This window comes from Haliotis cracherodii, unplaced genomic scaffold (assembly GCF_022045235.1).
Source record: "Haliotis cracherodii isolate W230 unplaced genomic scaffold, xgHalCrac1.p SCAF_3, whole genome shotgun sequence".
Lineage (NCBI taxonomy): Eukaryota > Metazoa > Mollusca > Gastropoda > Lepetellida > Haliotidae > Haliotis > Haliotis cracherodii.
Window position 1 is genome coordinate 66181888 of NW_027266286.1, and position 64513 is coordinate 66246400.

General features: G+C 40.1%; 2 protein-coding genes across 3 annotated transcripts; both read right to left on the reverse strand.

Moving 5' to 3' along the window:
- Positions 1-4605: 4605 nt before the first annotated feature.
- Positions 4606-50726, reverse strand: LOC139473786 (spondin-1-like). 2 transcript variants are annotated; one of them, XM_071256544.1, is made up of 10 exons: positions 50611-50726; positions 37527-37593; positions 31220-31345; positions 29716-29859; positions 21751-21900; positions 11803-11970; positions 9353-9487; positions 8636-8779; positions 7667-7813; positions 4606-7270 (listed from the first exon to the last, which is right to left on the reverse strand). In XM_071256544.1, exons 2-10 carry the CDS (start codon positions 37591-37593, stop codon positions 7140-7142), a joined length of 1212 nt encoding a protein of 403 aa, XP_071112645.1. In that variant the 5' UTR covers positions 50611-50726; the 3' UTR covers positions 4606-7139. The 2 variants fall into 2 exon arrangements, with proteins under 2 accessions (XP_071112645.1, XP_071112646.1); XM_071256545.1 differs by lacking the exon at positions 11803-11970 and having other exon boundaries at positions 50611-50724.
- On the reverse strand, positions 16115-17634 carry LOC139474043 (uncharacterized). The gene is made up of 2 exons (XM_071256900.1): positions 17628-17634; positions 16115-17310 (listed from the first exon to the last, which is right to left on the reverse strand). The coding sequence occupies exons 1-2, from the start codon at positions 17632-17634 to the stop codon at positions 16529-16531; spliced, it is 789 nt and encodes a 262-aa protein (XP_071113001.1). The 3' UTR covers positions 16115-16528.
- Positions 50727-64513: the final 13787 nt, after the last annotated feature.

Consider the following 64513-nt stretch of genomic DNA (forward strand, 5'->3'; position numbering starts at 1 on the left):
AGCACCATACCCGTGCTCGTGGGTTTCACGGATGTGGTAACCGTCTGAGGCCTGCATCACTAAGATGACACCCCGCGCTATAACTGGAATACTGTTAAAAGCAGCGTAAAACCAAATTCACTCACTCACTAATCAATAAATATATGAACAACCACAACCTTGGTTTAATTATTATACTCATCCTCTCACAGCTATAATAACTGGACAATACGTGAAATCTTGTCGGTGATTTCGTTCATATATGATTTGAAATTTGAAAAAAACATTGTCACCTGAAACATTAACTCGTCTCCCGAAACGACACCTGACAGAATAGGTTTGAAGAAGCAAACACGCTTGTCGGAAAATCACACGCGTCTTTGGAATGTCTAACCGTCGTTGTTGTGTGTCATTGTATCCTGGCATTGTTTGATTGCTGCTTGTGCTATCAACCACTCGTTGATCTGATGTGCAATGCTATATTTGCATGCCAGTGTATATTTCTCCATTCTTACCGACTGGTGGGTAAACAACCTCCACTCATTTTCAGTTGGTTTTATTCTTGTAACGCCACATCGCTGAAGGGCCCGACCATTCGATATGGTAGAGGTGGGCCTTGGATTTGTTTTGAAAGAGATAAATTGTTCCGAAATGCTGTTTTATTTAACTGTTTGAAAAAAATTAAAAACGCCTTGAACAAAAAAGTCAGCGACAACAAATGCTAGGTTTTCATTCTTTCATATCTGTAGCATCTTTTTCAGAATTTTCAGGCAGGTTTTCGTGCACGGTACTCTACTATTGATGATATTTACTTTACAGGCTTTAAGTACAAAATATCTCTACAAGCCTAAAGGAAGTGTGTGTTGTACTTTCATTGATTTTAGAACGGCTTTTGACTATGACAGAATCCAATACACAAAGGAAGAGTGTTACGGCAAAATGTATAATTTGTTCAAAACTATATATTCATCGGCTGAAGATGACGTAAAAGTTGATTTCTGTAAAACGTCTTTTTTCGATGCATCATGTGGTAAGGCGAAGGCTGTGGTTTTAGTTCTGTTCATATTTTTGTGATCAATAAGCTTGTGTAAGAGATGTGCGCTGCTTGTGACCATGGTATATTTGTTACACATAATATGAAAGATTTCATTACTTTTATTTGCCGATAATATTATTCTTTTCTCGTACACTGCTCGGGGCTTACACGAAACAACTATATATTTTTTAAGCACATGCGTATAGTTCGTAAAGTCATTACAAAAATATTTTATTTATTAAGATTTACAAGAATTAGGAAATAGAGGGAAATTATCCCAGTCTTAATCATGGACTGTCATCGACAATGTTAAGACAGTTACTTGTTTTCATCAACTGACGGGGTCATAGGTGGGCCAGTTGTCTAAGGCGCCGCGATTCGCTGTGCAGAGTTGCGTCCCTTGGGCACGCCAGAAACCTATGATCGTGGGTTCGAATCCCGGTTCGCCCCGACTATGTTTCTAGGTTTGTAAGCACCATACCCGTGCTCGTGGGTTTCACCGAAGTGGTGAACGTCCGAGACCTGTATCACTTCGGGCTTTCCTCCCACATTAAGCTGACATATAACTGGATGTAACTGGAAAGCGGCGTTAAACCCAACTCACACACTCATCATTTTCTTGGAGCTATGTTTTCCATGACCCGAAGCATGGGATTCTTCCTATGCATGCATGCAAGGCAGTGGGCCCCGTTTTCCAGTTGTCGGTATAAACAGATATATTGATTTCCCTAATGCTTGTAAAACCTTTCACAGTAAAATCTTTCTAATACTGATGTATCCACTTAAAGTTCAATATTAGGATTAAATTGAAAAAGTACAAGCATTCTATTTTGAACCTTTTCTAGGAGTGGGTAAGTTGCAACTAACAAAGTTTTTCTTGCTGAAACTGGCCTTCATTTTGTATGTTGCAAGTATGAGTCACTAAATACTGGATTTAGATTTTGAGAATGAATGTTTGTTGTTAATCCTGCCAGGGTTATGTTTTGCTTAAATTTTCAGATGATTGATTGATTGGTTGGTTGGTTTTACACCGCTTTTAGCAATATTCTAGCAATATCACGTCGGGGGACACCAGAAATGGGCTTCACACATTGTACCCATGTGGGGAATCGAACACGGCCTTCGGCATGACGAGAGAACGCTTTAACCACTAGGCTACCCCACTGCCGAGTTTTCAGATGGAAATGTAAAGTTAAATGATTGTGCATGTAAGTGTTATTCTGCGTGTTTCACACTCATTCAAATCAGATCAAGCGAAAAATAAGATCTAATTTTAAAGAGATTGTGTATCTGGTTATACCCAGATGTTGGAGATAAGAACATGTCCTGATTTAGAAGAGGTAGAAGGGATATCTATTTCCCCAAAACGTACTAAAGTTTGTAATCTTCGACTTTTGTAGTACACTGCAAGTATAAACTATACATTACTGAACCAAAGAGACAAAAAGCAATGCGTAAATTTCGAATATCATTCTTCGCAACTTTTAAGTAAACATAATTCGTAAGAACCCTTATGTGGATGCGGTGACCTTCACATAGTAGAGAGGGGCGGTGGGGTAGCCTAGTGGTTAAGGCTGTAACACGCTGGGCATGGGGCACAGACATAATGTATCTTCAAAATGTCTCACGTGTCGTGTGGCATGAATAACGAAATAAACTTTACTGTTTGATGATTTGTCCCTTTCTCGTGAAATCTTTCCAGGTCTACACCGTTTTCATCTTATATCTCTTAAGCTAACATTGGGGGTAAGTAACATGGTAATCAAACCGTCCATCTACTGGGTAGAATAGGTCTTCAGCAACCCATGTTTGCCGTCACATACGACCATGCCTGTCGTAAGAGACAGACAAACATGGCCCATCAGTTTGAACGACTTGCTCCTTTCTCGCGAAAACTTTAAAAACGTGTACTTGTATTCCTGAAGAGAATGTAAATCATAAATGTATTCCCAATCTCCTGTTTGTCATTTTCCATACGGATTCATATTTCCTGCCTATCCCGTGAAGGGACCTGACCTCAAGTTGTGCAAGTCATAGGTAATATGGTGAAAATATGTACAGCTGTAGTATGCAAGCTGATGCCAAGGGAGTCCTTCCCCGGACCTTCCTCTCAACCCCCTGCCCTCATCTTCATGAGGACATCATGCACTCACACAGTTTCTTGTTACTCTGGTCGGCTTCTGCTTTCAGGATGGTGTCTATTAAAAACATGTGTAGTGCATCCTGGTGCATCACAGTTCCAGAACACAGACATATCATTCACGCCACTCAGCCCTCAGTGCCTAAGACCCCCCACCAGTGTTCTGGACAGCTGGCCATAAACATATTACTAATGTAAAACGGTTATCTGCCTGGCAAAATGGCTATTTTCACCACAAAATGATTTAAATAACAGAAAAGCAGGTAAAAAATAAACTCAGGTATCAACACTGGCATGTAAAATGGTTATCTGCTGGTCAAGTTAGCTATTATTACCATGATGTAACGGAGAAGCAGGTAAAATATCAACTTACTAAGTCTTATCATTAGTGGCATGTAAAATGGTTATCTGCTGGTCAAAATGGCTATTATCACCACAAAATGATTGAAATAACAGAAAAGCAGGTAAAATACCAACTCCTCATTATTACTGGCACTTCATTCTTTGACAAAAGAACTGTCAATTCTCAAAAACAACACCAGACACACTTTAACTATAACACTTTATTTTAAATGTAAACATTATTTTCCAATTAAAACTAATAATTAAAAACCCTAGGGTACACTCTAAAAGGAACAATCTATTATGAAATTTATCACTGTACAAAGTACTCTGACGACATATCTATAAATATAGATAATGCTATATGTGTCTGTAAAACAGAAAATTGAGCTACAAAAAAAGAACCAATGGAAGGAAAGTTGTATAATATTCTAAATTTTTATATATTGTATAAATATATACTTTAAAACTTTGACTGATTTATGATTGTCTTTTTGTGGTTACATGTTGAAATTGCATGTTATTGACTGACGCAAAATCTGAAAGGATGTCCTTGAACAGTTGTAACAGTTGGTGTATAATACTCCATAATGCTTGTATTAAATTGGTGAACATGGAGATATACATTTATAACATGGGCTAAAATATCCGTTTACACTACACACCCACTCATGACGACTTTCAGTGACAAGACATTATACCTTATTTGGAAGTCACAACCAACATTTGGTGGTAAATGTTACTTAATTTAACAGGTCCTAACTGTTGCAAAGTTAAATTATAGAGTTGAATTAATTATAACATCTGACATACTTTAACCCCTGAATGATCTTGAAAGGAGTCTCTGCAGATTGAACAAAGGCCAATACACTACTGTCATGATTGAGAACATAATAAACACACATATATACCTTGTACATCTTTGCAGAAATTCATCTTAAAGTAGATAAAATATATTCAGTAAAACAAATCTGATCAGTACTAAAAGGAAATTATTCAACAAGAATTTAAACAAGATCCCTTTTATGCCTAGTATATTTGTTTGTATTTACTAGAGGTGTGACATAGTTTGATCAACTGGACCAATTCACCCATGAAAAGGCAAATAAGCACCATAAATTTACACAAACAAGAAATATTCCAAATAATTTCCAACTTAAATTCATGATCAGAATCGTTGTATTTCATGATGAACATTAAACAATTCAAACAGTATCGGCAATTCAATTAAAGTAACATGTCATGTAAGTATAAAACTGAGCGAAGCTAATCAACAAGCACAGTCCTGCTTCATAATGAGAGTCTAAAGACACTTGACAATCCTCAAAATGTGGCACCTACACAAACAGACAAATCAAAATACTGATATAAACAGTATAAACACAGGGACAGAAGAACAAATCCCTCACTACAAGATCATTTAACAAAGATATTTATGGAAATTTGTCTTGTCCAAAAGAAATTCAACTTTATCAATAAGCACATAAAATACAAGGATAAAACCATGCTGGTGCAATGTGTCATAACTAATACAATATGGCAACTGGGTTAAGACATATTACACTCTTGGGGGGAGTTAAAAGTACGCAAAATACACAAAAGGTGTGCCACAAACTTCTCCATAATTCCCTAGTTTGTTTCTTTATCATACATGTTGAGGTGAAAATTATCCTTGCTGTAAAAGTAAACAACTTGATTCCTCGTGAAGATGATGATTGGTTTGTTTTTATTTTGTTTATTTGTTGTTCAATGCCGCACTCAGCAATATTCCAGGTATATGACGGCGATGAGTGAAGAAGAGTGTTACCTGGTTTTCAATGTTCGCTGTTGGTTGAAAAACAAAAAGAAAACTACCCAGTCAGATTACAAAGGCAAAATCTGGCTCAGGAAGATAGCAATCATTGACATAATATATCACATATGCCATAAAAAACTGTATAGGGTATTTTTAACAGAAAGCCTTTCAAGAGAAGACTGATACTTGGAGGAGCCATGTATTGCCATGTATATTTGGAAAACATCCTGGAAGAGACCATCATTCAAATAGATCACACTATGTATATATACTCTAAACATGCAATCTTGATTTATTCCATAGGTCAACATTGTCATTTATTATTAAGGTGCATGTTAATGTACACATATTATTATGACAGTGGCTTAAATGGATGAAATGTTTAACAAGAGAATAGAAACATTTCGATAAATGTTCAACAATGAAACAGCTGAAAGAAAAGCAGAATATCTCAATACAAACAGGTTGTATAACAACAAAACATCCATATCTAAACTAGAAATGAATACACTTGACCTAAAAGTACAACTAATATTGTATAAAGTACAACTAATCATGTATAAGTGACATCGGAAGCAGCAGCTGACAGATATAATGCTGTTATGGGCAAAGCACCAGGCTGAAACCATTATGGATGACTAGAATACATTCATTTAATATATATAAAAAAATCTTGAAAGAAGCAATGAGGACAAGGCCCTAGTCAAAACAATTCAATTAACATTTCATCCATGATGGGCAGGAGACATTCAATATTTCTGCAAAGTATGCTGTCATGTAGACTACCATAATACAGGAAATGGTTGCTAGTTGCCTGTGGTTTTGATTGAGGGTTGGTGGGGGCTAAAACCCCTCATAATTGACTTTTTATGGCCTAATAATACCAAGTCATTTTATGGTGAAACAATGACTGGTTTGTCATCCAATGATGAAAATGAACCCTTTAATGTGGAAGGAGCAATCACTTCACAAATTGAAATATTTTAGTGAGTGAGTTGGGTTTAACACCGTTTTTAACAGTATTCCAGTTATATCACGTCGTGTCAGCTTAATGTGGGAGGAAAGACACAACTCTGCACAGTAAATCATGGTGCCTTAGACGACTGGGCCACCCGTGCCCCCTGAAATATTATAAGCAACTCCTGTACAAAGTAACAGCTGGCCTAAAATATTATATGAGATGATAACATATACTCACAAGTTAGACAGTGACAGCAACTATACTGAATAAAACTGTTTTGAATACAAACATTGGCTTCTAACATCTCTATTCAGCAAAAATAGCACATTTCAATGACTGAAAGATATTGCCAATTGTGACCTTAATTGATATTGCTTATTTAGTGCTAATTATATGCTGTTCCCAAAGTAGATACAGAATGAGGTAAATTCTTTGGCTAACAAGTCTTCTTTAAAGGTTGTTCTGACTGTATTTCAGTAAGCACCAATCATTTCCGAGTTCATGTGTTGAAACAGTTTCTGTTTACACGTCATCCATGTAATACAGTATAAACCCCTAGACTGGAAAGCATATTTGCATGTAGAAGTACATGCGTAATGACATTGATATGGGAAATAAAAGATATTATCTTTTTAACACATTTTTAGTGAAACATTTTCTACTAACAAGATGAGTCTTGACAACAAACAAAGATTCTTTCATCACATAGCTAGGTAAATATTTCTTTTTTTTTTAAGCCCTTGCACTAAGATTATGCAGATGAAGAGGAATGCAAAGGTGAAAGCCTATTGGTTGAGCAGCTATAGCAAAGCTGAGCATTCAAAGGGAGATAATACAGTCAAGTCTTTGGCAAATGTCCAGGCCACTGGGGCTTGTACAAAGTGGCTCAACTGCAAGCCTTGGTTTTCACAGCCTTCCTTTCACATTCAGTTCCACCCTGGATTAGCTCCCTTGCTTTCGTCATCACACCATTCATACAGGGAAGGTATTCTCCCCATTTTCCAAAGAAGCATCGCTCTGGAACAAAAATGAATATTTGATGTATTTTCAAGAGGTTAAGAAAGTACAGAGGGATATTTCATCAACTATGTTACTGACTTGGAGAGAAAGTTCTGTCAGTTAATTTTTAAGCATTCCTCATTTATCAAAATATTTTCATAAGCTGATCTCTTAGGTGTACAAATGTAGCGAGTGAGTGAGTGAGTGAGTGAGTGTTGGCTTTAGCGCTGCTTTGAACAGTATTTCAGTACATCATAACGTGTACAAACGTAAAGGAAAATACAGGGCCCCGTTCCACTACACAATCTTAGTACTAGGATGATCGAAACTCACACATTTCAACATATACTTCCAACAGTTGTAGCTCTGAGATTGCTTTGTGGGACAGGGCCTAACCCTGATCTCCAAACCTACCTTTCCCATTAGGCCGGCTACAGGACTTAGTCATCGCGATCTCAGGTTTACACACGTTCAAGTCGCCTTTTTTCAGTTTTTTCACACGGGTCCTCTTGTTGGTGGAAGTATCGCACTCACTCCATTCTCCTATATCATACTGGCATTCTACAACAGGAAAACCAATATTGACCACTCACAGTAAAATATCATTCAAACATGGTCCGATATCAAGTGAACCTCACTCACTATAATAATACTGAATGATAACTTCATTGTAGAATTAAGAAATCCTGTAGAAATCCTATTTTTATGAGCAATGTCAAAGAAGCCATAATTTTCCCTCCAAAATCAAAGAGTACCAACATTTCTAAATATAGCACAGGATTTACCTTAGATATGGGGGAAATTCCCTTAGTGTTTCTGTTCAAGTTACTCTTAGGACTAACTAAAAGTTGCTCTTAGAGCATTTAGGTACACCTTTGTGTGAAAGTGATTTACCGCTGCCTGTCTTTGTTGACACAACTATGTATTTTTACCTTCAAACCCCCAACGATTGCTTGTGTTTTTGTGTCGGGGATGAAACAGTGAATGTATTCCCCATCTGATCCACTAGGTAGTACCTATGGTTGTCGTCGTCTTTGTAAAGCTAATCGAGATAAGCTAGAACTTCCGACTGGATATCGCGTTTTCACAACAAGGCATGTTCTTTTCTCCTTGCAGTGTTTTTTGTACGATAAACAACTCTCACTCGTCGTTTATTTCTTAAATAAACATCTGTACCGACATATATAGGTACACAAGCTGGTAATCACGAAAAGAGTTGTTCCACTATCATATTAGTTAAATGTTTCTTGCATATTTGTATGCAAGCACCTAACGTGAATTGGGTTATGGTGTTTTATTTATTTTACACATATCTGCAACTTATCAGGAGCTCTGCAAACACATACCAATATGGCTTTAATCATCTCTGTCGTTTGCACTTACTTCGCTTGCCTTTTTTACATTTCTTAGTGATCTGTCGCTTTTTAGAACAGAACATATTATCTCCCTTGATTAAAGTATCCATTCTTGTCATAAGATGTGTTGTTGGGTCACAGGCAGACCAACCTCCTTTGCGGAACTTGCATGCTGAAAAAGTGAGGTGAGGTGAGGTGAGGTGAGCTGAAATGGGGTCTAACGATTATTTCACCAAAATTGCATGCATGTGTGTGTACGTGTCTCTCTTTTTGTACTAGCCCGGACTAATGCCGGATTTATAGTGATAGCCCACTGAGGTAACATGCCACAGTTTAACATGAATATCCCACTCTGACATAGTATATTGACTCCAATCCGACCAGTCCTTATAGTATTCCTTTAATGTCAAGCGCCAGGCAGGGTAACAACAAGTATCATTTTTTAGTGTCTTTTGCTATGACGTGGACAGGGATTGAACCAACGACCTTCTGCTCTCCAGACAGACACTCTATCCACTTCGCCAAGAAGATGGTCACCGAGTGAGTGAGTGAGTGAGTACACAGCAGTATCAAAATAGGAAACACCAACCAGATGTGTTTATTTTGTATCATTTCAGGACTTGAACATGGGTATTTGGCCTAAGTTTGAAATTAAGCTACACCCTTTCATTATTCCAAACTTCCCTACTTTCAAGAATGGCAAAAAGACCACATAAAATCACCTAAGTTGCTGAAGTTTACTTACGTTTCCTACACTTGCGTTTCAATTCTTTTGTCGGAGCACATTTTTCTGGGTCCCCCTGGACTAGATTCATTGTGCGGGTCATCGTGTTGGTTCGTAGGTCACACTGCTGCCAATCAGCAAACTCATACTTACATTCTGAAAAGCAAAAACAACAAAAAACACTGATTGCTAAACTTGCGTGGAGGCAAGAGATTTTGTATAGTTTAGTTTGTAGGTATACTTGTTTTGGTTTGTTTGTAGTTAACGCCACAGTTAGCAATATTCCAGCTAAATGATGAGTCTGTAAATAATAGAGTCTGGACCAGACAATACAGTGATTGATATTATGAGGATTGATCTACACAATTAGGATATTATGACATGCATCAACCAAGTCAGCAAGCCTGACCACCCGATCATGTTAGTCGCTTCTTACGACAAGCATAGTTGCCTTTTACGGCAAGCATGGGTTGCTGAAGACTTACTCTGCCCCGGATCTACACTGTTGAAGTCACTTTGAAAGACGTGTGTGTAGTGGTATTATCTTACTCCACTTTCCACAGCAGTTGTTTTGGAAGTTTGTCATAAATTTTACAGCATACCTGTCTGTGCTATTGTACTATTCACATTAAACAGTTTCCATTTAGTTTTCAAGTGGAAACTATGTAAGGGAAACTTGTAAAAACATAATGGTGCCTGATAAACTAGGGGAGACAACTCTATATTATCATGGCATTCTAAATTTTGCGCACTCAGAACCAGTTTATTGGAAAACTGAGAGCAGCACCACATAACTTTACAATGACATGCAAATTAACCCAACAAGTCATCATGCTCACAGCTGGAATATAGCATAATCTCCCGGTCAATACGATTTGTTTGTTTGTTTGTTTGTTTGTTGTTTAACGCCACACTCAGCAATATTCAAGCTATATGACGACTGTAAATAATCAAATCTAGACCAGACAATCCAGTGATTGATATCATGAGCATCGATCCATGCAATTTGGACATAATAACATGCATCATCCATGTCAGCGAGCCTGACCACCCGATCCCGTTAGTTGCCTCTTATGACAAGCATAGTCGCCATTACAACTAATATTGGTTGCTGAAGACCTATTGTAACCTAGATTTCAGTCAATATGAAAATCAACTGCTTACATCATAGCTTAACATTCATTCTATCATATGTTTATCAACTTACATCAAGGGCACGGCTCACTGAGGAGACCACTGACACAATATTCATGAGTGAGTGAGTGAGTTGGGTTTAAAGCAGCTTTCAACAGTATTCCAGTTATATCGCGGCGTGTCAGCTTGATGTGGGAGGAAAGCCCGAAGTGATGCAGGTCTCGAACGTTTACCACCTCGGTGAAACCCACGAGCACAGGTATGGTGCTGACAAACCTAGAAACATAATTGGGGCGAACCGGGATTCGAACCCACAATCATAGGTTTCTGGCGTGCCCAAGGGACGCAACTCTGCACAGCGAATTGCGGCGCCTTATACGACTGGGCCACCCGTGCCCCCCAATATTCATGAATTCCAGTTATCTACTGGTGATGGGTGTGAGTGTGTTGTATAGGACATTCCAACCAAACGTGGAGAAGACTCAGTCTGATAGGCTGACAGACAGATGCCTGTCATGGCACTCGCTCATAGTGTTTGGAACAAACTTTCTCCCAATTTATTAGAATATTGGTCTACTTCAACTCTGTAGGCTGAGGACATATTCCATCATTATTCAAACTGAGGACCTTTCCAATATTGGTTGTATAATGTCGTATCATGTTAGACAAAGATGCTCATATCAGTGAGTGAGTGAGTGAGTGAGTGAGTGAGTGAGTGAGTGAGTGAGTGAGTGAGTGAGTGAGTGAGTGAGTGAGTGAGTTGGGATAATGCCACTTTCAACAGCATTTCAGTTATATCACACAATGTTAGCTTAACGTGGGAGGAAAGCCCAAAGTGATGCAAGTCTCACTTTGGTGAGCACAGGAATGGTGCTGACAAACCTAGAAACATAATCAGAGTGAACATCTAGTCTCCGAAATGAACATATTTTACAGAAAATTTTTTTTTTGTTAAATTATCTTAATGAAAAAACAATAAAAACAACCCCAGAGACTTTCTTCATTTTCAGATACTGAGTGAGTGAGTATGGTTTTACGCCTCTTTTAGAGATATTCCAGCAATATCACAGCGGGGGACACCAGAAATGGGCTTCACACATTGTACCCATGTCTTGAATCGAACCCCTGTCTTCGGCGTGACGATCGAACGCTCTAACCACTAGGCTACCAGACCACCCCTTCAGATACTGCAGTAATCTAGACTCACAATGTGTGTAATTTAGGCTCTGCCTGTTTAATATTCACATACAGACCACTGATCCCCATGTTGTCTTTGACTGGGGTTAAGGGGATTTAGTCTGCCCCGGGAAGGTGTGGAGTATTCCCATATTACTTACTCGTGTGAATTCTAGCAGCAGACAAAGCCGCTCTACGACGACACTGTCTGGTCACCTTTTTGATTGGATCACATGCATCTCGGTCGCCTCGTTTAAGGGTCATCGTGCGCTGCATCTTGTTAGTAACTGGATCACACTGGCTCCATGGGCCCCGGTTATACTTACAGGCTGCAATCAGGCAATAGTACACACAAAGGGATAAGCACACGCATGTGTAAGTGCCGGGAGGGAAGCATTAGTTCACCAGTAAATCCTGAAGAGAGTGGGGAATCAGTGGGGTTTAATATTATTAAGTCTTGTTATCCATCATTGATTATCAAGAGTTTCTTTCAACCCATCAATCAATTATACTCAAAATGGTTCATTTTGTTCTAAATTGTACGCACGCACGCACGCACGCACGCACATCCCTTTAATACCAACACTTTCTTATTAGTGAGTGAGTTGGGTTTAACGCCGCTTTTAACAGTATTCCAGTTATATCACGGCGTGTCAGCTTAATGTGGGAGGAAAGCCCGAAGTGATGCAGGTCTCACACGTTTACCACTTCGGTGAAAGCCACGAGCACGGGTATGGTGCTGACAAACCTCGAAACATAATTCTTATTAGCTGTAGTGAAAACATAGCATCTTGTATATTTTGTAACATACTACTCAAAAGAAGTTAAGAATTGGTTTTCAAGTTATGGCTAACAATAAAATGGGAATGCCAATGGAACAGATACAAAAACTAAATGTCTCCCCCACTTTGGGAGGGACAGAGGGAGGGAGGGGGAAAGACATAATTAAGGATAACATTGAGGACAAAGGAGATTCAGTCATTCCCTGGCGAAATGACTGAGTGATAGGTTCTTTTTTCTCATGTGTGGATAAGTGGTGGTAGGTGAAATGGGGTTTAATGTCGCGTCCAAGATCATTGCACTCATATAGCAACATGCATACACATGTGTGTGTGCTTGTACTAGTCTGGACTGATGCTGATTTATAGTGCTAGCTCACTGAGATACTATGCCGCAGTTTAACTTGAATACCCTACTCAGACATAGTATACCGATTCTGAGCTGACGAGTCCTTGTTTAGCCCCTTAATGCTGAGCACCAGACAAGGTAACAAGTACCATCTTTTTACCGATTTTGGTAGGATGCGGCCAGGGTTCAAACCCCAGACCTTCCGCTCTCCCACTAGACCACGGAGTTGGTCTCGTGTGGATAGTCTAACATATATGTGACCTGTGCATGTGAATAGGACCACTGGCCACCACAACATAAAGTCATGTATTAGGAAAAATACAAATAATTCTATACAGGAAACCTCTTAGTTTCATGAGTTGAAAAGGGGATGAGTACAGGTGTCCAGAGCTGAGAGATGGTGAGAATGGGCTGTTTTACTGAATAATAACATGCTCTGAGGTCAGTAAAAACTGAAATTGTTCTGATGGTGATGATATATATAACAGTAGCATTCATCACTGTTCCTGTGTGGACTGAGTCACCTGCATGTGTGACACTAAGGCTGACAGGTGCCCCTTACCCTTTGCCCCTGGGGGACAGGATGAGTGGGCCAAGGCTGATGGGAGGGTGAAGGAAAACTTTCATGAGGCCATCTGTCAAAGTTTGTAGAGGACTGTGCCATGCCCTACTTCAGTTATTGTGGAATATTTATGTGGTCAGATAGTTAAGTATGTCAGTTTATCCCCAGAAGAAGAGGAATACACCTTTTTATGTCCTAGTCAGCAATACTACAGTCATATCACAGCTGCAATATGTAGAGTATACAAAACCTTCCTCAAGCATGGTGATATGGGACTTATTCCACTCCAGAGTCTCCACAAAGACCCTATTTGGAACATTCAATATAGAAACAAAAGAATTTGTACTTCTAAGTAAAATTACATCTGACTTTTTGGGGGTGAAAAACTTGTATATGTGTAACAGACCTATGAAAACTGGGACTCCTCATGCAGATTTTTTTTATGAGTCAAGAGGACAATTCCATGAATCTTCAAGAGAAAATACTTTGATTGCAAAATATTTAATGAAAGTGTATGTTTTGCCTCTATACACCATCTCATTCAACAATACAGAATTTCATTCAACATTTTTATTCACAGAAGATAAGGCAAATACATTAGAACACCATACAGTTACAATATAATATCATTCAGTTTTTGTAAAATCAATTAGCTGTGCAGTGTTACCCAATACTGTCAGATAACAATCACAAGGATGGTCCCGCTTACAAATAATATCAGAGCTAGAATCTGCCATTTTGGTCAACATATGCTATTCCCACTTATGTGACCTTTTTTAATTATGAACCTGTTCATTTTTTACATGCTTCATACACACTGGGATCAGTCATGTATTGGAAAAAAATATTCTTAAACATTTTTTTATTTTCCAAGCAGTAGTTGGCAGATTAGTAAACCATAAAAACAGACAAAAAAAGGCTCCTTACTGGATATTTGGATAACCTTGAAACCATTGCAGCTGTTTATGATTGTAATGTCAATCAGTCAGTCACTGTCACTAGGGACACAGAGTTCATATCAGCCATTGTCTATGATGACTGGCAGCGGACTCACAACCTGGTCATGTGTCAACAGTCATGCACCAGAAAGGAGTCTGACCGTAAATACAGAACCTGACCCTTCACTGCCAGTTCAAACAGATCACAGAAATCATTAAACCACCCTATATTTCCAGTCTGATATCATTACCTTCGGATTTAGGAAATAGATACACAACCAGATTAAAGAACCTAGCCATGACACACGCCAAATATAGAATTTATATTAAGATAACTGGATAATCATGGCACTGGTCTTCACATTCTGATCATCTTCCCGAAGCAAGAGAGTTAACTGACTATAAAAGTCCAGTTTCCACCCTTGCTGAACTAGCCTGGTATTATGGAGTTATTTTGGCTGGACTAACGAGTCTATGCATAGTTCAATCAAAATCGCGCACCAAAATCGAAATCCGGTTCGTAAACTGTCCTGCAGATTTCGGTCGATTGCAGGATTTGCAAAGCATGTGCACCGCCAACTTGTTGTCAGCAGATATTTTCCAAACCTTTTCACGTTTTTATCAATGTGCTCACATGATTTGACGCATTTCGTGGGGTAAGACCCGTTTTATCACAATATAGATCTTGATCATTGATCAGATTGTCCTGACCGGGCGCCACCATTTTGTGTGAAGCAAACGCAAGTGATACGAGAGGTGGAATCTGATTGGTCCATAGAAGAGGCTTAGAAGGAACATAACTGGTAATGGCCACTGGTGGCGCTATGATCAAGCCCAGTAATTCCAGCCTATTTCGGCAAGGGTGGAAACTGGACTTTTAAAGTCAGTTAACTCTCTATCCTCGGGAAGATGCATTCTGATGTGCTTTAGCGGAGATACAGACAGACCAGTGGCGATGCTAGAGTTTGACAATGATTGAGATATATTTGTACATTCTTCCTCCATGTAATTTATGACATTACTGGCCAATTCGCGAGGCTGAGAAGTTATGATTTGGCCATGCTTACATAGCTTTGACATGTTTATTTGTTTGTTATTAACTTCTATCAAACCACTCTTACAGAATTCTGGTATCGACTTGTCACATCGACCTTTTAAAGCTCTCAATGCTACTGTCAAACCCATTTGACAGAGAGTGTCACTAGCCAGCCGCTACCCATTCAACAGGTTCGACTCCCCAAATAAAACTCGCAATAACTATTTACTAAGTGGGCTTTACATATCATCTAAAATATGTATGGTATACATAAATGCTCATCTTTCTAAATATCAAAACTGAGTAGTTTATGTACCTCCAAAAGAAAATTCCGCAAGTCAAAAAAGTATGAGTCACATTTCTCAGAACACAACAACCTATAACGGCCATTGTTGACTTGGGGCACTTCACGTCGAATAGCATGCAGTCCTATTATTTTTCTCATTTGATCATATCTTTTGGTTCTTTGATGAAAGAAAAGACTCAAGTTCCATAATTTCTAAAATTTTGGGTTTAATTAATGATAAACAAAAAAAATCTGAATCGTTACATCATCGACTGGATGTATCCAACACGACCATGGCAACGGCAATAAACAAACAACTCTATGTAATACCATTACAATCCTTTTGTTATATCTAACTTAATTTTCAATAACCAATTACATAGATGCATAAATCTATGGTATATAGTCAATATTATCAACATGACCTGCACGTGCACAAGATGAGTACATTCTCTCAACCTGTAACAAACAAAATATGTTTGCCCAAATTCTGTGCACCGCATACTTGTCTGAAAAGCATCTTGTGAGTTGGTTTAACTTATCCTGGATTACCAGTAGTTTTATGACTTTGGGAAAACGGGTTGCATTTAGTGCCACTTAAAACACACAAAGTCCCCATGCCTCTAGTAACATTATAAGATGTTATCTGTACTTCTTGCTTAATACCGCAACTGACCCGACCCCCATAATCCCAAGCACCAAGTAGGGTAACAACAAGAACCCTTTCAACATATTTTGCTATGATGCCGCCATCGATTGAAGTGATATTTGGCTCTCCGTGCAGATGCTGTGTCCACTAGGCCAAGAGGTCTGTTAAAAGCAGAGGTTGACCCCCCCAAAAAAATGTTGTGAAAAATTGTAGGATAAAAGGTACAAATACAGGTACGTTTCATCAGGTTCAGGTGTATGAACTTAAGATGGTGTCCCACTTTAGCCTTTACCGCCAGTGCCACCAGGGACTACTGGTAGAAGTGGCAACAGGGGCTTCTGTTGTCACTTTATTGGCGCTTTTGAAGAAAGAGGCAAAAAAATTTACGATTTGATTACTTTGTCCCATTGTGGTATCATAGACAGTGTCAGAAGACACAGTACTGACTGCAGGGTGCTTAGAAGGGATCTTTCTTCGTTTATTGATACCGCGTCTATCAGGCAAAGTGTGAGTTGGGGTCTTTGAAGACCATCCTCTTATCACCTGCCTGGGTGATATGGTTGTAGACATGGTATTTATGAAGGGTGAATCTTTGGCGTGAGTATACTGCTGAGTATGCTGAGATCGGGATTGTTTTGGCTTGGCATGTATTGAGGATGCTGACAGAATGGTTTTGTCAGTTGTATGAGTGGATGGGCTGTGAGAGGGAAGCAAAACAGGTTCAACCGACACTGTTGACTGGAAAGAAGGATCCAGAAATTGAGCAGGTTGGTCAACAGACTGATCGGTTAAGTGTTTTCGTTTTCGCAATTTTCTATCTCTTTCCTTATTTTGTTTATCTTTAATTGAACTTGGGAGTTTATGTTTCCGAACAGTTTTATCCCTCGGCATTGTTCTCAGGTTATGTTCTGATGAATCGGCAGCATTTGAAGGGCTAAGAGACGAACTGAAGAGGCTGGATTGAAGCTTCGGGTGAATAGTGGGCCCTCTGAGAGTTGCCACTGTACTTGGTCCCCTAGCTTTACGATCTACATGTCTTGAACGCCTGCGCTTAGTTCTCCGTGTGGATCCTGTGGTAAGCAGGAAAGTTGTCCGTCACCAATTATCGTAATCCATGATGCAGAGCAACAATTTACATAAATATTATTATTATTTAATCAAATTTTACTCAAAACAATTTCTTTGTATTTTTGCAGATGTGTGGCAAGTGATGAGCAAGCATGATTGCAGTGCAATGGTAAACATCGTAGAACAAATCAAACTTCTTAATGTAATTTGGGACAGTCTGCTATTTGAGTATGTGCAGCATGCATACCTTAATGCAATTAACATGCTTGTGAGCTCACATAGTGGCTTATACGTCCTCTTCCAGTTGGACTGGCCTCACTTTCCATGTGTATACTTAAAACATCAACACCAGAGAAAACCAGTCTCCATTATCCGTCAAAACAGATTCCATTGGGCATAAACGGCAAAATAGAGGTGAGCATTATATGAATGGATCATTGAAAATGGTAAGCAGGTGTTGCCCTACCAGTAGCACCAACCACTCACACAATTTGCATCAACATGTGAGTGCTTGTTGCCTGATGCCACACAGCAGTATTCCTGCCATGTAACGGCGGCCTGTAAACAAACCAGACAATCAAGTGATTGATGGACTAGAAATTCCAGTGACACGGTAGCGTATTTACTGATTTTGTTGAAACTAACAACAATGTATTACTTTTGAATTTTGTCTGCCGTCTAAAGTGTAGCCCTTCTGGGCATAAGGAAGATGTACAGGTGCTGACAAACCTAGAAACATAATTGGCGCGAACAGTGATCTGAACCCACAATCATAGGTTTCTGGCGTGTCCAAGGAACGCAACTCAGCATAGCGAATCGTGGCATCGTGGCATCTTAGACGACTGGGACACCAGTGCCCCCAGGAACATCACAAATCAAGTCGCTGAAAGAACCGATCTAACCACCTTTATAGATAGTGTCAAGTAGAATCCTGGCATAGCCAGTCGGAACAGGTGCCCTATACCCAATGCTTGTCATGAGCTCCATCTACTGAGGTTTGAATGGTAATAATTCAGACCTAGCTGACTGTGTGTCATCACATGGTTTTATCTTGACCTGATCAAGTCTGCAGCAAATATTCATAAAACTTCCCAAATGGAATAATAAAATTCTCAAGTAAGTTAAATTCTCAAATGTGACTCGGTCAAGGTGACTTGTATTTCACTGAGAACAGGACCAATAAAAAGCAAGTGGTTTAAGTAAACATTATTGCACTGAATACACAATGTTAAGACATCTCTTAAATTAACTTTATTTGAAATACCTTTAAACAAACAATATTCCCCAGTTTTCCTGCTAAGGGCACTTAGTTTTGAGTGAATAAAACCCTGCATCATCCACTGACTGTGCCAATGCTGACGTATGATAAATGTGTGGAATGGAGTCTTGCATCAATGATCTTGTGTGACAGGGGTGGAATGGGGTCTTGGATCTGTGGTCTTGTATGACAGGGGTGGAATGGGGTCTTGGATCTGTGGTCTTGTATGACAGGGGTGGAATGGGGTCTTAGATCTGTGGTCTTGTATGACAGGGGTGGAATGGGGTCTTGGATCTGTGGTCTTGTAGGACAGAGAGGTGGAATGGGGTCTTGGATCTGTGGTCTTGTATGACAGGGGTGGAATGGGGTCTTGGATCTGTGGTCTTGAGTGACAGAGGTGGAATGGGGTCTTGGATCTGTGGTCTTGTATGACAGAGAGGTGGAATGGGGTCTTGGATCTGTGGTCTTGTATGACAGAGAGGTGGAATGGGGTCTTGGATCTGTGGCCTTGTATGACAGAGGAGGAATGTGGTCTTGTATGACGGAGGAGGAATGGGGTCTTGTATGACAGGAGGAATGGGGTCTTGGATCTGTGGTCTTGAGTGACAGAGGTGGAATGGGGTCTTGGATCTGTGGTCTTGTATGACAGAGATATGGGGTCTTGGATCTATGGTCTTGTATGACAGAGATAGGGAATGGGGTCTTGGATATGTGGTCTTGTATGACAGAGATAGGGAATGGTGTCTTGGATCCGTGGTCTTGTGTGACAGAAGTGGAATGGGGTCTTAGATCTGTGGTCTTGTGTGACAAAGGTGGAATGGGGTCTTGGATCTGTGGTCTTGTATGGCAGAGGAGGAATGGGGTCTTGCATCAATGGTCTTGTGTGACAGAGAGGTTGAGTGGGGTCTTAGATATGTGGTCTTGTATGACGGAGAGGTGGAGTGGGGTCTTGGGTCTGTGGTCTTGTATGACAGAGAGGTGGAATGGGGTCTTGGGTCTGTGGTCTTGTATGACAGAGATGTGGAATGGGGTCTTGGATCTGTGGTCTTGTGTGACAGAGGTGGAATGGGGTCTTGTATGACAGAGGAGGAATGGGGTCTTGTATGACAGAGGAAGAATGGGGTCTTTGATCTGTGGTCTTATATGACAAAGAGGTGGAATGGGGTCTTGAATATGTGGTCTTGTATGACAGAGGAGGAATGTGGTCTTGTATGACAGAGGAGGAATGTGGTCTTGTATGACAGAGGTGGAATGAGGTCTTGGATCTGTGGTCTTGTATGACAGAGATGAATGGGGTCTTGGATCTATGGTCTTGTATGACAGAGAGGTGGAATGGGGTCTTGGATATGTGGTCTTGTATGACAGAGATGAATGGGGTCTTGGATCTATGGTCTTGTATGACAGAGATAGGGAATGGGGTCTTGGATATGTGGTCTTGTATGACAGAGATGGAATGGTGTCTTGGATCCGTGGTCTTGTGTGACAGAAGTGGAATGGGGTCTTAGATCTGTGGTCTTGTATGACAGAGATGAATGGGGTCTTGGATCTATGGTCTTGTATGACAGAGATAGGGAATGGGGTCTTGGATATGTGGTCTTGTATGACAGAGATGGAATGGTGTCTTGGATCCGTGGTCTTGTGTGACAGAAGTGGAATGGGGTCTTAGATCTGTGGTCTTGTGTGACAAAGGTGGAATGGGGTCTTAGATCTGTGGTCTTGTATGACAGAGATGAATGGGGTCTTGGATCTATGGTCTTGTATGACAGAGATAGGGAATGGGGTCTTGGATATGTGGTCTTGTATGACAGAGATGGAATGGTGTCTTGGATCCGTGGTCTTGTGTGACAGAAGTGGAATGGGGTCTTAGATCTGTGGTCTTGTGTGACAAAGGTGGAATGGGGTCTTGGATCTGTGGTCTTGTATGGCAGAGGAGGAATGGGGTCTTGCATCAATGGTCTTGTGTGACAGAGAGGTTGAGTGGGGTCTTAGATATGTGGTCTTGTATGACAGAGAGGTGGAGTGGGGTCTTGGGTCTGTGGTCTTGTATGACAGAGAGGTGGAATGGGGTCTTGGGTCTGTGGTCTTGTATGACAGAGATGTGGAATGGGGTCTTGTACTGTGGTCTTGTGTGACAGAGAGGTGGAGTGGGGTCTTAGATATGTTGTCTTGTATGACAGAGAGGTGGAACGGGGTCTTGGGTCTGTGGTCTTGTATGACAGAGAGGAGGAATGGGTTCTTGCATCGATGGTCTTGTGTGACAGAGATGGAATGGGGTCTTGGATGTGTGGTCTTGTGTGACAAAGGTGGAATGAGGTCTTGGATCTGTGGTCTTGTATGACAGAGAGGTGGAATGGGGTCTTGGGTCTGTGGTCTTGTATGACAGAGAGGTGGAATGGGGTCTTGGGTCTGTGGTCTTGTATGACAGAGAGGTGGAATGGGGTCTTGGGTCTGTGGTCTTGTGTGACAGAGAGGTGGAGTGGGGTCTTAGATATGTGGTCTTGTATGACAGACAGGTGGAATGGGGTCTTGGGTCTGTGGTCTTGTATGACAGAGAAGTGGAACGGGGTCTTGTACTGTGGTCTTGTATGACAGAGAGGTGGAACGGGGTCTTGGGTCTGTGGTCTTGTATGACAGAGAGGAGGAATGGGTTCTTGCATCGATGGTCTTGTGTGACAGAGATGGAATGGGGTCTTGGATGTGTGGTCGTGTGTGACAAAGGTGGAATGAGGTCTTGGATCTGTGGTCTTGTATGACAGAGAGGTGGAATGGGGTCCTGGATCTGTGGTCTTGTTTGAGGGGAGGAATGGGATGGTTGATGTGATGGTGACATAATAGGGACCTTGGGCTCATGGGTTATGAAGATCAAACAATGTTCTAAGAATTCGGGATTAGGATACTGAAGATATGAAACAGGGCCTCATGGATTTAATTAAATGAGACATTTTATGCAATATTTGAACATACGAATCATCTATCATGTAAGTTTTGTCCAAAAAATCAAAGCATCCCTATTTACAGAAAACGATTGACAATTGTTGAACGAAAATTGAAATCAGACACTATGATCATCGGCCTATGTACAATGTCATCAATTTGCAAATTCCATAGCACTCATGCATATATGCATTGGCAGCAGCACAAGCAGCATTTGTTAGTAGCAAATTAACTGATTAAAGTGACATACCTTTTTTCCTCGACTTCCCTTTCCTGCATCGCCTCAACCGGGTTTTGTTCGGTGGACACTGGTCGCTGCCCTGGATGAGGGTTAGCGTGCGAGTCATCTTCTTCGTCGCGGGATCACACTCACTCCAGTTTCCTTTCTGGTACTTGCAAGCTAACAAAGAAAAGAGTGAGTGTGTCAATTAAAGTTGCTTAACATCGCTTGAAATACAGCCATGATGTCACTCTGTTGTTTTAACTGTAGAGTATTTGTGACAAAATACAATTTTACACATCTACTTTCACTTTAATGTACGGTCTACAATGATTAAATTGCACAAAATGCATTGCAGAACGAATATGCGGGCTTGTTGACATGCAGCACGGATATCCAAGCACAACGATTCTCATGTATTATGAATGTACTGCATTAAATGTCCATGCAGCATATTTGTGCTGTATTATTTTTCAGTTATTTTTACTTTCAGGCTGTATTTAAAATCTGCTATGCATTATGTGTTATTTTGATGCTGCGTTTTAAATCAGATAACACACTTGTAAGTGGACATTCGTTACAAATAATGCACGTGCCAGTGTTATCCTTAAGTCATTACAGCTTTCAAAGAAGGCTGCCTTTAAATATTTAAATCTTAGCCAGACAAACCAGTTGTTAAAGTCTTTTGTTTTACCACCTGTCCTCATCAATGAATTTGATATTATATTTGAACATCATGCTGACAACAGATATCAGTTTGTTTGCTGTTGAACTCCTCACTCAGCAGTATTCCAGCTATATGACCGCGGTCTGTAAATAAGCGAGTCTGGACTAGACAATACAGTGATTGATATCATGAGCATCGATCCACGCAATTGGGATACGATGACATGCATCAACCAAGTCAGCAACCCTGACCACCTTGACATCCCGTTAGTCGCCTTTTAAGGCAAGAATGGGTTTCTGAAGACCTATTCTACTCAGATATCAGTGGCAGGGATTGAAACTGAAATTGAATCCAGATAGCTGAAAATGGTAGGTAGGGATCAAGTCTCTTGATATAACAAGTGATTGGAAGCTTATGTCCAGGTATGACAACGAGAATGAGGATTCAAACCCAGACAACACTACTGCAATGTTCCATTCCTTCAGGCCTCATTACCATGTACCAATTTCTTTGTTGTCTGTTTCCTTAATTCCACTATGCATTTTCATAACGTGACAGTATATATTTAAAATTGAAGTTTGTGGATGAGCATAAAGGGTTGTGAACTACTAGAATCCAACTTTCCGGGACTTGAACCTGGTTCTCTTCACACCATGTGACACAAACTAAACCCTCTCCCTCTGCCCTCTGTTGTTGAGAAACAACAAACCATCGGATGACTCCCACTATCCCACTATTTGAGAAACAACAAACCACCAGATGACTCCCACTATTTGAGAAACAACAAACCATCGGATGACTCCCACTATTTGAGAAACAACAAACCATCGGATGACTCCCACTATTTGAGAAACAACAAACCATCGGATGACTCCCCCTATCCCACTATTTGAGAAACAACAAACCACCAGATGACTCCCACTATCCCACTATTTGAAAAACAACAAACCACCAGATGACTCCCACTATCCCACTATTTGAGAAACAACAAACCACCAGATGACTCCCACTATCCCAATATTTTAGAAACAAACCACCAGATGACTCCCACTATCCCACTATTTGAGAAACAACAAACCACCAGATGACTCCCACTATCCCACTATTTGAGAAACAACAAACCACCAGATGACTCCCACTATCCCAATATTTTAGAGACAAACCACCAGATGACTCCCACTATCCCACTATTTGAGAAACAACAAACCACCAGATGACTCCCACTATCCTACTATTTGAGAAACAACAACCCACCAGATGACTCCCACTATCCCAATATTTTAGAAACAAACCACCAGATGACTCCCACTATCCCACTATTTGAGAAACAACAAACCACCAGATGACTCCCACTATCCCACTATTTGAGAAACAACAAACCACCAGATGACTCCCACTATCCTACTATTTGAGAAACAACAAACCACCAGATGACTCCCACTATCCCAATATTTTAGAAACAAACCAAAGGATGACTCCCACTATTTGAGAAACAATAAACCACCAGATGACTCCCATGATCCCACTATTTGAGAAACAACAAACCATCTGACTCTCACATTCCCACTATTTGAGAAACAACAAACCATCTGACTCACACTTTCCCACTATTTGAGAAACAACAAACCATCTGACTCACACTTTCCCACTATTTGAGAAACAACAAACCACCGGATGACTCACACTGCCCCACTATTTGAAAAACAACAAACCACCGGATGACTCACACTGCCCCACTATTTGAAAAACAACAAACCACCGGATGACTCACACTGCCCCACTATTTGTTGATAGCCTGAACAACAGTCCACTGTGTTGGGAGATAATTTTTTGTTTGTTTGTTGTTTAACGCCGCACTCAGCAATATTACATCTATATGACGGCGGTCTGTAAATAAGCGAGTCTGGAACAGACAATCCAGTGATTGACATCATGACCATGATTTGGTTACAATGAAACCCTGTAAGTACATGCTGTTTGGATTATCAGGAAAGACTCATTCTAGGCTGTTAGTTACAACATGAATGGCAAGAGTGCATCCCACAAAACCAAAGAAATGCATGCAGGTATGCTTTCTGTTAAAATAGAGAGCTATTGTTTAGTTTTAAATATTGAGATAGCTACGAGATAAATTGCAAAAAACAATAAAGAGTAAAGTGTGGTTTATTTCACGAAAAAACATTCGTCCCTTATTGTTTATTCTCCCAGTAGTTAATTTCTTAAATAATAGTATCCCATGAGGCAACAAAAGCATCATCACACAAACATTGCAGGTAGTTGACCTCAACACGCGTTGTTACGAGATCTCCACAATCTCATTAAAATCAGATCTTAGTTCTCGCTATCGCTAATCAAAGATCTGAGGACGTCCCATTACGGGTCAAGTCAGAACGACCTTTCATCCGACCAATCAAAGCGTCGCTTACCAGATCATGAAAGTGACAGTCGGAATGTGTTTTCTAGTCATGCAACAGCTAAAACATTAATACGGGGTATTCCGAACGTCAATTACCGCCCGTACGACTGATTCCGTCAAAATCATCGTCTATCTCTCGCTTCCATGGGAGAAACATTTGAAAGGAAGAGGTGTTGCACAGTACATGCGAAGCACTGCCATGCAATCTCAACCCTATATTAGACATGCTGGAATGTTTGTTTGTTTGTTCAGTTTTCAAAACTTTAATCGTGAACTGTGTTAACATATTTTTCAAGCATAGTCTGAAATGGATGTCGCAAGGTTGAAAAGAGTGCCATAAAGCTGGAGAAAGCTGCTTTCTAATTGGCTGGTACCCACTTCTTGTTAGTCATTTCAGTGGTCAGTCAAAGTTCGCAAAAGGTTGTTCTGACTTGAACCATAATGGGATGTTCTCAGATCTTTGTTTAACGGCAGTGAGAACTTAGATCTGATTTTAATGAGATTGATATCTCCAAGGCTTGCACTTCAATAAATCAACACTAAACCCTGGATCTACTCCCATGGTTCTTGCTATTTCAAATTACACATCATTTTTTTTTTTTTAAATGGTTTTCATTGATTTATTACCCACCCTTGATTTTCATTAGCCAATATGATTTGCTGCTCTACTCAGTGTAACGAACTAATCAGAATGCAAGTAACAAACCAGCCTCCATGTTATGTTGGCGATATCAACAACATGGCAGCCAGTCCCACTGATTATAATATTTTGCAATAGATATAAAATATTATAGCTAAAATGGATAGAATTATCATTAAAACGCCCGTATGTTATCAGAAATGAGCGGGCCACTGTAACTTGATAATGCCCTCATATTGCTTGACGACAGGCCATTATCACGCCCGTTGTTAGGTGACGTCATAGGATAGGGATAGGTGACGTCACGTTGAATAGTGACGTCATCTGGTTTGTTCTATGATGTTTCCATATTTGTAAAAGTGGGTCAGTGACATTCATGTTGATTGCAGTAAATGTTTCAAAACCCATATTTTTGTTTATTTCTATTTTATAACAAATTCTATCCATTTTAGCTATAATAACGGTAATGCTATTTTTCAGGGCATTCGAGAAGCCCTTGATCTTTTCAAATTAACGGAAGTTAACGGAAGACCTCAGGCTTCTGAAAATGATAATGCCCTGAAAAATAGTGTTACCCTTATAGTAAAACTGTTCGACAAACAAAAGAAATCCCCCAAAAGTCTGTTTGATGGAACAGATGTCTTCCTGTCCACCTCACTTACCCATTTCATTATCGCAACGTTTGATTGACCAGTTTTATGTTAATGAAAATTAAGGGCGTGTAATCTCTGATCGCAACAACCCAGGGAAAGGATCCAGGCGTTAGTTTAGGTATTTACTGAAATCGTGGCCTGAGGATATAGAGAATGGTGTTGTCACAGCTGACTAGCACCATGGGATGTACCGATATATCGATTCATCGCTTACTGTGTGTAGGTATAGTTAATTGTGTTTAGGTGTGTGTTGATCATGTTGATGTGTTTATATATATGCAGGTATGTTTAGAGGTGAGGTGAGGCGAAATGGGGTTTAACGTCGCGTCCAAGATTATTGCACTTAAATAGCGATGTGCATGCATGTGAGTGTGTGTGTGCGTGCGTGCGTGCGTGCGTGCGTGCGTGCGTGCGTGCGTGCATGCTTGCACTAGTCCGGACTGATGCCAATTTATAGTGCTAGCTCACTCAGATACCATGCCACAGTTTAACATGAATACCCCACTCGGACACAGTATACTGACTCCGAGCCGACCAGTCCTTGTTTGAGCCCCTTAATGCCGAGCGCCAGACAGGGTAACAACAAGTACCATCTTTAAACGTCTTTTGGTATGATGCGGTCGGGGATCGAACACCGGACCTCCCGCTCTCCGGGCGGACGCCCTACCACTAGACAACGGAGGCGGTCCAGGTATATTTAGATGTGCGTGGGTGCGTTTATGTGATTAGTTATGTTTAGATGTGTGTAGGTGTGTTTATATATGTGTAAGTATGTTTAGATGTGTCTGGGTGCGTTTATGTGATTAGTTATGTTTAGATGTGTGTAGGTGTGTTAATATGTGTGGAGGTGTTTATATATGTGTAGGTATGTTTTGATGTCTGTGGGTGCGTTTATGTGATTTGTTATGTTTAGATGTGTGTAGGTGTGTTAATATGTGTTTAGGTGTTTATATGTGCGTAAGTCTATTTGATTGTGTTTAGGTATGTGATACCAGTACAACACAAATTATAACAAACAGTAAGTGCAGAATATTTTTTATTGCAGCAGAGAAGAAAAAGTACTGGCAGATAATTACCTAATCATTAAATACTGACTACCAGGGATATTCAATGCAGGAACATACTGTATTCTGTGCTGATGTCTCTATTCCAATTCTTCATATATTGAAAAAAAAAAAAATATTAAACATTACCCAAACACCTTGAAAAATCTTGCTTCAGAAATTTTCAGATCATATTTTACACTAATTAACAAAATACAAATAATTTCAAAATACATTCAATCAATAACCTAGCAGGTCACAGTTGCAGCACATGTCTGTTATGTGTCACCGACCTAAACAGTGTCTTCGAGACACATGTACAGAAACGAATAACTGTCCAAAATAACATTCCTTAACGGAAATACCTAAACCTAACTAATGACCAAAACAAGAGTTCCCTTTTTTTTCTTCTAAATGACAGAATGACTACTATAAAAAGCCAAAAGAAGAGCTTGAAAGTAAAGGCACAATTGTTTTATCATTTTCACATGCCTATCCCCACCTCGCGCAACGAATCCTGACTGTCAGGTTAGTTGTCAGATTTGGTGTCACCATGTCTACCATGTTTGCTGTGGCCGCCCTGTCCGCCATGTTTGCTGTGGCCGCCCTGTCCGCCATGTTTGCTGTGGCCGCCCTGTCCGCCATGTTTGCTGTGGCCGCCCTGTCCGCCATGTCTTCTGTGGCCCCCGTGTCCCCCATTTTTTCTTTGGCCCCTGTGTCGGCCATTTTTTCTTTGGCCCCCGTGTCCACCATTTTTTCTTTGGCCCCCGTGTCCGCCATGCTTGCTGTGGCCATGTTTTCCATGTTTCTTGCATTTCTTTATTTTTGATTTTTCAGGCTCACAGATGTCTTTGTTCCCCGAGGTCAAGTGCTTAACCTTGGTTTTTGTTCCAGTTGTAGGGTCACATTTGCCAAATACTCCCTTTGAGTATCTGCATTTCCCTATAATAATGATAATCATATCACAATTTGGAAATCAAACATTGATGATTCAACTTCTTGGATACAATCTAAAATGTATAATGATCCCAAGGTGAGCAACAAATTCACTGAAGTATTTCAGAAACATGAGTAGCAACCCATTAATACTTCAAAAGATTGCAATTTTGCTGTTCAGTTTTTTTGCTCAAAATCCCCCCCCCCCCAAAAAAAAAAAAACCCAAACAATCACATAATAGATTTTACAAAAAAAGGACATGATTCCGATGAATACATAACTCATTTTCCGCAGGCAAGGGTATTAACTGACTGTGAAAGTCCACTTTCCACCCTTGCCAAACAAGGCTAGAATTTCCAGACTCAATCGTAGCGCCACCAGTGGCTATTATGAGTTATGTCCCTCCTATTGACCAATCAGATTCCAATCTCTCATATCACTTGCATTATCTTCAAACAAAATGGCGGCACCCAGTCAAGACGATCTGATCAATAATTAAGATCTATATTGTAATATAATGGGTCTTAAGCGCAAAGTGCATCAAATCACTTTGATAAACTAGAGCACCTTGATTAAAAACAGGAAAAGATTTGCAAAATATCTGTCAACGACCCAGTTGGTGGTACACATGCTTTGCAAATCCTGCAGTTGACCGGAATCTTCACGTTGAAATCCATGTTGCCTAATAACTGGATGTCTAGTTTGTAATGCGATTTTGATTGGACCATGCATATACTCGTTAGTCAAAATGTAACTCTGGAATTCCAGCCTACATCGGCAAGGGTAGAAACTGGACTTTTATAGTCAGTTAACGCAATTGCTCGGGAAATTGCTTCGTAAAAATTTACAACAGATTCTCAGACAACATGCCCCGACTTTGTCATGGAACTAAAAATAGATCAAATGACCCTCACCTTTGCATGGATAAGTGTCGACCAGTTTCTCTTCACACTTGACACCTTTGTGAGCCTTTTTGAGAGAAATGACTCGACTGTGAGTGTATGTTGTTTCATCACAAGGCCCATAGGCAGTTTTATAATCATAAGAACATCCTGGAACTAAAGGTTTGAATTTTTGTGCAGCAATGCTATCTTTTAACTTGCAAAAGTGAAATGTCAACCAACCCAAACAGAAACTGTGAAAATAATGCATCTTGAATGTGTACTTTCTGTACACTGTACAGACAGGTTGCAATAAACATTCCAAAACAAAAGTTGGTAACTTATAGTATTCATTTCATCACATAGATCGATAATAATTGGTAACAACCCATCAACAAATATATTTTGGTATGTCGGTAAAGAAATATTTCAAAACAAATTTTGAACATAAATTTTGATGAATTGTCTTGCAGCCATTTGACTTCACCTTCAGAATTGGCCATCATCTGACACATTCTAGCTGGGTTGGTTTCATGTTCCACATATATGATGATGAAATAAAAACAAAGCCTTAGCAACTTTCTCTTGGTTTCCAGATTCATCCAATCAAATGACAGAATAATGCAAAAGTGCGACCAATGATATTAACCAAGAGCGTAACTTTAAGGGACACATCAACAGACCAAGAAAAAATCTGGCTTTGTAACGCAAAAGCAGCAAACAGCTTCGCGACAAGATTGCATGCAATGCAGTCTGACCTTTTTTGCATTTGCGCTTTATAGTCTTTACGGGTGCGCATCGCTCACTGCCAGTCTTGAGGTTCATGGTGCGGGTTTGCAGACTGGTCGCTTCATTACATTCACTCCAGTCATTTTTCTCGTACTTGCATTTCTCTCCTGCAACTGCAATGTGCAACATTTGCCTATTGAAGCAATCCAGGACAATGAAGGGGGGGGGGAAGACTCCAGGTGAGGTGAGGTGAAAATGGGTTTAACGTCGCGTCCAAGCCAAGATTATTGCACTTATATAGCGACGTGCATGCACTTGTGTGTGTGTGTGTGTGTGTGTCCTTGTTTTAGCCCCTTAATGCCGAGCGCCAGACAGGGTAACAACAAGTACCATCTTTTAACGTCTTTGGGTATGACGTGGCCGGGAATCGAACCCCGGACCTTCCGCTCTCCAGGCGGACGCTCTACCACTAGACCACGGGGGGACTCCAGGATTAGATTTTGTCGATGATGCCTTACCGGTGGATAGTTTTGAGATAAAAAATCCATTTTAGTTCAATGCTCTGATCTGACTCAGGGTCCGTTTTCAGCTGTTGTATGAATTGATAGTGTAGGTCTCTGGTTGAGTGTCCAACAGAGTTGAAATGTTTGGTGCCGGGTTTGTCACTTTGGTGGTTGATGTCGGCCAAGTGTTCTTTGAGTGATGCAGAAGTGTTGTTTTGTTTCTCCTACATAATGTTTCACTCTGATGAGAGCCGTCCAGCTCGAAACTAGTCACCAATACCAGAGATTACTCTTTGGTTAAGCCCCAAACCTCTTCTTATTCTAGCAATCCATTTGACACTAACAAGGTGAGTGAAAGGGTTGAGTTCAAAGCCTCATTGAACAGTAATCAAGCATGTCATGGCGCTGTGTCACTTTAACGTGAGAGGAAAACCCACAGAGACTAAGGCTGTAAACTTTCACTTGGTGAAACTAATGAGAACAAGCATGGCGCCGACTTGCAAGGATAATAAATTGGCAAAATGATTGACCAGCGCATCTTGGCTTTCACGGAGATGGCATGTTCCTCACCACAGCAAACTTCAGCGCCCTGAATCATTGGCCCACCCATGCGCTGGGCTGGGCAGAGACACATCGCTTGAACACAATGGTGAAAATGGCAGTAAATTATGCATTCGGACACAAGAGTTGATAGTCTTATTTCAGGAATGATGAAATATACAAAAAAGTAGTATTTTCAGAGACTATAAACTTTCAAATATTTTCACAAGGCATGTTGTTGAGTCTTTGCATATACTGATGCAGTGGGTTTTATTCCTTCTTTCTGAACTTTTGGAAAGAGTTTATAACACATTTCATAGAGTAGTTTTCACAAGGCTCTTGTTAGGCTACAACTCTCGCAACTTGCATGTTAAAGCAAGTCTTCTTGCTCGACTCTATTACTCCTACAAAACTTCATTGCTCATAAAAAAAACACATAAGTTATGCTGCTTATAATTATTGAACATCACAGCCAGATTGAAATACCTACCACAGATTCTGGTCTTGACCTTTTTCTGAGGACATGTCTTGTCTGATCCTTCCTTTATGATCTTGGTCGCCGTCTGTTTGCCGTTCTCACATTCGGACCATTTATCCTGCCTGTTATACTTGCATTCTACAACAGAACAATGCATCATTCTACAACAACAGAGCAACGCATCATTCTACAACAACAGAGCAACGCATCATTCTACAACAACAGAGCAACCGATCATTCTACAACAACAGAGCAACGCATCATTCTACAACAACAGAACAACGCATCATTCTACAACAACAGAGCAACCCATTATTCTACAACAACAGAGCAACGCATCATTCTACAACAACAGAGCAACACATCATTCTACAACAACAGAGCAACGCATCATTCTACTTCAACAGAGCAACGCATCATATTCAACAACAGAGCAACGCATCATATTCAACAGAGCAACACATCATTCTACTTCAACAGAGCAACGCATCATTCTACTTCAACAGAGCAACGCATCATATTCAACAAAAGAGCAACGCATCATTCTACAACAACAGAGCAACGCATCATTCTACTTCAACAGAGCAACGCATCATATTCAACAGAGCAACGCATCATTCTACAACAACAGAGTAACGCATCATTCTACAACAACAGAGCAACGCATCATATTCTACAACAGAGCAACGCATCATTCTACAACAACAGAACAACGCATCATTCTACAACAACAGAGCAACGCATCATTCTACAACAACAGAGCAACGCATCATATTCAACAACAGAGCAACGCATTATTCTACTTCAACAGAGCAACGCATCATTCTACAACAACAGAGCAACGCATCATTCTACAACAACAGAGCAACGCATCATTCTACAACAACAGAGCAACCGATCATTCTACAACAACAGAGCAACGCATCATTCTACAACAACAGAACAACGCATCATTCTACAACAACAGAGCAACCCATTATTCTACAACAACAGAGCAACGCATCATTCTACAACAACAGAGCAACACATCATTCTACAACAACAGAGCAACGCATCATTCTACTTCAACAGAGCAACGCATCATATTCAACAACAGAGCAACGCATCATATTCAACAGAGCAACACATCATTCTACTTCAACAGAGCAACGCATCATTCTACTTCAACAGAGCAACGCATCATATTCAACAAAAGAGCAACGCATCATTCTACAACAACAGAGCAACGCATCATTCTACTTCAACAGAGCAACGCATCATATTCAACAGAGCAACGCATCATTCTACAACAACAGAGTAACGCATCATTCTACAACAACAGAGCAACGCATCATATTCTACAACAGAGCAACGCATCATTCTACAACAACAGAACAACGCATCATTCTACAACAACAGAGCAACGCATCATTCTACAACAACAGAGCAACGCATCATATTCAACAACAGAGCAACGCATTATTCTACTTCAACAGAGCAACGCATCATTCTACAACAACAGAGCAACGCATCATATTCAACAACAGAGCAACACATCATTCTACTTCAACAGAGCAACGCATCATTCAGATTCAGGATAAGGTTGGGATCAAAAGCTACAAAATCAGATGTCCCTTTAAGCATATGGCCCATTTACAGTAAAAGGCAGCACATGAGTGAGTGAGTTGGGTGTAACGCTACTTTGTAACTTTGTAACAGTGTAACCATATGGTTCTAGATCATTTTTGTCATTAAACAATATATCATGTGACTAACCACGGGTCCAGGTCGTCCTGTGGGTACTCGGGTATGTCTCAGTACCCAACCAACACGAGTACCCAAGTTACCTGTCCCAGCCCAAGCATAAGCTTTAGCAATTTGAAATTACTCCCTTTTTTAAAACATGAAAGCAAGCATCTTACGTTAATTTCATAAAAAGGAAAAATGCTAAGGCACTGTGGCTCACCAAGGTCCGTCCTAAGACGGTGAGCTGAATGTTACACCCGGTAAAATCTGTAGCCATTAAGCAAGAAAAGTGTGGGTGTTCCAGCTGTTTCCTATATGTCACTGTTATCTTTCAGGTGTTTCCTATATATCACCGTCATATTTCAACTGTTTCGTATGTGTCTTTGTCATGTTTCAACTGTTTGTATATATCATCGTCATATTCCACCTCTTCCTATATATCATCGTCATAATCCACCTCTTCCTATATATCATTGTCATATTGCAACTGTTTCCTATATTTCATTGTCATATTTCCACTGTTCCCTCTATATCATTGTCATACTTCAACTGTTTTGTTTATATCATTGTCATATTTCCACTGTTTCCTATATTTCATTGTCATTTATCATCCAAAACTGGCTCCCACAGGAGATATCACTTGGGTGAGATCAAGTGATATCTACATTGTAGATATCGCTGCAATGAAATTGCATCACAATTCTTTGCAGACCATTGTGACATCATTGGTTACCATGATGTCACAATCAAATGACATCACTAATGTCTCTGTTAGCGGGTTTTTTTACACTTAAGACACTGCTTATTACTATCTACAAACTGAAAAAGTTTGAAGAATGTTGGATGATATAAATGCAAAACAACAATCGTTTTTACTTGCCTTTCATGGCAATCCATCGGTCTGTCCACTAGAGTAACTGCCCTTTGTCAAAGGGAAGCTATTCTAACCCCCGTCTCCATGCGAAAATAAATATCCGACACAACCCAAAAATGCTACTGCACAACCCTGGTTATGGTTATCATTATTTTGCAGATGTATAGTAAAACCTGCAATTAAAATAACACAATATCAGAATGTATTATTCGTAGTAAAACAGTAGTTTAAGATACTTTTTTTTTTCTTTCCATCATATTATTGGGTATATTTTAACGTTATCACCGGTAGATTGGGAGAAAATATGTGTACAGCTGATTGCAATTTCCGGCTTAGTATACAAGACAATACACATGTAATCTTTATCCCTGCATATAAAACAATGCCTAGCATAACAATAAATACAATCAAAATGGTAAATAATCATGTCTAGTGGAATGATATAGTACTAAACACAATTTTGTTCAGTGTATGTGTGACTTCATGTTTACACTGACAGCCATACATCAGACATCTGTCATGAAGTAGTTCCAAAAAAGGAGAGGTGACAAGAGGGTATGTATACTTACATTGTTCTACAGTGACATCCTTTGTAGTTTGTAGTTTGTATATATCATTATTATATGAGAAAGGTCTGTTAAGATCTACACCAGAAAGTCAGTCACAATGAAAATGCATCGCAATACATTTACATTAAAAACTCAAAATGGCCGACACGATCAATGGGAGAGAAATTCTCGAGTCGAAGCGAGAATATTTCAATGAGCAGTTCTTCGTTTTTTTATTTCACTAGGATGGATCGTAGAAAAGATATTTGTATCTGTCTGACAGCAGTCGATACCCTGACAGTTTCAATGAGCATTTCTTCATTTCGTGTAGTAGGATGAGTCGAAGCGAGAATATTTCAATGAGCAGTTCTTCGTTTTTTTCACTAGGATGGGTCATAGAAAAGATATTTGTATCTGTCTGACAGCAGTCGATACCCTGACAGTTTCTTCATTTCGTGTACTAGGATGAGTCGTAGCGAGGATATTGGGATGAGCGTGCAGAAAGATCAACTCGACACCACGATAGTTTCGATGTGACATTTCATGCAGTCGAACTCTGCAGACTTTTCTTAATCTATGCTAAAAAGCTGGATTTAAGATTAAAGGGTCAGAAACAACGCTTCTGTATGTAGGGTTTTCCAGGGGTTTTCCCAGGAGTATGGAAATAGTCCTTCAGTGTGTACATCATTTCAAGAATACAGTCTCGTGAAAAACGTATGAACGTCAAATTGTGTCATATAATATACATACGTTTAGGAATGTTAGTTTTACGGTCATGTGACTGGCCTCTGGTCCTATGGAAAAACTGTATTTAGCGTAAACTTCACATTAAAAAATTATTAATATATAAACCTCTATTAGTTAATCTGTCATGGCATGACAGATTAGCCATACTAATATGAGAGAATTGGGTGTTCTTTTAACTTCTTTTGAGTAATAAATATATCAGTCAAGGCACACAGCTGTGAAATGACGGGAGTAATTGTTCATATTTTGGGGGAAGAAGGAGAACTGGCCCATCCCAGTATCTCCCTTTTTCATCTACAATGTGTTCTATGGGCGGTCTCGCCAATTTAACTTCACTAGACCATATCGGCCCAGTTTTATTAAAACCATGACCCAACTTCACTTAGAAGCAAATACAAGGCTGACAGATTGAGGAACAGCAGGTTTACATGCTGGGATAGGCAACATGCAGAGAACATAACTAGTCTCTGATTCATGCTGTAGTGGATGTTCATGTAAGAGAGGAAGAATTTGTTAGAAAATGAGTAGTCCAAGATTTTCACCTAGAATTGATCTTCAGCAACCCTTGCTTGTTGTAGTGAGTGAGTTAAATTTTAAGTCACATCGGCAATATTACAGCCATATCGTGACTATCAATAGTTAATCATAATACATATATTGAAACTTATATAAAAACCTGTCAATGAAGGACAGTAAAATAACTAGATTTATCACAGAAGAAGATATAAAACTAGTACGGAATAATAAAAGAGAATAGCACTATACATAACGATACAAGATAAAAACGGGCTATAGATCGCCAGCAACTGAAGGTAGACCACCATACTGGGGACATGCTTGTTGTAAAAAGCTTGTCGTAAGAGGCGACTAACGGGATGGGGTCAGACTCGCTGACTTGTTTGATGCATGTCATTGTGTTCCAATTGTGTGGATCGATGCTCCTGATGTCAATCACTGGATTGTCTGGTCCTGACTTGATTATTTACAGACCGCCGTCATATAGCTGAAATATCGCTTTAACAAACTATTTGCTGTATATTTTATCATATAGAATTGATGGATATAACGAAGACTCTAACATACTAACGGACATAGCTTATTCACTTTGTGGTTCTAGGTGTACTCTTATAACAACAATGTTTATGTTTAATCTGTTAATCTCTGAGCTGCTACCATGTCACCAATCAACCTATGAAAATATCCGCAGCCACGCCAGGCTGTTCAAAGCGGTAATTGACAAACAATTGACAGCAAGTGATAAACTGGGTTAAGTACTGACACCTTGTCCCAAATCAGCATTAGAAGTTGGCACTAGTCCTATAGTCCTTGCCAAACTGCCCAATGGTAAAGGTATCATAAGGACTAGTAGAAATTTGCCATTTTTAAGGGTTTTGCTATATGTTATCATTATAAGGACTAGTGGACGAAAACTGTTAGTTTCTAACCCTGCAAATATACACCCACAATTAACTATAGCAAAACAGGTATCAGGCATTGATAGATAACTGAGCGACCCACAAAAGAGAGCACATATACAGTGCACACGGCTGTTATTTATCGAGTAACTGAATGTGGATACGTGATTTTAACCAAGACGTCTGACAGTTGAAATGCTTTTAACAAACTATGGTTAAAATGACATAAAGTTAGTGGTCCCTTTGAGTTCGTTATAACCGTAGTTTACTATATAAAGATAGTACCCAGTTCTCATAATAACTATAGTCTGCAATGTCAGACACTAATCCACAGCCTGAGTCGAGGAAACTTCAGTTCTAGTCTTGTAATCTTTGCAAATAATAGACTGTACTATAACATTAACATGAACACAAAATTACGAAAAAAGAGACAAGTTCAGACCAGTGGACTATTACTACAATGACATTGCTGATCATAATGTGATATGTTCACGAAAGTCATGTGATGTCATGGCCCAGTTGTCTTAGGCACCACATTGTGCTGTGCAGCATTGCATCCCTTAGGCATAACGGGAACCTATGATCATGATGATCGTGGGTTAAAATCCCATATTTGACGGAAGTATGTCCCTCCCACATCAAGGTGACACACATGATGCATGGCTCACTAGTACCCCCAACCCGCCTAGTGTCAGTAGTTTCAAATTAAATAATGGATAGTGTTAGGGTTTGAAAACTTCATAAAAAAATGGAAAATTAATTCAAACAATTTATTTTCTCTTGACTGCATCCCTCCATATGACACAGATTATATGTACTAAGTTTGAGATGAATCCATTGAATAGTTTAAGAGAAATCGCGCTGACAAAGTTTTCAGACAAACGGACAAACAGACGTACGGACGGAACCTTGGTATAACTATATACCCCCAACCTATAATAACGTCAAAAGCAGCACCCACCCACCCACTCACTCACTCACTCACAAAACTCATGAGGTAAACTACATACTGCGCGAAGCAGACGTTGCAGCCGCAAGGACGACCACCAGCACCACCAGAGTCGACAAGGTCTTCATCTGTAACAAAAATAACATTACCGGTCAGTGTCTACCAGGCTTGGAAACTTAGGCAGGTCCTGGGTTTCTTGAGGCTTCTAAGCAAAAGCTAAAGAATCTTTATCTACAGACCCCCATAATGTGATCGAGTCTTCAACATTCATCATGTTCATGGGTCACAATGTTCATCCTGTTTAGGGGGGATTTATTTGGTTATGCTGAAGAATATTCATCCATGAACCCCCTAATCTTGAGGCCTTATCATTCAAAGGGTCATAATCGCCACAACGTGTGGACCCGTGAAGATCTGGGGTAGAACAGGTCTTCAGCAACCCATGCTTGCCGTAAAAGGTGACTATGCTTGTCTTAAAAGGCGACTAAAGATCGGGTGGTCAGACTCGCTGACTTGGTTGATGCATGTCATCGATCCCAATTGCGTGGATCGATGGTCATGATAATCACTGGATTGTCTGGTCCAGACTTGATTATTTATAGACCTCCGTCATATAGCTGGAATATTGCTGAGTGCACCGTTAAACAACAAATAAACCAACCATCCACAGCGTGTGATCTGGATGCATGTTTCTCACTGTACCCCAATGATAGGGATTGTTGCTCATGCTACCAACCATCCACAGCATGTGATCTGGATGCATGTTTCTCACTGTACCCCAATGATAGGGATTGTTGCTCATGCTACCAACCAGAATCAATACCCATTGGCTGCTGTGATATGGCTGAAATATTACTAACAGCAATATAAAACCTAATTCACTTGCAATAACACGAGCATAAACGTGTTTAACATAAGCATGATGACTTCAGCCACTCTGTAAATAACAAACAATCCTTTCTTCATGTTTCCCACACAATCAAAGGCCGTCTGATCCATGAAAATAAAAATTGTAATTATTTGGTTAAGTGCCAAACATTTGGAACGAAAGCACAAAGGCGCTCAACCAAAGTAGCTGCATGTGTAGCTATGTCCGTAATCATGGTAATTAAAGTGATGTTTGAAGTTACATTCTGGTTCAAAATGTCTAATCACTGTTAATAAGTTCCAACTGTAGAAACTAATTAATGAATTTCCCATTTCATAAACATAATCTTGCTCTATTTTATTGGTAGTATGTTTAAAAAAAGGAAATTAATAAGCCGACAACCTTATTTGGTTGTCTTTGTAAGATTTTCTTTAAGCTCAATACCAATACAGCCTACTGTATGGAAATCTTTTTTTAAAAATTCAAATAATCTGGAGGTTAAGATTCAAACTTTGCATATTATTTTTAAAATTTTGCATTTGTATAATGTTGATCATCTACAAAAAGTATTTTTAAAAATTATTTATATTATTTTTCTGTCTGTCCGCTTACTCCCACTCTGAGCATGGAGAGGAGAGACATACCTAATAATAAAGATGGCCCCACAATAATAACGCTCATCAATCTGAGAAGTCACATTTACATCTTTTTTTTTGCAAACTCTGTCAGATAAAAGGCAATCAGCTGTAGAGGAGTGAGTGTGTGAGTATGGTTTTACGCCGCTTTTAGCAATATTCCAGCAATATCACGGTGGGGACACCACAAATGGGCTTCACACATTGTACCCATGTTGGGAATCGAACCTGGGTCTTCAGCGTGACTAGCGAACGCTTTAACCACTAGGCTACCCGATCGCCCAAGCTGTAGAGGAAGGAAGAAGGAAGCCCTATCATGCTATAGGAGAAATATGGTTTTGGGTAACCAGAATTTCAGACCTTTTTATCTGTCATATAACGTAAAATTAATTACTGTGATTTATATACTCAAAGGTAAACTTAATGGTGATCTGTTTTATGGTATATAATAAGCAGGGTAAAATGAAATGTGGCAGCTCACACTGCACTCCTACAAACAGGGTGATGAAAAGGTACAGAGTGCCTCTGGGTTATTTGTCTGGTGTGCTGATGTTTTGGCTAGATCTGCCTTGACACATAAATTGTTTGAAATGCTAAATGTCAACACAGTGTCGAGTGTGCCATGCCGGCCGTGTTAACTGTCTGGTCATGTGAATGATGACAATCCATTTGATGTTGACGATAGCCCTATTATCGTCCCAAAATTCCACATAATTCCATAATACACAAGTTGTTTTCGTAATGCTAGGTCATGTCATCAGGAGCATACTAAATAATGTTTCAGGCATAAAGAGCAAACTGCACTGAGTGTGTCAAAATAGAATCAGTTCTGTTAGTCTGAAGTTTCTAATACAGAGCACCAGATAACTTTTTGAGTTTTTACCCTTGGGTTTTTTTTTGTATTGGGTTATTACATTTTTCATGGGGTAACCAATATTTTTTCGCTCATCCATTCATCATTGTATTGTTTTTCCCCCAAAATAAGTGAACATTTAAAGATTTACAAAAGAAATAAATAATGCTTTAGATGAATATAACAGTTCTAAATATATTTTAAATTTTCCGGACCCCTGCTTGAATGTGTCATCTAATTTCAGTGTGAGGTACTTGTTTTATGACTAATGGATGTGCTACGTCACTACCTGGGAAAAGATGTAAAGTTGACCTATTGGAAGCAAATATACCTCTGAAGTTAACCAGCATTATTATTTATAACTGTAATTTGCTACACATTGAGCTTAAGAATTAGAGTGAACGAGTGAGTGAGTTGGGTTTAACGCCGCTTTTAACAGTTTTCCAGTCATATCACTGAAGTAATGCAGGTCTCAGATGTTTACCACTTTGGTGAAACCCACGAGCACGGGTATGGTGCTGACAAACCTAGAAATATAATCAGGGCGAACCGGGATTCGAACCCACAACCATAGGTTTCTGGCATGCCAAAGGGACACAACTCTGCACAGCGATCAAACACGGATCTCCAACTAGTCCACAGCTCCTTTCAGATTAGTAGCTAATGTAACATAACTAGATAGTGGGAGAAAACACTAGTCTCAATTGATTTTCACTAGTCTCAGACCAAGGGACTAATGGTTGTCAATTCCATGATAGATGTCATGTGTGCAATAAAGAAATGGGAAATATTACTCAAATCGTTTAAAAGTGATAATTTGTAGTTGGATTTCTTAGTGACCAGTGATCATTTTTCAGTTTTAAACAAAGTCAAAGCGATAGAAACTACCGTATTCGACGTAATAAGCGCCCCGCTCTAAGCGCACACAGTGACATTTGCTGATCTATTGGCTAGTGAACAATGCCAATTAGCACCCCTCCGATTGATCAATGTACACAAGACTTATTTATTCGCGTATAATACGCACTCGTGTGTTATATGCACCCATAATTATGGGCAATTAAATTCTGGAAAAAATATATCTGTCGTAAACATTTCAGGCTGTCAGCATAAACTACAAAATTTATCCTTTAACTATGTTTTTTCCCACCAAAATAATATTCTAATAAGAACCCCCTATTTCTAATTTTGAGCGTGCCCTGGGCACTTATTACGTCAAATACGGTAGGTGTTCTCTAAGTCATATGTGATAAAGATGTGACTGTAGGTCACATGGTTCAATAGTTGGAGAATGCAACTTAAGATTTCTTACATCACGGACAACTAACTACATGAAACAACAACAAGTTGCCAGTTCAGTACAGTATGGTAACAGTGGTGCCCCAGGGCACCTGCTCCAGGGCACCTGCTCCAGGGCACCTGCCCCAAGGCAAGGCCTGACCTCTCCATCTCTCTGTGTCTAGACAAGGCTAAAATGACATGGATTACATAATTAATAGAATCTACCCTACAAATATGAAGACACAGTTGTTTCAAGTGACTTACATACAATAAAGATAATACAGGCCCACAACGAAGAAGGATTATCACAGCATCCCTCTAAATGATTAATGGCCATGAAGTGACTGTAAAGTAACTGCTGGACACAAAGAGGACACGTAGTCTGGTCAGTCCCTCAACCACATTGCTTTCCCTTCAACCCATTCCCTACTGCAATAGCATAACCCTAAATGAAGGAAGTCTAGATTTTCCACAGGTTCTGAATATTCCATCTCACTGGGGCTCCTTTTCAATAAAAATGTAGTTGCTTGTGTCTTTCCAAATTATATATTGTCAGAGGCTACAGGGGAATTTAACCTTATGAAACTTGCACTACATTTGAGTTCAATGATTAGACAGCCAAACTGAACATGTCTTTGAGTATCCATGCCAAAGGTAACAAGCAAATATGTACAAACTCTGAACAACGTGAAGGTGGATCAATCTGTGACAAAATTGATAAGTTAAGTATCATAAGGTTTTAATAATGATCCTAATTACTGATGTGGTAGCCCACATGCTTTTTCACTGAAAGTCAATTTTGTAAATTAGCTAGAAAGAAACTGATACACTCACTACTGTTAATTGTATAAGATACTTATGCTAATAGATACGTAAAGATACAGGGTGGATTAGGTCTTCAGCAATCTATGATTGCCGTAAAAGGGGACTATGCTTGTTGAAGGAGGCGACGAACGGATCGGGTGGTCAGGTTCACTGACTTGGTTGATGCGTGTCATCGTATCCCAATTGCGCGGATAGAAGCTCATCATGTCCTATTTCAAATTGGACCTTTTTTTTCACCTAGCACGTTTAATTTGAGGCCCAAAAATATGTAAACCAAAAACCATTAAATCATTTCTGGCCTTATTTTTAACAGGTGTGCTTGTGCTCCTCTTGATTCTTGACCAAGCCCTGATTTATTGGATTTGAAAACAAATGCTGATGCAAACTTCAAAGATCAACTTCTGAACAATCACCAGTCAAGCATTAAGAAAACTCCATTATACCTTCCATTCTAGATAAAAAATATTGAAAGATGTATGTAAAGTAGAAAAATGTATTGCAATGAACCATAGTAAAGTGATCCCTCGATATACCGCTGTCATCGGGGTCCAAGAAACCGACCCGCGTTCTAGGAAAGCGCTGTGCAGATATTCCTTGCTGAGGTTCACATTATGTAATGATGGTAGTGAATGGAACAGTGGCGCAATTATTTCACAGTGGCATGGGACGTGTAGATCTATGTAACACTGATCATGGACGATGATTCAAAACGCATGCGTAAAAAAATTAAAATACTTTTAAGGGTAAATCAATCGAAGTACAGTGTATTATTTTACGACTGGATGTTATACATGTAGAATCTAAATAAGGAAACAAACTGTTTTTATATTCTAGTTTTTCGGAAGAAAAAAAGCCGAGATGAGTATTAAATCAAACAATGCAGCTTAAGCTTGTTGTTGCTGTGATTTGATTTTATGTGAATATAATGCCAGATCTGTGTACGATATGTTTTTTTACAACCGGGACAAAAGGCAGAATGGTTTTGATCACATGCAGCCGGATACAATGAACGTAATTGTTTTACAAATACACACGTGTACTTCGACTTGGAATTAAATCTCATCAGTTTATTCGTAACTTTATTTGCTTTCACACGCTTTTAGAGGGAAATTCTTCATGCATTTTTGGGAGCCAAGGTTTACCCTGCGGTGCATCCGGAGTAGCCGTACATCGAGAAGCGTTAAGTCGAGGGATCACTGTAGCATAAATAAATTTGACAGAAAAGCCTATTTAATATACCCGGTACTATATTATATACTCAGTTATCCAATTTATGTATAGTGCCCGTATCTTGATCATGTTTTAAGATCCTATGAATTGCAACACATATACCTCATGTACCTGTGTTACAGATACATGTCTACTGAATTAAAATAAAAATATTCAAAACAAAAACAAAAAAACATAATTTGCAATATATTATACTACATGTACTCCAAAAAAGGTAAAGAACAATGAATTGTTTGACATAACTATAGTTGATCTGTCATGAGATGGCAAGAATTGGGTGGTCCTTAACTTGTTTTAGGAGTATATGTTACCTACACTTCTTCAGTACTGGACCCGTGAGTGAGTGAGTTAAAATTTTACATCGCATCGACAATATTGCAGCCATATCGCGATACTGGACCCGTGAACATTCCGGAGTAGAATAGGTCTTCAGCAACCCATGCTTTCAGTAAAAGGTGACTATGCTTGTCGTAAGAGGCGACTAATGGGATCGGGTGGTCAGGCTCGCTGACTTGGTTGATGCATGTCATCGATCCCAATTGCGTGGATCGATGCTCATGATTTCAATCACTGGATTGTCTGGCCCAGACTCGATTATTTACAGACCGCCGTCATATAGCTGGAATATTGCTGAGTGCGGCGTTAAACAACAAACTAACCAAATCTTCAGTACTGAGACCTTTAATAGTATGAACTTATTATTCTACAGTCCAACCTACAGACAAGCTGCTTATTTGCGTAAAATATCCCCCCAAAATATTCAAAACCCACTTAGTTTCAATTAACAGAAACTCATGCATTGAATGAAAAACTCCAATGTATAATAAAAGCATGCGTAAATACGCTATGAAGCTTTTTCAGCATGCATACAATGAAGCTTATTTCCTAAACACAATTACGAGCTAATTTACTTTCCGAGTCAAGCCTATAGTTAGAACCCTTATATACATATAAAACATTATTATTATTTTTTAAATCTCAGAATGTTTACTCATTTTGGGAAAAACCCAATAGAGTAATGAATAGATGAGTGAAAAAATAAATAGAAACCTTCGAGTAAAAACTCAGTTGCTCAAAAAGTTATCTGGAGCTCTCCACATTGGTAAGCTATCACCCAGTACATTACTTGATTAACAATTACTCACTTCAGTGGATTTTGTCATTTGTCTTACATAATCAGAAAATTGTGAGACATGCATTTTTTATGAACATAAATTCAATCAACCAATAACATCTGTGCACACCTGGAAATATGTCTAATTCACTTTTGGTAGAGTTACTAGCATATCTTCCTGTAACACTAAATCAATATCTACATGTTTCATATGAAACTAATTTTGATCTTGTGCATAAGTACTGGTGCTTTTGAAGAAAGGGTTCATATAAATAATACATATCAATAATCAATATGGCAGCTTAAGCCATGTCAGCAGGAGAGCAATATTGCAAGACAAATTAGACACTCTTACATCTTTTTGTTCATTTAGAGGCAGTATTTCAGTAATATCTTGTCAATCTGTGCAAGTAGATGTCAGAATATGACCTTTCACTCCAGGAAAAAATGGCAAGCACTCCCAGTTATATGCCCTAAAACCTCCCTGGTGAAGCTAGAGGAATTAGGTACAGTGGACTTTCCAGACATCAATATAAAGCTCAAAGACAAATTAGTTTCACCTTATTACGAAAGTAAAGCAGATACAAAAATATTATGTGTTAAGTTTATAGGATTACTACAGCCAAATATTATTAGTTCAAGAGAAAGTCTTAAGTTGAAAACATGATCACAATTTATGAAATATCAGCTATCCAAGATAAAAAAATCCTTCCAAAGACATTCCACAATTCTACATTACCATGACAGATGGTCCAGATTCTTTTCATTTTTTACAAAACTTTTCAAGAAGGATTTGAACGAAAGATATTACATTGAAAGAACAGTCCATGTAAGTAATAATTCTCTTTCCAAATTTCAAACCAAGTGGGCAATGTGTCAGTTTGTTTGCGGAGTGACTTTACATACTGTTCACCTACTACTGATTTTTGTAGTCATATATGAGGTGAGGTGAAATGGGGTTTAATGTCGTGTCCAAGATTATTGCACTTCTATAGCAACGTGCATGTGGCTGCTTGTACTAGTCCAGACTGATGACGATTTATAGTGTTAGCTAACTGAGATACCATGATGCAGTTTAACATGACTACCCCACTCAAACTCAGTACACTGACTCCGAGCCGACCAGTCTTTGTTTCAGCCCCTAAATGACAGGGTCTTTGCAACTCGAACTGAAGTGTCCCTTAAAGACAGTTGAAGTCAATTCAGATACCAATACCAAACATTGCAACCTGAATCAAACACTAAGACCACACTTTTTTCATTTTATGTTTCACAGATTTATTCCAGCTTTTCCAAACAAGGTCGGTTGAAATAAAAATAAAAATAAATAGCTATGTCAATCGTTTATTTATCTATATGAAAGTCATTCTGCCGTGGAGTTAAAACTGCAGTGGCTTCTTGAATCACTCATAGTGATGTAGTCATGGAATTTATATACAGTATATAACATTTTATATTGTATAAGAGGGACTATATTATTAGCAAGAGACATAATAAAAATAAATATGTTTGTTCGATTTTATTTCTTTTTCAACTGCTTTTCAGCAGGCCTGTGAAACATTAAAAAACATAAACATGAGTGGCCTTAGAGTCAAATTGTTAAAGCATTTTGAAACAAAATGTGGATTAATTTCCATTAATGGCTCTCTGTTTGGAAATTGGCTTCAAATAAACCCAAATGATATTCTTATTTTAGGTCTGTACTTTCCCTCGTCTTTGGACATAATGATCACACAAATCTGTAAAATAAATACCCTGGACAAAAACATTATTGATCTTCTTGGTTGAACAGAAATGATCATGGGGATCATGGAAGCATTAATTAGCAAGTCAATAAATACTACATATAATAAGGTGCCACGAAGTACAGGTTATGTCACTGGCTTCAAATAAGAACAGACCCTCTAAGGTTCAGTTGACCTCAGAATGAATACTTCTTTTTTAACAAAATAATGATGGATTAGGAGTTCAATTCAATATCCAACAATATCACCTAAAGTAAACAAGTTGTACAGTATTTAACTTACCATGTTTAATGTCTTAGTGTTACAAGGATAGATATTAAAATCTTGGGGGGAATAAATAACAGATGGAAAAATCAATCTGATGTCAGGGACAAATACACAGTTATATATGTTTCGTTTATGTAGCACGAGACTTGTTTCTGTAGAATGTTAAATAAGATCAAACAACACTGTACTTGGTGGGCTGAGGGCATGCAAGTCAAGAATGTTCATTGTTTGGGTTGAACTTCAGCATAAGTAGCAAATTAAATCAATTGTCTCTTGACTGAGCATATTTTTAGATTTAATGTTAATCTAATGTCCATTTAACATGCTCAAAAACTTCAGCTGCAAATTCTTCAACAGTTATCACACAGCATTGTTTCCACCCATTATTACGAATGACAATGCTAGGGTGTTATTCTGTGTATATCCCAGATATGTATTATTAACGAATGGCAACCATAAAACCTGTAATCTGGACTTGAATATGTTCAATAATGCTTTCAACATGTCCAGTTTTTCCCCCACATAAAATGAAACATTTTGACTGAAAGTGAAGAACATGAACTATTACTCATGTTCTAAGCTCACAGGCCTCCCATGTTTTCCTGTTGGCAAGATGTCACAATGACCCTCCAGTTTTAGAGGAAAGGGAAACCCTGGAAGATTTGTCTACATGTCGGTCTGGTGACTCTGACGTTAAACCTGAGATTACTACATCTCTGGCATGTCATTAACTGATAACAATTAAAAGACTATCAAGCTCTCCCACCATGCTCTACAATTCTAGAATTAAAAGGTGAACATAACATAAAACTAGTAGAAGCAGAAACATCTCCAACTGCCATAATGGAAACCCTGTAAGACTGCAAACCACGTCAGTATGGAAACCCTGTCAGTGTCAGTATGGTAAGCCTGTTATTATGGAAACCCTGTCAGTATGGTAAGCATGCTATGGAAACCCTGTCAGTATGGAAACCCCATCAGCATGGACACACTGTTTATTATGGAAACCCTATCAGTCTGGAAACCCTGTTAGTATGGAAACCCTGTCAGTATGTCAACCTTGTTAGTATGGTAAGCCTGTTATGGAAATCCTGTTATCATGGAAACCACTCGGTATGGAAACCCTGTCAGTATGGAAACCCTGCCAATCTGGAAGCCTTGTCAGTATTGAAACCCTGAAAGTTTGGTTACCCTGTTATTATGGAAACCCTGTTAGTCTGGAAACCCTGTCAGTATGGAAACGCTGTCAGTCTGGACCTCCTGTTTTCATGGAAACCCAGTCAGTCTGGAAACCCTGTCAGTATGGAAACCCTGTTACTATGGAAATCTGATCAGTCTGGAAACCCCGTCTGTGTGGAAACTCTATCAGTATGGAAACCCTGTTATTATGGAAACCCTGTTATAATGAAAACCCAATCAGTCTGGAAACCCTGTTATTATGAAAACCCTATCAGTCTGGAAACCCTGTTAATATGGAAACCCAATCAGTCTAGAAACCCTACCAGTCTGGAAACCCTATTAGTCTGGAAACCCTATCAGTATGGAAACCCTGTCAGTATTGAACCCTGAAAGTTTGGATACCCTGTTATTATGGAAACCCTGACAGTCTGGAAACCCTGTCAGTATGGAAACCCTGTCAGTCTGGACACCCTGTATTCATGGAAACCCAGTCAGTATGGAAACCCTGTTACTATGGAAACTCTATCAGTATGGTAACCCTGTTATTATGGAAACCCAATCAGTCTGGAAACCCTATCAATATGGAAACCCAATCAGTCTAGAAACCCTGTCAGTCTGGAAACCCTATCAGTATGGAAACCCTGTCAATATGGAAACCCTGTCAATATGGAAACCCTGTCAGTGTGTTAACCCTGTTAGTATGGATACCCTGTTAGTATGGTAAGCCTGTTCTTAAGGAAACCCTGTCAGTCTGGACACCCTGTTATTATGGAAACCATGTTATCATGGAAACCCTGGCGGTCTGGAAACCCTAACAGAATAGAAACCCTGTCAGTCTGGATACCCTGTTATTAATTATGGAAACCCTGTCAGTCTGGATACCCTGTTATTATGGAAACCCTGTTAGTCTGGAAGCCCTGTGAGTCTACCCCTCCTGTTATTATGGATACCCTGTATTCAAGAAAAATACAATTAGGAATATCTACACACAATATACAAAGTACATTTCTCCAAAAGAACTTGCTAATCTTGATGATCTTAGTGGGAACCATCTAAGTTACATTAACGTGAAAACTCTTTCTAGTCTTCTCGAAACATTTCTGATTCACAATGAACCTTTTTCAAATATTCTATTTTGCTTATTAAATCATAAACTGGTTGACATTAACTCAGCGATTACATTTCTGCTTCCACATTCATGAGAAGGATTACAGGTGTATGCTCATGGTCTGTGAGTGAGTGAGTATTGTTTTATGACATTCGTGGCAATATTCTAGCCAGGTTGTTTTTTTTATAACAACTAACACACTGCACTCACTTAGGGGAATCAAACTCGGGGTTCGGCGAGACAGGCAAACATTAACCACTAGGCTACACAACCACACTGCACTGAAAAAGGACTATCAAGTACAAATTTTCTTCATTGACCATGTGGACTCTTTGACTTAAAACTTGTCTGGGAGAACCCTTTATAGAAGCACTGGTCTTGAAAGCTATCTCTACACATATTCAAGCTAATTCTCTGAAAACATTGCCCCCCTAGATTTTCCATAGAAAACAGTTTTATTTCAATCAAGTTGGGGACAAGTGATACTTGTGCAAATATTTGTCCCCCCTGTCAAAAAAAGTTAACCATGGCCTTGAGATGTACATACATAGACCATGACATGTAAGAATTATACTGTGGTCGCAGTTAAGGCAAAAACTGTTATACCTATCCTTTCCAATCTTTTTCTAAACTCATGTTTTGGGAATTATGTTTCAAAACAAGCAGTGTATGTTGTCAGCATTTGATCAGACCTCGGACAATGACTTCTCCCTGTGCAGACCATAGGGACAAAAAAAAGCAGCTCTTGTGAGCCAATCATTGCTCTGACAGAACACATAAAAAAAACCATCTATCACCCCCGCTATCAATGTTATCATCTCTTTCAAACAGCCATGCTTCACCATGCATGGTATTTCTCTAAATGGGTTCACAATCCTTAGATTATTACTGTTATTAGAGCAAACATTAGGCTAACGTTTCCTTCACAAACACATACATCCCCGCTTTTTCTCAGTCATGTGGTACTGATGTGTAAGACTGCACCTTTCTCAACATTCTTCAGTCTGCAGGGTTTTGTATGCATGATATCAATACTCATGTGCGTGTCTGTGTGTTCATGGGGCAATAGTTAAATTAATAGTAACCTTGACAACATGGCATTACGGCGAGTCAATAATCACCACCTTTACGGTAGTAAATCACGGACAATAATTATGATCTTAAATAAAATGTAAAACTGATTTTTTAATTTTATCAAAAGGTTTCATTCAAACAATCAGTAGATAAGGGCGACCTTTACGGTAGAAAATCTGGGACAATAATTATGATCTTAAATAAAATGTAAAACTGATTTTTTAATTTTATCAAAAGGTTTCATTCAAACAATCAGTAGATAAGCATGATAAGGGGGATCCATCATTAAACAAAATATAAATATATCTATTTCTAAATTGTCTCACTTATTAAAAATTAGTTTATAGTAAATGAGACAAATGTTTCAACAGAAAATTAAACCAAACTGTAAAAACCCATATAAAGTGAAGATAACCAACCAGGTCTATTTCCCTTCTTTACTTCGAGTGCAAGCTTTCATGCTTGCATTACACATAAAACATCAAATGGTAATAAAAACTAACAAAAAAATAAAAGAGTGTTTACCTTTATCTTTGACAGCGAAAAAATGTCCAAAGATATTGAGATGCATCGGTACATAACTTAATAGTAACCTTGACAACATGGCATTACGGCGAGTCAATAATCACCACCTTTACGGTAGTAAATCTCAGTCTCAAAATGTGTTTCCGAACATTAATTTATTTTCAAACAGAACTTATTATATTTATTTAAAAACCCATTTACAAACAGTTAACATGGATGTCATATTCACCTTGAAGAAAATAAAAATATTATTATTTTAGAGTATTATCAAATCTAGAAATGAGGAGGCATGTTGAGTCAGTGGGAAGAGGGGGGAATTACTGCTGCACCAGGTAAATAAAGAGAGACTGTCGCTCTGGCAGGTTCGCAGCGCCAGGTTGCGTTTCTCCACACATGGAAACTGAAACAAAGGATGTGAACTCTATCAATAACGACTTATACCTTTATAAAGTGGGTTTCCTCTTCAACTTGCTTACTCGCCGTGGCAAACTCGATGAATCCGCCGTCGCTCAGTGGAAGCAGACGAGAACTGCAGAATATAAATAGCCTCCACAAGCTGGGCGAACGGGCGCGCGCACCTCGTGACGTCACGGCTCTGGTGGTGATAGCCCTTGGCAATAGGGATCTTTATTTTAACATGAAATTTAATACTTGAGAATTTATTTCATCTTTGTCTTCAATCATATCCAAATACTGGAAAACAGTGGAAGAAAAGTAAAATTTTGACAAATCCAACAACTCTGAAAATGACACATTTTTTACTTTCATGATGACTTCATTTTGTTCTGAAGAACACTTGTAATAACTCAATTCCCTACAATATTTAAACAGTGTTCACCAGCTGTTATATAGTGCTTGTCGTGTCGTGTGTGATATTATTTATTCATCTCGCAAAATATCGACCATCTTGATCAATGTTGAACACTGTCTTAAATATATTTATAACAGTTTAGAAAAGTGTGTTAACATGGAAACACCATTGCGCATAATACTCTGAATGTTGTCTTCACAAATTTAAAAAATAGGTATTTATTACAACGTGTGCATTATAAATACCATGTATATTCCCCATACATTCCTTTATATCTTTGCCCCGAACATTAACTGCGCTGAACTAGTGGTTAATACTGTATAAAATTATTCATTCAAATTTGAAAGTAAATATTGAATTTAACTGCTCACGCCTGTATCTATAGATGCTCTTAAGTTACAATAGACTACATGTATGTCTTTATAGGATATACGGTGTGTGTTTGTATATAACTCTAGTCTATATTCTAATATGTACCACTTATTATTACGTTATAATACATATTGAAGGTAGCCTGTAGTCGGGGTTATAAGCAGGTCACAGAGAATATAATTAACAATGGTTTTGTCACACTTATAATGAAGTTGTTTGTTAGTCATTTTCCCTGATGGAAAAACACGCATTTCATGAGTCACATTACGAAGGGTGTGAGTGAATTTTCGAAAAGTATATGAGAGATTGACTTTTTTTACAATCTTATCGCTAGAGAAAACTAAGATATGATTTTAATAAGATTGATATTTTATACATGAAAAAAGTAATCGGCAGTGTTATTATCTATTAATAGTCGTTGTGTGTATATATATATATATATATATGTATATATATATATATATATATATATATTCGTCTGTATTAGAAAAATAACAAAGGACAAAATGTTGCATGGTGTCTGCATTTTAAAAATAACAAAGGACAAAATGTTGCATGGTGTCTGCATTTTATTTAATTTTGGTCGGACGACTTAAAATGTTTCCTTCGCAGAGTTGATAAAATACGTCATTTTTACTGAAAAATAAGTTCATAACTGGTTGAAATAGCGACCCGGTGCACACTCTAAAACGCTCAATGAATATATATCTTGTAAGAACTCCGGACTTTGAACTCCGGAAATATTTAAAAAGCTGTGACTTAACTGTTTTGTTCAAACATCGTCACATACCCCAGTCTGCATTTCGTGTTGTCTATAATATAGACGTTGACGACTCCCCGGGACCTCGAGCTCAACAGTGTAATTGTATAACTGATTGCTGTGTATGTCAGGATTAAGCTGAACGAACGGTAGAGTACACCTATCTCTTCTGCTGGTGTTTTCTCCCACCACCACGGACAGCTCCGTGAATCTATCAGCGGACAATCTCAAAATGATTGACAATGTGTATTAAAATTACAAATCACTACCATAAACGCACTTAAGTGCATGTACGTGCGCCCAGTGCTGTGACTGCGCTCCTAAACTGAATTCAATTAAGTGAAAGGAGCGATGCCATCAGCGTCCGGGTTCAGACTGCTGGGAGGGTTTATTTGGGTTTGTAGAGCAAACAAATTTTCTGTGTCTGTTATTTGTTACAGCAGCTTAGATATGTTTTCAGGAACTAGAGAAGATTTACGCTCGAGTTTTTTTTATGCCGTATAACCTCCAAATGGGGAGTGATCTAGAAAGAATGATTTACTAGTTACATCAACCTCGATTATCCAGTGCATTATATCTCGATTCTTTTATGATGAAAATAGAATGGAAACTTAATGTAATGGATAATCGAGGGCGTGGTGCATATGGATTTTACGCGACCTTGAACAGTAATGATTAATAACATTCACACCTGTCACCGTAAGGCAAGAGGAAGCCTACAGTGAAGCAGCTTATAATATAGTTGAATCTGCGAGTATAATCAGTCACCTGCGATCCTGACACGGTCAAGGGACGCAACTCTGCAAACCGAATATTGTGTGTCCTTAGACCCCCTGTATCCATGTCACTCATGGATACGTGACATACACATATAGTAAATGTGTTTAACGCTCTTTTAGAAATATTGACGCCATTTTAATTTGAAGGTCATCGGTAACGAGTTACCATGCAGAGAACCAAACCAGATCACGAAGAGCTAACGCACTTCACAAGGAGCTACCCACGGGCACAAGGCTTTGCTGTAAAGCATTTGTTGTGAAGCGGAACTATTGTAATAGGCGCTTTTGGGTGAGTTCAAGTGCAGAACAGTAGACAACGGAAGCTGTCAGATCTGTTTAGATAACCAATTCAGTTAACAAGACTGCTGTAGCCTGACATGCCGTCTCTCGGTACAGACCAGACGTCAAAGATAGGAGTGAAATATCTGCCAAACAAACAGTTTATGAATGACGTAGATTTTCCTCTCTGTTCCAATGGAATACTATCTTCGACTGAAGAAGTCTGCAGTATTTGCATTCGTTTGGAAGGAATGCGTTCTATGGTAATGACAAACATTCCGTTCTCGTCGACATCCTCGGCAAGGCAGGCATTTTTATACTGCTATAGGTTTGTATGTTGAGTGAGTGAGTTTGGTTTTACGCCGCTTTTAGAAATATTCCAGCAATATCACGGCTGGGGACTACAGAATTGGGCTTCACACATTGTACCCCTGTCGGGAATCGAACCCGGGTCCTCGGCGTGACGAGCTAACGCTTTAACCACTAGGCTACCCGACCGCTCTTTTAGTATACTGAAACTTCATACAGACAACAGTTGAACATAGCGAATACGCAATGCAGAGTTGCGTCCCTTAAACGTGCCAGGATCGCTGATGACTGATTCTATACTGGCAGATTCACTCGAGTATTGATCTTTGGATGCTCGGGGCACGGTTGGCCCAGTCGTCTAAGGCGCCGCGATTCGCTGTGCAGAGTTGCGTCCCTTGGGCATGCCAGAAACCTATGATTGTGGGTTCGAATCCCGGTTCGCCCCGATTATGTTTCTAGGTTTGTCAGCACCATACCCGTGCTCGTGGGTTTCACCGAAGTGGTAAACGTCTGAGACCTGCATCACTTCGGGCTTTCCTCCCACATTAAGCTGACACGCCGTGATATAACTGGAATACTGTTAAAAGCGGCGTTAAACCCAACTCACTCACACTCACCCTTTTGATGCTTGTTGATCTCAATAAAACCTATGACCTACTCACCTTCACCTAGACCCGTGAACATCCAGGGTAGAATAGGACTTCAGCAACCCATGCTTGCCGTAAAAGGCGACTATGCTTGTGGTAAGAGGCGACTAACGGGATCGGGTGGTCAGGCTCGCTGACTTGGTTGATGCATGTCATCGTATCCCAATTGCGTGGATCGATGCTCATGATATCAATCACTGGATTGCCTGGTCCAGACTCGATTATTCACAGACGGTCGTCATATACCTGGACTATTGCTGAGTGCAGCGTTAAACAACAAACCAGCCAATCGTTCGCTGACAGACCAAACTGAAACCGGTTGCAAAATCTGGTTTGACATGAATATTGATATATGCCCAAATATGGGCATAGTTGACATTTCTATGCATACGCATTAACAACATGTACCTGCTGTTGTGTTTGCGAAAAAAACAGCACCGACGCTCAAGATCCTTTTTGAAGAATTTCTTCAACATTTGGTAATTCAAGCGCCATTTTGTTAGTACGCAGGATACCTATAAGAAATTTGAAAAGTCTCATTACGCCGAACTTATATCGGTTTAACAGTCGATCACTCGCACGGCCGGGGTCCCGGCTGTGCAATCAAAATTGTTCGGTTTCCTTGATCTATCAGCTGAATTTATATCATGCTCGTATCATTTTGGAAGAGGGAAATTAGAGTGTTCGCCAAAGACGTTCATGTTAACTGTACGAACCTATACCTAGACTAACATTCATAGTCTCTGAAATCGTATATTACACAATATCCTTCTTGACTCTAAAAATAAATTCAAATCCCTATGCTGATTATCAAACCAAAAAGGAATAAATCGAGGTCATCCTTGTACGACATACATGTGACATACGGATGTAGTATCTATCCGACTGTATCTTCACCACGTGGGTAATAATACGAGTTTTGTACCTTCTATGTCCCTCCTACTGACCAATCAGATTCCATTTCTCATATCACTTGTAATCTCTTCAAACAAAATGGCGATGCCCAGTCAAGACGATCTGATCAACAATCAAGATCTATAGTGTAATTAAACGGATCTTACCCCGCGAAATGCATCAAATCACTTGAGCATCTTGAAAAGATTTGCAAAAAATCTGTCGACACCCAGGTACACATGCTTTGCAAATCCTGCAGTTGACCGAAATCTGCAGGTTGATATCCATGTTGTTTACAACCTGATGTCTAGTTCGTTACGCGATTTTGATTGGACTTTGCATAGACTCGTTAGTCCAGCTAAAATGTAATTCCAGAATTCCAGCCTAGATTGGTAAGGGTAAAAACTGGATTTTTATAGTCAGTTAACGCCCTTGCCTCGGGAAGATGGGACAATGGAAACATCTCAAGGATGCGGGACAAATAATACTGACGGGCAAAAGAAAGTATCCACTTGAAACTTGGATTTGAACAAAAACTTACAGAGGTTATCAAAACGTTACTAGGCTGAAAACAGTCGCCGAAACACTTCAAATGTATATAAGGTCCAAAACACATCTATGATACACGTTTCAAATAACATCACTACCGAATAAGTATTTCTTGTTTGTTTAATTTTAGCCAACATCAAACATGGGTGTGTACTTTCTTTTGCTCGGTAGTTTTTATTTCCGTCGCTTGTTTTAAACAGCTAAAATCGCATCCAAGAAGAGGTTTTACGGTACGCAGAGTCAGCAAGAAGATTGATGAGATATTTAAACTAGTTTCGAAACTAAAACAAACGGTAGTTAACCTCTTTAAACCTAAATATTAATGCTGTTTAGGAAATGTGCATAGCAACTACGGATGAACTTAAACCGAGGGCGCTCTCCTGGATAGATCAAATTTATTGTTGCTAGTGTCCACATAAACACCAATTCATTTTTTTACAGTGTTTACCCACGAAAGTATATTTATTCCTAACCAAATGGTTTTAGTTTCTACGTAATCAGTATCCTGCTCGTTTCCCGATTTGGGTTTGTTTTGTTTTTTTGTTTAACGCCGCACTCAGCAATATTCCAGCTATATGACGGCGATCTGTAAATAATCGAGTTTGGACCAGACACTACAGTGATTGATATCATGAGCATCTATCTACGCAATTGGGATCGTTGACATGCTTCAACCAAGTCAGCGAGTCTGACCACCCGATCCCGTTAGTCGCCTTTTACGACAAACATAGTCGCTTTTTACGGCAAGCATGGGTTGCTGAAGACCTATTCTACCCCAGGGCTTCACGGGTCTTTCAAAAAGAAACTTTCATCGCTATCAAACTCAAATTTTATTATATAGATCCAGTTATAGATCAATTAATGATTTACCCTGATCACACACATAGACAAGGTGTCTTAGCTGGTTGCCAGTAATAATTTTGCACAGGAGGACCCCGTGAGCAGGGGGTCGAAGGTCAGGGCAGCTTCTGGGGAGACGAAGGGTTTGAGTTTGTATATAGGTAGTAAAAATATATGTATTTTATTTTAAACATTTGATTTCATTTCAAGCAATTTCGTGCAGTTTGGACAGCATCCACATCAAGAAATGTAATAAGTCAATGGCAAAAGTAAATAAGTCAAATAAACAAAGATGGCGTATGGAGTAAAATGTTCAAGTTAAATCAGGGGCGGTCGGGTAGCCTAGTGGTTAAAGCGTTCGCTCGTCACGCCGAAGACCCGGGTTCGATTCCCGACATGGGTACAATGTGTGAAGACCATTTCTGGTGTCTCCCGCCGGGATATTGTTGGAATATTGCTAAAAGCGGCGTAAAACCATACTCACTCACTCACTCAAGTTAAATCAGTACTTTAAAAACAAATCGGGCATAGCTTCCGCGCACCCGGCTACCCGCCAGGTCTGGGGGCAAACTGCCATAAGCTTAAAAAAAAACAACCCAAAACACACACACACGCACACACACACACACACACCCTCCATCCTCCAGACACAAGGACAACTTCACAAGCGTGCAATGTTTGACCCTTACCTTTTGTTGAAAAAAAACAAAACTCCATTCAAAAAGCAAGTCTGGACAGCTCTATTCCAATCAGCACCAGGAAAAAACAATTAGAGGAGAGAATTGTATTGTGCAATACAAGATTGTGCAGATTATATGATAGTACAGACGTATCCCAAATCACCCCGTCGCCTTAGAATTAGACCCAGTCATCGTTTAAAATATTTAAACAGTTCTAACTTAAACACACAGTAACATAATTATATCTTCCATAAACTATTGTTTACACGACAGGGTGAGGCGTCAGGTGTAGGTGGGGAAATTGGAGCCAGATCATTTCGGTAGACGTTTGCCGTGACTGTATAAAGTTCTAGGTGCTAAGGTGATCTAAATCCTTTACCTGAACATAGACTAACGACAGTCGTATCGCTAAGATTGTTTTGTACAAGGGCACCCTGATCTCCAAGATGAACATTACCGCATACCCAGATTGTATTTTATTTCATATACCTAAGTACCAAGACTACGAAAAGCATTATATAGTATAGGCTATTTAGCTTTTCTTGTCATATAACATTGTTATCTCATCGACTCATTTTATAAGTGGCACCAGATGAGGTAAACATGCTATTTGACAAGACACCTTTTTAAAGTGTTGTAAATATGCACTGTCTTACGGATCTTCATGACCTTACTCTGGCTGGTTGTTTGTTGGTTTGTTGTTTAACGCCGCACTCAGCAATATTCCAGCTATATGACGGCGGTTTGTAATTAATCGAGTCTGGATCAGACAATCCAGTGATTAATCTCATGAACATCGATCCACGCAATTGGGATCGATGACATGTATCAACCAAGTCAGTAAGCCTGACCACCCGATCCCGTTAGTCGCCTTTTACGACAAGCATAGTCGCCTTTTACGGCAAGTATGGGTTGCTGAAGACGTATTCTAATCGGGGTCTTCATGGGTCGACCTTACTCTGAAAAACATAAGGTCATTGCATTGCACAGGGGCTTGTCAGGCAAACCATAGCAGCAATAGTATGGTCAATACGGGGCTCATTATATACTATATAAAAGGATAGTACTGTATGACCCTGGTAGTCACCATATATATCTCGCTGCTACTGTTTACGCAACACACTGTAGGCAGACTGATAATACTTCCAGCATATAAAGTGTTGTTTCCCTCGAGTGAAAACTGTTGACTGAAATATCGCTTTTTTACTTGCAGATAAATATAGTTTGTTATCACTATATCGTCACATACACTCCCAGATTAAATACACAAGAACATCCAGTTTTATTAATTCAGGACTAAATTCCAGGAGTTCCATGCATAACTACCCCATATTCAAGCTAAAGAAGCCGTCTTCGGCTGACATTACACCTTCCTGTATATCACGAAGTTTAAACATTTCAGGTGAGTATGGGCGTTCTTTAATATGACGGCAAGACATGTGCATCCTTCCACAGTTTCTAATCAGCACTGATCCAGCGGGTTAGCCGTGTACACAGTTCCATAACGGTACTTGCAGGCTTGCATGTATGCAGCGTGCAAGCGAATTCCGCTTGCTTCCTTCACACCGGCAGATAACATTTAGCCTGTAAGAGAGACGCTGCCAAACCCTTTGTATTTTTCGGCTGTCTTCATTGTAACCGAGCGTAAATAAATACCTAGGTCACAAAGCGTATCTTTATGCACTGTATCTGTATTGTTCTTCGTGAACTCGTAATACTTGCTGGGGTAGTGCCCTCTTTATATACGGGGAGTTATCTGCCTTGAGTATCTATGTCAGTTATCTTTCTGCCTTGACGGACAGGGGTCATTCCGTTCCCCTCAATCATACAAGTCATAGTTGGTACGTTACGAAATATGCCGAATGTGTCCGAGCGAGGCATTGGCGAGCAGAGTCTTCAGCCTTGGTATCAATGATCTCACTAAAATGGCGACGGGAAGTTATCTGCCCTTGGTTGATCATCCTTTAGCTGACTTCAGCATGATCCATCACAGCGTTCTCTGTTTGTATGGTGACGTAAAGCATTAACTCACTCACTCACTCTGTTTGTATGACTCGGGTGATGACCATCTTCTCGAGGCAAGAGAGTTAACTGACTTTAAAAGTCCAGTTGCCGAACTAGGCTGGAATTCCTTTGCTCGATCGTAGCGCCACCAGTGGCTGTTACGAGTTATGTCCCTTCTATGCCTCTCCTAAGGACCAATCAAATTTCACCTCTCGTATCACTTGCGTTTGCTTCAAACAAAATGGTGGCACCCAGACAAGACGAACTGATCGACAATCCAGATCTATATTGTGATAAAACGGGTCTTACATCGCGAAGTGCATCAAATCATGAGAGCGCCTTGATTAAAAACTTGAAAAGATTTGGAAAATATCTGTTGACAACGAGTTGGCGGTGCACATGTTTTGCAAATCCTGCAATCGACCGAACTCTGCATGACAGTTAACGAACCGGATTTTGATTGGACTATGCATAGCCTCGTTAGTCCAGCCAAAATGTAATTCCATAATACCAGCCTAGTTCGGCAAGGGTGGAAACTGGACTTTTATAGTCAGTTAACTCTCTTGCCTCGTAAAGATGGGTGATGACTTACATACTGAATACCTATATAACACAAGATGGAGAGATGATTGCCAACATTGTAACCGATACATTAACGCTTTAGAACATAATCGTCAGGCGGCATAGATCGGAGACCTCGAGGGTTTCGCGTCTTTTGTCTCCCATCTGAGCAATAAAGATGGCAAAAAAAAGTGAAAACTTATTCGCTTTCATGTGAAAAGAATGAAGTCTACCCATGCATGGGACCAATTTAGAAGATACATTACACAAGCTGAATATTTGTCTCCACGAACTGACTGACTGAGTATGGTTTTACGCCGCTTTTAGCAATATTCCAGCAATATCACGGCGGGGGACACCAGAAATTGGCTTCACACATTGTATCCATGTCGGGAATCGAACCCGGGTCTTCGGCGTGACGTGCGAACGCTTTAACCACTAGGCTACCCGACCGCCCCTCCACGAACTGATTTTTCAATCGATTTTATTATGTTACATAGTAAAGTACGCCAAAAATACGCTTAATAGTTGAAGTAAAGATTAAACACCATATCTTTTACACCACAACATTTATACTGCCGTATATACAAGTTTGACAACAGCTATGATTGAGAATAGCGACTCTCGCCATTTGTCACCACTCGCCTCTTTCCGTAACCTGCATTCGGAATAACACGAGTTGGTCATGAATGGACTCTCGTAGGACGCTACTAAATTTACATCTGACATGATATGGTGTGTTAATTCATTCTTTTGTATACAATACATTTAAATATCAGTATTCATAACAAATCACCGTTCTATTTCAAAGTTGAATCTATGCATTAGCATATTTCAGTGGGGAATATTTCGTCTACATCCTACCGTAACCAAAGTTTATTTCGGGATTGTGGGGCAGCTGGTAGTGTGTTCGCTCGTTACGCCGAAGGCCCGGGTTTCAGTCTCCCCAGTGGTTCTCTAAGCTCAGCCTATTTCTGGTGTCCACCTCCGTGATATTGCGGGAATATTGCTAAAAGCCTCGTAAATTCAAACTTGTTATGGGACGAAACAACAAGGCGCCGCCATTTTGTTTTAAGCAAATCAAGTGATATGAGGTGGAATCTCATTTGGTCAAAAGGAAGGTCATGAATGGACATAAGTCGTAACAGCAACTAGTGGCATTACGATCGAGCCCCAAAATTCCAGCCTCGTTCGGCAAGGGTGGAAACTGGACTGTAAGTCAGTTTACTGCTAATATTGCGATCATAAACCCTTAAATCCAAATGACATTATTCAGAATCCTGTTACAAGATTTGGCACTGAACGCATGGAATGTAAAATTATGATCAGTCTGTATGTAAAGGCGTGAAACTTTTATGAAGTACAGCTTTTATTGTTGGAAACGACGTTTAAGGGCTACTTCTTGCCCTTGAATTCAGCCAACTCTGTCTACAAACTTTGCACGATTTTAATCAAGCAAAGTATTTTTGGACATTTTTCAGAAGAGTAACGCACCATAAACTGCAAAAGCAACATGAATTATGCGTGTCTGCATAAACTGTGATATGTGCTCAATGTTACTCGTAGCTGTGTGTGTGTGTGTGCGTGCGTGCGTGCCTGCGTGTGTCCGTCCGTCTGTCGTGCATGCGTGCGTGTGTTTGTGCGTACGTGTGTTTGTGCCTGCGTCCGTGCGTGCCTACCTGGGCAAAATAAAGTATACACCCATGAAAACGAAACAAACAACAACTGGTCATTCGATGGTTATGTATTTGATACGGATATCATAATCATATTTTGCTTCTTAAGTTTGCAGTGGTTCGGCAATCTTCGTATATATATATATATATATATATATATATATATATATATATATATATATATATATATATATATATATATATATATACGAAGATATATATATATATATATTAACGTTGACAGTTGTTTATGCATTTTAGTACTACGGGTAGACGTAAAATACATAACATTATTTTTTATAAATTAAGAAATTCCGATGTTTTTCCATGTTGGTGGTCCCCGAGGTTTGAACGATAAAGGCTTGACATCACTGATATGATCTAGAAATAGAGTGACTGCTTCACCTCCAATTGAAATGATGACATACATGTTGCCACACTACCAACGCTGCAATACGTCTCAAACATGTGTAACCTACAAACTGCATGGGATTTACGCCTAAGAGGAGGTTGGGTGTTTTGAATGTTTTACGACAAGCGTTTGTCGGGGGGGGCCAGCTCGCAACTCATAAATGACAGACAGCTTCACCATGCATTAACGAATATTCCCAGACAAGCTTTGAAGTCTCTCGCATGCAGAAACATTCTTCCCCACCTCGAGACAGACTTAGAGTTTTGTTTCTCATAAACTTTCAATTTACAATATCTGAGTGAGTGTAATTTCGGGAGCGTTATCAGTCAGAGCGCTGAGGGCGCGGGACCCTGTGCGGAAGGGACCGGAGTGACAGCGGCAGGGTCGGGGGCTTCACTGCGGGCAGGTGCGTGAGGATTAGCGATGGAGATATGAGAGTGTATTTCGAGTCACAGAGGTTTGTTGGGGTCGTGACCAGATGCAGGGAGATTCACGGGGTTTCAGCATTGATGTCGAACTCACGTCACAAAGGAGACGTAAGTAGCGGAGATAGCGGGAGGCATGCGTTGAGTGAGTGAGTGAGTAAGGTTGCCGATTTTCGAAGCATTTCTGCAATATCATGGCGTGCTCACACCCAAATAGGGTTTCAAGTATGTTTTAATGGAGGGAATTTAACACTGGCGTCACGAGACAACGCAAAACGCGTGTCAAGTTACCAGATTAGACCCTATACCGCTTGAGGACCTCGTTGAAATCAGAAACAAACTGGAATCAGCCAGACAAGGAATAGTTGAGTTACGCTAAATGAATTGTCATTGGGGTGAGGCAAAGGGCGTTCATGTTAACATCAACGTCATTTGTGGGGATTAGGAATCTAGTCAGCTCTGTCTTCAAGGACGGACAACCTTGTGGCAATCAGTTGAGGTGACTACAGGGTGTGATCTGAAAAGGAAGTCTAGGGTGACTGGGGTGGGATCAGTAGAGAAGACTGTGGTGGGATCAGTAGAGGACACTGGGGTGGGATGTGTAGGGTGTGATCTGAAAAGGAAGTCTAGGGTGGGATCAGTAGGGCAGACAGGGGTGGGATCAGTAGAGGAAACTGGGGTGGGATCAGTAGGGTGGGATCAGTAGGGGAGACTGGGGTGGGATCAGTAGGGGAGACTGGGGTGGGATCAGTAGAGGAGACTGTGGTGGAATCAGTAGAGGAGACTGTGGTGGGATCAGTAGAGGACACTGGGGTGGGATGTGTAGGGTGTGATCTGAAAAGGAAGTCTAGGGTGGGATCAGTAGGGCAGACAGGGGTGGGATCAGTAGAGGAAACTGGGGTGGGATCAGTAGAGGAGACTGGGGTGGGATCAGTAGGGGAGACTGTGGTGGGATCAGTAGAGGAGACTGGGGTGGGATCAGTAGAGGACACTGGGGTGGGATGTGTAGGGTGTGATCTGAAAAGGAAGTCTAGGGTGGGATCAGTAGGGCAGACAGGGGTGGGATCAGTAGAGGAAACTGGGGTGGGATCAGTAGAGGAGACTGGGGTGGGATCAGTAGGGCAGACAGGGGTGGGATCAGTAGAGGAAACTGGGGTGGAATCAGTAGAGGAGACTGAGGTGGGATCAGTAGAGGAGACTGGGGTGTGATCAGTAGAGGAGACTGAGGTGGGATCAGTAGGGTGGGATCAGTAGAGGAAACTGGGGTGGGATCAGTAGAGGAGACTGGGGTGGGATCAGTAGAGGAAACTGGGGTGGGATCAGTAGGGTGGGATCAGTAGGGCAGACTGAGGTGGGATCAGTAGAGGAGACTGGGGTGGGATCAGTAGAGGAGACTGGGGTGGGATCAGTAGAGGAGACTGGGGTGGGATCAGTAGGGTGGGATCAGTAGAGGAAACTGGGGTGGGATCAGTAGAGGAGACTGGGGTGGGATCAGTAGGGTGGGATCAGTAGAGGAGACAGGGTTCGGATCAGTAGGGTGGGATCAGTAGAGGAGACAGGGGTGGGATCAGTAGGGTGGGATCAGTAGAGGAAACTGGGGTGGGATCAGTAGAGGAGACTGGGTGGGATCAGTAGAGGAGACTGGGTGGGATCAGTAGAGGAGACTGGGGTGGGATCAGTAGAGGAGACTGGGTGGGATCAGTAGAGGAGACTGGGGTGGGATCAGTAGAGGAGACTGGGTGGGATCAGTAGAGGAGACTGGGGTGGGATCAGTAGGGTGGGATCAGTAGAGGAGACAGGGGTGGGATCAGTAGGGTGGGATCAGTAGAGGAGACATGGGTGGGATCAGTAGAGGAGACTGGGGTGGGATCAGTAGAGGAGACTGGGTGGGATCAGTAGAGGAGACTGGGGTGGGATCAGTAGGGGAGACAGGGGTGGGATCAGTAGGGTGGGATCAGTAGAGGAGACTGGGGTGGGATCAGTAGAGGAGACTGGGGTGGGATCAGTATGGTGGGATCAGTAGAGGAGACTGGGTGGAATCAGTAGAGGAGACTGGGGTGGGATCAGTAGGGTGGGATCAGTAGGGGAGACTGGGTTGGGATCAGTAGAGGAGACTGGGTGGGATCAGTAGAGGAGACTGGGGTGGGATCAGTAGAGGAGACTGGGGTGGGATCAGTAGAGGAGACTGGGGTGGGATCAGTAGAGGAGACTGGGGTGGGATCAGTAGGGGAGACTGGGGTGGGATCAGTAGGAGAGACTGGGGTGGGATCAGTAGAGGAGACTGGGGTGGGATCAGTAGAGGAGACTGGGGTGGGATCAGTAGAGGAGACTGGGGTGGGATGTGTA

Bases quoted from the DNA above. Each gene is read 5' to 3' on its own strand.
- LOC139473786 (XM_071256544.1), bottom strand. From the start codon at position 37,593: ATGAAGACCTTGTCGACTCTGGTGGTGCTGGTGGTCGTCCTTGCGGCT. The intron at 8,780-9,352 runs GTAAGTAAACTT...TCACTTTTTCAG, and splicing joins GAAACGCAAGTGTAGGAAAC to CATGCAAGTTCCGCAAAGGA. The intron at 7,814-8,635 runs GTAAGTGCAAAC...TTCCTGTTGTAG, and splicing joins ATGTAAAAAAGGCAAGCGAA to AATGCCAGTATGATATAGGA.